This window comes from Nomascus leucogenys, chromosome 19 (assembly GCF_006542625.1).
Source record: "Nomascus leucogenys isolate Asia chromosome 19, Asia_NLE_v1, whole genome shotgun sequence".
Lineage (NCBI taxonomy): Eukaryota > Metazoa > Chordata > Mammalia > Primates > Hylobatidae > Nomascus > Nomascus leucogenys.
In genome coordinates, this window is record NC_044399.1 from 63,648,914 (window position 1) to 63,720,802 (window position 71,889).

At 46.0% G+C, this 71,889-nt stretch overlaps 1 protein-coding gene across 2 annotated transcripts; it reads right to left on the reverse strand.

The window, feature by feature from the left end:
* Window positions 1–6,147: 6,147 nt before the first annotated feature.
* LOC100589938 (heparan sulfate glucosamine 3-O-sulfotransferase 3B1) lies at window positions 6,148–55,138 on the reverse strand. 2 transcript variants are annotated; one of them, XR_001114437.2, is made up of 3 exons: window positions 54,147–55,138; window positions 9,829–10,503; window positions 6,148–7,541 (listed from the first exon to the last, which is right to left on the reverse strand). XR_001114437.2 is itself a non-coding variant. In XM_003262597.4 (2 exons), the coding sequence occupies exons 1-2, from the start codon at window positions 54,698–54,700 to the stop codon at window positions 9,885–9,887; spliced, it is 1,173 nt and encodes a 390-aa protein (XP_003262645.1). In that variant the 5' UTR covers window positions 54,701–55,138; the 3' UTR covers window positions 6,148–9,884. The 2 variants fall into 2 exon arrangements, 1 of the variants encoding a protein (XP_003262645.1); XM_003262597.4 differs by having other exon boundaries at window positions 6,148–10,503.
* Between the last annotated feature and the right edge of the window lie 16,751 nt (window positions 55,139–71,889).

Below are 71,889 nucleotides of genomic sequence, written 5' to 3' on the forward strand. Positions count from 1 at the left end.
TCCTGCCTTCTTACCCCCTAAATTCCTTCAGTTTGCTCTATATGGTTCCCAAACTCATTGACTTCCCTCCATCTTCAACACATTAACATAGTCCTGGCCACCATCATTGCCCATCCGGGTCCCTGCAGCTGTGCCTCCAAGGGACCCCTTTGTCTCTACTCCTAATTCTTCCAATCTGTTCTCCCCAGAGGCCAACATCATCTTTTAAAAGTGCTAATCTGATAGTAACTTGGGTTTTTCCTAAATTCCACAGCCTTCAGAGTTCATGCTTTTCTTTCACAAACAAATAAAATAACTAGAGTGGAACCACAGGAAGCCCCTGCTAATCTTTTACTTCTGAGGCTCGCATTTCCTGGGGTTCCATTGTGATGGATCCCTTCCCTGTCTTACACAATTCCCAAATCTTCTCTTCATTTCCCAAGAGCAGAGCCAAGGTCTCCAATATTCCACTGTCAATGTTCACAAAGCCTGTAGTGATTAAGAAAGACTTTGGGGTTGCATACCAGAGTGGAATGAGAACACCTCCCAATAACAACTTAACTTAGGTGTCAGGCTGTTATGGGTTGAATTGTAACCCCCAGAAAGATACAATGAAGTGCTAACCCCTAGTACCTGTGAAGGTGAGCTTATTTGGAAATAGGATCTTTGCAGAGGTAATCAAGTTAAAATGAGGTCTTTAGATATCCAATACGATTGGTGTCCTTATAAGAAGAGGCGGATTTGGACACAGCCCCTGGGAGGAGAATGCCATGTGAAGACACAGACACAGAGGGAAGACAGCCATGTGACCACAGAAACAGAGGCTGGAGTTTTGCTGCCAAAAGCCAAGGAATGCCTGGGGCTACCAGAAGCTGCCTCCCTAAATGCCTATCAATCACCAGAGTTCATCACAAGAAAATGAGAATCCCTTAATTTACTTTTTTTCTGCCCAAGGAAGTCACATTTCACATTATTTCTAGTACACTTTTAACCTCTCTCTGTCTTATCCTCTCTCACCCAAACTATGCCCAGAGTCTTCTCATTTCAGACCCCAATGATCTTATTGTTTCTAAACCATGAGAAAAGCTCTCTTAGAAGCATTGTGCCCTCATTAAAAGCTAGTTTTCCAAATATCATCTTTCCAAATATCATTTTTTTCCTTCCATGTAAAACTATCTTGTCACTCATCTGTTTAAAACTCTTATCCTTCCCCCCACAGGATAAAATCTAAACACCTTATTCCTTCATTCAACAGATAATTAAGCAACTCTTAGGTGCTGTTGAAAATACCTTGCTGGCTAATAAGAAGCCATGATCGCTTCCGTCACGGAAATTGCAGACTAGTGCTAAAGAAAGACAATAAGCAAGCACACAAATACATATGTAACTACAAATATGACAATCGCTCTGAAGAAAGGGGATTGGATGTTCTGAGCTAAAAAAAGAGCAGAAGTTAATTTGACTGGGGATTGTTCCAATTATCTATTATTTGAATTTCAAACCACCCCAAATTTAGTGGCTTAAAAGAAAAATTAGTTATGATGTCTTTTGATTTTGTTGGTTGCCTGGGCTCAGCTGGGTGGTTCTTTTGTTTCATATGATGGAACTGCAGTCAACTGGGGGCTCGACAGGGCTAGGACACCCAAGAGGGATGATTAATGTGGTGGCAGTTGATGCTAGCTGCCAGCTGGGAGCTCGACTGAGACTATTGACCAAAATGCCTATATGTGGTCTCTCTATGTGGTTTGGACTTCTCAAAGCATAGAAGCTGGCTTCCAAAAGGGAGCATCGGAAGAGAGGAAGCGGAAGTGGGCAGGCCAATTAATGGCTTGTCCAGGAGTGGGCTCAGGAGTGTTTCTGTTGTCTTCTGTCACAAGCCCAGCAACTAGATCAGTGTTGGAGAGGGTTAACCAAGGGTGTGAGTGCCAGGAGGCAGGGTTCACTGGGGTAGCAATCTACCATAGGGAGTTAAAGAAGTCCTCACTGAGAAAGTCATGGGCAGGGGTGGGGAGGTGTCAAGATTGGAAAGCAGAGTATAAGTTAGCCAGGCAAGGAGTTGGAAGAAATGCATTCAACATGGGAACGTGGCTCCTTCTAGGAGCTGAAAGAAATGATGTGGCTGGAGCAGGGGGACCAAGGAGGCATAAGTATACAACAACAAGCCTGAGTCAAGCCTTCCCAGACACATTGAGGAGTTGACATTTATCTGAAACATAAGGGGAGGCTATTTAAGGGCGGATAGCGGGAGGAGTACACAGTCCAGTTTGAGTTTTAAAAGATCTCTCCAGCTGTTGTGAGCAAACTTGGTTGGAGGAAGTAGGAGGAGGACATCATGGGAGGCCGGGGTAGGCTACTGCAGTGGCTCAGCATATAGGACCATAGCTTATACAGGGTGGTAATGTCAGGGGAGATAGAAAGAAGTGGATGGATTTGGGAAATTTTCTGGAAGTTGTCTTGACAGCACTTAGTGATGGATTGGATGTAAAGAATGTGGGAGAAAAAGATGTCAAAAATGACTCCAAGTTTTCTAGCTTGAGCACTCCCAGAAGGAGTGATTAGTGGAGATTTAGGAATGAGAGCTGAGAGTTCTGTTCAGGGCATGTTTATATTTCAGATGCTTATGGAGACATCCAAATAGAGATGTCAGGTGGGCAACTGGAGAAAGGGGTTGGGAGCTCAAAAGCAGCCGGATTGCTCTTAATTTGCCTGCAATACGATTTTCTGGGTTTTGTTTATTTGTTTTTGTGTTTTTTGAGACGGAGTCTCGCTCTGTCGCCAGGATTGAGTGCAGTGGTGTGATCTCACCTCATTGCAACCTCTGCCTCCTGGGTTCACACCATTCTCCTGCCTCGGCCTCCTGAGTAGCTGGGACTACAGGTGCCTGCCACCATACCCGGCTAATTTCTTGTATTTTTAGTAGTGACGGGGTTTCACCATGTTAGCCAGGCTGGTCTCAATATCCTGACCTCGTGATCCACCTGTCTCGGCCTCCCAAAGTGCTGGGATTACAGGCGTGAGCCACCGTGCCTGGCCCCCTCTAACACCTTCTTGTAGGTATAAAGTCAGGTCCAGGGGGAGGAACTTCAATTCCTTATATGCACCTTTCTCAGGAGACATGGTACGTTGAGGTCCTTGAGCTACTTTTAGTTCATTTAAAAAAGTCTGTTGCATAGAAGCAAAACTTCCCAAACTCTCAAATGGCGAAGGCTGTCTTTGAGACCACAGATACGTAATTACAGCTGACTTGGTGCAATAAGATGATTACTTAATCATCTTTTGTACATAATAGTATGTATGAATGGAAAAATGAAACTAGATGCTAATGATAGCAACTGTAGGTTTACATGAGCTTGTTATAATTGAGAACAAGATGGCCAGATGGCCAGGCTAAATCTTTAACCTTGAATGGCCAGCCAGTGTGCTTTATGTAGCCAATTGTGGGTTCGGTTGTGAAGGATAAGAAGAAATAATGGTTAATCATGTACAAAACATTGGGAATACATTGTTGGAAGTTGAACCTAGGTGAGGGGAAATTAGGGATGTAAAAGATTTTTTAGCTCTCTTAAAAGAAATGCCTTGTGATATACAAGTCTATCGTTTGATTTTCAGGCACTTCCAGAAACATAGATGACAGTTACGGGCTGACTGATAAAAGAGGGTCCAGCAGTCTCGGAACTATTTGAAATGCTGCAACAGCAACTATGTAGGAGTTTCCTTAAAGGAGATCTAGTGTTAAATGGAGAGACAGCTTCATAGCTGACCTTACTGGTGAGAAGCATGGTACAGAGGAAAACAGCTGTCATCAGCAGTCCAAGGTCTCTAATTTTAAAAAAGTAGGAAGTCTACGCTCTAGCTGGGTGGTTCTCAAACTGGGTGTGAGTCAGAATTACCTAGAATGCTTGCTAAACCCTGTGTTTCTAATTCAGTAGGTCTGAGGAGGGCAGGAATTTGCATGTCTACCAAGCTTCTATGTGATGCTCTGTGGTTCAGGGACCACACTTTGAGAACTACTCCAGACTAATGGCTTTTAACCTTGTATATACATTAGAATCTCTTGGGGAGCTTCTTAAATATACCCATGTTAAGGCCTCAGCCCCTAGTGATTCTAAATGTAATTGGTCTGAATTGTGTTCAGGCTTCAGAATTTTTTCTTCTTCTTTTTTGAGACAGGGTCTCCCTCTATCACCCAAGCTGGAGTTCAGAGGCACGATCACAGTTCACTGCAGCCTTGACTTCCAGGGCTCAAGTGGGCGCCTCAGCTTCTTAGGTAGCTGGGACCACGGGTGTGCCACCACACCCGGCTCGTTTTTATATTTTTTGTAGAGATGGGGTTTTGCCATGTTGCCCAGGCTGGTCTTGAACTCCTGGGCTTAAGCCATCCACCCACCTTGGCCTCCCAAAGTGCTGGTATTACTTGCATGAGCCCCCGTGCCCAGCCAGGCTTTGGAATCTCTTGAGGTTTCTTCAGGTCATTGGAATATTTCCCCAAGCTTGATGACCACTGCTCTAAACTGTGCCATCAGATTGATAAGTAGATTTGCGCCAGGCATGGTGGCTCACGCCTGTAGTTCCAGCACTTTGGGAGGTTGAGGCAGGTGGATCACTTGAGGTCGCGAGTTCAAGACTAGCCTGACCAGCATGGAGAAACCCCATCTCTACTAAAAATACAAAAAAATCAGCCAAGCATGGTGGCACATGACTGTAATCCCAGCTACTTGGGAGGCTGAGGCAGGAGAATAGCTTGAACCTGGGAGGTGGAGGTTGCAGTGAGCGAGATCGCACCATTGCACTCCAGCCTGGGCAACAAGAGCAAAATTCCATCTCAAAAAAAAAAAAAAAGTAGATTTTAGGTCTATTTTAGCACCTTTCTCTAGAAAAAGCATAAAATTGATGAGATGGGGTGCAAAGTAAAGTCAACACTTCTATTTCACACACCTATTTCACTGAGTGGCAAATTTCTAGCTTTGGAGAAACTGGTCTCCATAGAAAGCTAGCTTTTGAAAACCAAATCTTAAGTAAGTCTTGTTTTCTGACTGACGAGCTTACACCCTGCTCTAGTTAAGTCAGGGTTTTCTTTCCACTGCTTTCCCGAAATGCTAGACTAATTTTCAACTCCATGCCTCTCCGAGGCATTTTGTTAGTATGAGGCACTGTGTTTCCAAAAATGTCAGAAAACCAAGAGAACTGCGAGAGATGATTTGGAGGTGGGGAGTGGGCGCCCACATTTTAAGCATACATAGAACTAACAGTAAATAATATTGAGTAAGTCATTCCTTCACCAAGTCCCATTTATTCTTCATGGCAAGATGCAAATCTCACTTATGTGCCAGTCTTGAACAGTAGAATCTTTGCCAGGAGCAGCAAGTGAGCCTAAGGTAAGGCTAGTATGGCTTTAGTGATACTATCTGGGCTAGAAATTAACAGCATTGCTTTGCTTTCATTGTGCCTTTTAAAAATGATGATCTCCTCTTGTTGGCAAGACATCATGGCTTTTTACTTAAAATGTTTCCTTTTAAAGTTAAGTAAAATCAGAGAGTGAATCAAATGGTTAAAGTAGCAAATACTAATTGTACAGATGGTGTGCCAGGTAAAAAGTAAGCAGAAGGTAGTTTGAGACGGATTAAAGACACAGAAATGCTGCCTTGTCTGAGTCCTTTCTGTCTCTGTCTTGCAGATAAGGATCTCCACCTAATAGGAGAACACTCTGTAAAAGTCAGAAGAGAAGGCACCTATTATCAAAATCCACCCAGCCATAGGTGCTGTGCTCACATCGCACCTGTCATGTGACATGTGGCTGCCCATGCACACAAACCTTGTGGCACTGAAAGACTGGGGCAGGCAGTGGCTTCAGTATTCTTGGAATCCTGTGTAATAGCACTTCCTGGGGGCTGCAGGGAAGATCCACCAGAGCACACGAGCCCCTCTCACCGATCTTGTCTTCAGAGTCATTTATAAAAAAAAAAATCCACCCTAAATGCTTGTGGATTCGTTGTATATTGGTTTGGACCCTTTAAAATCTGAAAGATCAGACTGCCCTCAGAATGACTGTGTGTGTGTGTGTGTGTGTGTGTGTGTGTACGTGCGCATGCAGGCACATGGGATTATTAAATAAAATATTGCTACCTTGTCCTTCTGTAATACTTAAGAAAACATAAAGGTACTCACATGTTGGCAAAATATATTTTATTTGTTCATACAAAGAAATAGTATGAATTACCAGAATTTCATTTGCCTAGAAACATCTTTCTCTGTGTAAAATTAATTTGTGTTATACATAGGACAAAATACTTGATTTAATTTTTTGTACATATTGGCTATCCTAACATCCAAGTTATCGAAGACATACTGCTAGAATTTGCACAGTATTTTAGATTACTTGGTTGAATGAGACTCAGTGATAAATTAATGTCACAAAAGTGAGAAAACATCTAACCACACCTTTAAGTTTTATTGGCCATCCTCTTGATAAGCTGAAAAGTCACATTAGCTTCTGTGTCAGCATCTTAGATATGTACTGGTTCTAGTTTATTGGAACCTTCCATTTTCCTTTTTCACAAAAATATCCTGGCAGGATCTGAAACTGTTTCTCCAAATGTCTAAAATATATCTGTCACTCAAAATGACCCCCAAAGAGAATCCTGGGAAGAAAACAATTTCTCCTCCTCCATCATCCAATTAAGTATTTATTAAACAGTCACTTTACTTAAAATACCTTTCCAGGTACCACCTACTAAGTTAACAGACTACTGTTCAAACACTGCAAAGAAAGCATGAACTAGATAGAAGCAAGAAAAACCTCCCAATTTTTTTTTTGACCTTTTTGTTTGTTTTTACATGAGAAAAGAAACAAAACTGAGGAAAAAAAATAAAGTACTCCAATGAATATCAGAGCTTTTCGTGTAAATTGGAGGAAGTCCAAAACACGTGCCAGGACAAATTGCCGAAACAGAAAAGGGTGTTTGTCTTCTGGCAGCTAAAAAGTTAAGCTTGGTGGTCTTGCAGATTGCTAGAACAGGAAGAAATCTAAGTCTTAACGTTACCTAACTTCTGCAGGAGGAAGATGACCGTCCGATGATGGGGTGCAAGCTCCGGCAGATGCTGCAACCAGATCTGTTAGGAACTTTAAGCCATCAGACCCTTGTGAGGAGATGCACATGATGTTTGATTTATTTGTCTTACATAGAAAAACTTGCTCTATTCCATCAGTACTAATTACGGACATCTGTTTGAATTCAAGGATTTGACCCAGAATAGAATTTTGACCCACTTCAGTGTTCATGACTAAATGACCCTCCTTCTACCAGAAAATTTCCTGTTTCAGTTTTAAGGCAGGGAATAAACAACTTAATAAAAAATTGTCCAGCTTGGAAAGAGGGCGGGGACCTGAAGGGGAGGGAAAAGCTCCCGCGTGTTTTCCTATGGCTTTGTTGCATACTCTTCTCTGAACTCTTCTGCAGTTCCACATCGACAGCCACATCAGACCATCAGAGTGGTCAGAAAGTAAACAGGGCAAGACCAGGTGAAGGGCTTGGATACTGCCTTTTACTTCAAGCCATGTTATGCTGTAAACCGAAAAGAGATGTTCTCAGTTTGATTTCAAATAAATGAAAAAATACACGACCAATTAGCACCCTTATGCAGGTGTTTTTCACAGTCACTCATCAAGAAGGCAGAACCACGCTATGATTCTGGTATTCCCCTAAGTGCAGGTCCCACACTACTTTCTGGAGACAGTAAAAAAGCTATGAAATGGATAAAACGTTGGAGAACAGGGAGAAACGTAAGAAATACACAGATCCTCCATGAGCTTCCTCCAAAACAGAACCTACACAATGATGGTTTGGCTGCTAAGTGTAAGCTAGCTAGATGTAGGCTAAAACTTTTGGGCAAATACAAACCGGATTTTCAAGACATCACTTAAAGACCAGTGACATCTCTGATCAGTTTCTAAAAATGAATGATCTTGTCCTCTTTTCATACATTTCTTACACTATCAGGCAAGTGATCCCATACAACATACAAAAGTGTCCTTTGTAACTATCCCATCCCAACCATTTTGATAATATGTATATCTTCCCACATATTCCTTGATGGAAGTATAACTGAAATCACAATTCTTTTATGGCAGAAGCATTCTGGTTTAAAAAACTGAGGTTAAATTAAACATATCATTATGTGATATTGCTATATGTTTAACCAACTGCCCCTGTATTACTATATGGCTACTCAATTGCCACTATATTGCTATCTGGTTACCCAACTGTTATCAATCAACAGAGAGGCATGGCGAGAGCATTCTGTAGAGCAGTGACAGTGCTGGTAACCCTTCTGTCAAGACTTTGCTAAAACAAGGGACAGCTGTATGAGCATCAGGCTCAAGGGTTTACAGGCAATATGGGCCCAGCTTTCCTAACCTTTTTTCACAAGGGCCACTGTTAGTTCTTGCTGTTTGGCCACTGGCTACCGCCTATATGATCACTCTGAGATATAATTCTGAGATGAGCTAGGAATTCCAAAGACGCATCACGCCGAGGTGTCAGACTCCCTTCCTCTGCCAGGCTGCCTGTCATTTTGAGGCCTTTGTCTTTTCTCCCTCTTGAGGCTGTGAGCCTGCTGCCCAACACTGGCTGGCTCTGTACCTAGCAGCACCTTGGTAGACGCTGATGCCAAGGGACACAGCTGACCCCTCTGAGTCTCGACACCCAGCGCCCTTGGTTTGTGCTGGCGGCTCTGCTAGCCTATGGGATTCTTTGGTGTGTCAAAGCAGAACTGTCTGCCTAGGGAACGCAGCATGGTGTAGTTTCATGCAAATTAAAGGAGATCATCTTGATTTCTGAAGCAGCACCCAGGCATCTCACACAGGTGACCTGGGAAAGACGGGGCAACAATCTGCATACACTTCAAACTGGTTAATGAACCAGGGAATGGGGCAGAGGAGGATACAGGGCCATCCTGCAAAATCGAAAGCTGAAGTCAATGGACCCTAGTATTCTGACTCTAAAAGGATGTGGATAGCAGGCGCAGTGGCTCATGCCTGTAATCCCAACACTTTGGGAGGCCAAGGCAGATGGTTCACCTGAGGTTGGGAGTTCGAGACCAGCCTGACCAACATGGAGAAACCCCGTCTCTACTAAAAATACAAAATTAGCCAGGCATGGTGGTGCATGCCTATAATCCCAGCTACTTGGGAGGCTGAGGCAGGAGAATCACTTGAACCGGGAGGCGGAGGTTGTGGTGAGCATATATCGCACCATTGTGCTCCAGCCTGGGCAACAAGAGCAAGACTCCATCTCAAAAAAAAAAAAAAAAAAAAAAAAAAAGGGATCTGGATGTCCCTGTAAAGGGAGTGAGAAATTCCCCCATGTGCTGAATGGAGGTGGGGACAGAACCCTAGGGCTGTGGCTTTCAGGCTACATCATTGGACCCGACACCACATCTGCAAGGAGGCTGCTACATGAGATCTGCCCTTCCGAATACAGCCCTGTTGAGGCAGCTCAGCGTTCCTACGAGGTACACAGGCAGGAAGAGACAGGGAAGCTGGAATGGGAGACCCAAGACAAGACAAGGAGGCAGCAACTGGAGAATAAGACGGCGACTGAAGGCTGAATACCCGTAACAACAAAAATCTCAAGTTGTGCTTTTCTTCGTTTTAAATATAACAGGTAGGGGACGAGAAAAAATGGAAGCACCATCAATTGTGAAGAAGAGAACGAAATATTAAACACTTTGGAATGTTAACAGATTATGAAGCTAACTCTCTAAAGAGTGTGGCTAGGCAGCTTAGTGAATTAATTGCTTATGAATTAAAAATAAATTATTATAAAATAGATTTCTGTACATTTTACATACATATAATCTCTGTCAATAGATAAGCCACGTGGGTAAGGTACAGAGCCCGGGTCTGTTCAATCCCAGCCAAAGTCGTGCCCGGTCATCTGGTAGAACTTGAGGTTGAAAGGCCGGTAGAACTCGCGCAGCCTGCGCACCACCTCGCGGTCGATCTCAGGGTGGGTCCTGCCCTTGGTCTTGCCCAGGCAGTGGGGCCGGCTGCTGCCCTCCGCCTTCTTCAGGCAGGGGAAGCCCTTGGTCTTGTTGAAGTAGAAGTGCTTGTCCGTGATGATCCTCTTGAGGCCCAGGAAGTCCTGCACGCGGCCCAGCTCGCCAGCGGGGTCGCTGATGAGCCGCTCGCCGCTCACGAAGAGCATCTGGCGGATGGGGAAGTGGCGCAGCCAGTGCTCCAGGTGCTTGGCGTAGATGCCGATCTGGATGGCGCTCCACGACGTGTCGATGAGGCCCGTCGTCCTGTTTTTGAACGTCAAGCTCTCGAAGGTGGGGATGTCGGGCCGCTTGGACAGCGTCTGCGTGTAGTCCGAGATGGCCCTGGTCACCGGGTCCCGCACCACCACGATGAGCTTGGTGTCCTTGGACATGGCCGAGATGCGCGCGGGGGCCTCCCGCGTGACGAAGTAACTGGGCGTCTTCTCCATGGTGATCTGCCCGTCCAGGGTTCTGGGCATCAGGTCCCTGAGAAAAGCAAGCAAACAAACCGGGGTCAGAAGGTGACGCCTCTCTGGCCACACGTCTTAAGGTCACGACTTCTAATCCCAGCTCCCTCTTATTTCTGGAAGCAGTGGTAGAAACATGTAAAATGCAAGTAGAACTTTAGAGCTGAAAGGTACATTAGCATCCCACCTGGTTTGGAGGGCAGGTACCGTCTACCGGAAACACGAAGGCCCCTTCATGCAAGGTAGAAAGGGCAAGCTACCTGTTTCTCTAAGATCCTCTTGTGGGTATAACCTTTCCCTTATTTTCCCAGCTTTCAGATTGCCCCAAGCATCTGATGCTAAAATAGAAAAGCCTTTGGCCTCTGATAAGTGCCTTTCCTAAAACTATAGCACCCAGGACTCCCAGAGATTTCACTGTCCATGAGTCCTGCCACTAGTCTGCCTTCTCACACTTACCAAACCCAGGCAGATATGCCTTAGGCACTGGAAGGAGAACATCCCTCGGGTCCCACCCAGTTGTTCCGGCTTTATCACAGTGACTGCTGACAAAGCCTTTACTTCACAAAGCAACAAAGCACACAGCAGCCAAAAAATCCAGTGAAATCAGGTAAGTAAATTGATACAAACATGCCACAAGGAAATTCCCAAGACACAACTCTAGAAGCCTCCAAAAAGACTTTAGAGGGGGTACTATGCTCACTACCTGGGTGATGGGATCAATGGTACCCCAAACATCAGCATCATGCAATATACCTATGCAACAAATTCCTGCACATGCATCTCCTGAATCTAAAATAAAAGTTGAAATTATAAAACAACAACAATAATAATAATAATAAAACCAGGCTGGGCACAGTGGCTCACGCCATTAATCCCAGCACTTTGGGAGGCAGAGGCGGGTGGATCACCTGAGGTCAGGAGATTGAAACCAGCCTGGACAAAATGGCAAAACTTCGTCTCTACTAAAAGCTAAAGAACAATTAGCTGGGCGTGATGGTGCATGTCTGGAATCCCAGCTACTTGGGAGGCTGAGGCAGAAGAATTGCTGGAACCAGGGAGGCGGAGGTTGCAGTGAGTCAAGATGGTACTATTGCACTCCAGCCTGGGCAACAAGAGCGAAACTCTGTCTCAAAAAAAAAAAATTAAATGAGGTTAGATCCAGTAATCCCACTTCTGGATAGATATACAAAGGAATTGAAATTGGTATGTCAAAGAGATATCTGCATTTCCCTGTTCATTTTATAATAGAATTATTCAAAATTGACAAGATATGGAAGCAACTTAAGTGTCTACCAATGGAGAATAGATTTTTTAAGTGTAGTATATATGCACAATGAAATATTATACAGCCTTTAAAAAGAAGGAAATTCTGTCATTTGCAATAACATGAATGCAACTGGAAGACACTATGCTAAGTGAAATACATCAGGCACAGAAAGACAAATACTGTGTTATCTCATTTATATGTAGAATCTAAAAAAGTTGATCTCACAGAAAGAGAGTAAAAAGGTGGCTACCAGAGGCTGGTTGGGGGATTAAAGGGAAGATGATGAAAGACAAGATGTTGATCAAGGGGTTCTAAGTTTCAGTTAGACTGGAGAAATAAGTTGTAGGGATCTATTTCACTGCACAGTGACCACAGTTAATAATAATATATTGTGTATTTCAAAACTTCTACAAAAATAGATTTTCAAGTTTCTTACCACACACAAAAAATGATAAGTTGGTGAGGTGATGGATATGTTAATTTGCTTGACTGAATATTTCTTTTTTTTTTTTTGAGACAGAGTCTCGCTCTGTCACCCAGGCTGGAGTGCAGTGGTGCGATCTCGGCTCACTGCAACCTCCACCTCTCAGGTTCAAGCAATTCTCCTGCCTCAACCTCCTGAGTACCTGGAGCTACAGGCGCCCACCACCGCACCTGGCTAATTTTTGTATTTTTAGTAGAGATGGGGTTTCACCATGTTGGCCAGGATGGTCTCGATCTCCTGAACTCGTGATCCACCCGCCTCGGCCTCCCAAAGTGCTGGGATTACAGACGTGAGCCACTGCTCCCGGCCATTGATTAAATCTTTCTAGAATGTAAACGTAGATCAAAATATCATATTGTACCCCCAAAATATGCACAATTATTTATCACAAATAACTTTTTTTTAAAAAAAAGGAAAAAAATTAAATGAACTTCATAAAGCTGACTCAGTTTAGCTTAAATTAGCTTCTTAAATTAGTTAAGGAATTTGGGATCTAAAGTCAGACTGCCTGGGTTTAAATTCTGGCTCTACCACTTATAAGCTACGTCACTTTGAATAATTTATTTAGCTTTTCTGGGCGTCTTTTTCTCGTCCACAGAAATGGAGCTACCAATACGTATTCATGGAAGTTTAATGAGGATTAAACAATTAATAATTATAATATGCTTAGAACACACCTGACATATGGAATATACTTGACAAATATCAGCCACTACTACTGTCATTATTATTATTATTAAGTTGCTCAATACACAGTTTACAGCATATCATACGACCAAAATTCAGCATATGTGTATAAGCGCTATGTATATACATCAAAAGGAGGTGTGTTAACTAAGTGGATACTAAGCTTTGCCCACAGATCTACAATCAGACAAGGTATTATTTACAAGTCGGATAATTTATTGGGTGCCTGCTATTATTCTAGATACCATGTATTTATTAGCTATCTACTATGGAATAGAGATTTCTGATTGATTCCTGCCTAGGCAAAGGAATTAAAAGGAAAAAAAAAAAAAAAAAGACAATTTCCACATTATTTTTGACCAAATATTTACCTCTCAGTAAGGCATTCTAAGCTTCAAGCCATCTTAATCCACTGAGACCACAATTCCCCTATCTAGCACTGATACGGAAACGATAGAAACTTTATCACAGGAGCCAGAAAAGGCAATTCAATTCCCTGGAGGGCGGGCACTCCTTCTTCCGGACTGCCAACAGGGAGTTAAAGAGTGCTTTTCCCTTAAGGAAGATTGCTCAGCTGCACTGGAGTCAGCCTTGGTTTAAGCTAAAGCTGGATTGACCCACTTTGCCCATTAACCACTTAAATTAATGTAGCAGTGTCATCAGGCTAATGTGATTGAGGATTAAAGAGAGTCTCGGCTTGCAACTTATTTTGCATTTGACTAAAAAGCAGGTCAAGTCAGATAAAGCCCAAGTTCTTTTTCCCCTGTGTTAAACCATTTGCAACTAGACAGTTTACAAGAGGTTAATATTCAGAATCAAAGCATTATCACCACGACCGAAGGAATACCAAACCCCAAGGTTCTTCAGGGCCATTGCAGAGAAGGGGGTTTAGGGGAATCTCGGTGTCAGTCTGACTTAGCATGGGCTTGGAAGTCAGGCCACCGAGTTTGACTCTCAGCACCTCCATTTACGGGGGACACATCACTTAATCTGTCCGTGCTGCAGTTTTCTCATCTGAATAATGAAAAAAAAAAAAAAGATGATGTCTGCCTCCTAGGGCTTTTGAAAGAACTGTAAAGTTAGCTTTGGTACCCAGCCTGGTACCCAGCAGGCTGTTAGAAAAATGTTATCAATTATCTTCTGTTGACAGGATCTTGGAAAGGATGTAAGGAAGCAAGACTTGTGCACGGGGGACTTGTCACTCATTCAGTTCTACCCCACAGTGGGGCAATGAGGGAGGTTTGGCTCCTGGAAGAGGCTAAGTGCAGGAATGCTGGATTCTGCTCTCAGCCTGCCTGGGGTCCACAACCTTCCCTGAACTCTGCAGCCAGAATTTCCTCACTGGCCCTAAAGAAGGGCTTGTCAGTAGCTGAACAGAATGCTAAATCCGCAATTGTGTATAAGAAACCACATAATAAAGCTAGTAAAAAGGAAATGAGAGATCAACCATAAATACAGATTCCCTGAGCCGTGGGCAGATTTACTGTGCTCGACCGCCTGCTGGTCCCCCAAACCCTATGAGGGCCCCTCTCCCCAGGACAGTCTGGTGTTTGTCTACATGTGTCAGAAAGCACTCAAGGAGCCTCAGAATTTATTTTGATTATTGTCAAAATAACGGAGCCAGGGGAACTACTGCTGTGATAAAGAGACTTCTAAGCCCTTGTCCAGTGGAGGCTCTGGGGCCACTCTCCCCTCCGCATGCTTGGGTGCAGACAAGCAGTGGCTGAGAGGTGAGATCCACAAGAGAACTTATCATTTTGGCAAATGCCTCCTGAGCCCTCTCCAAAGGCTTCCCGGGGCACATCTGTAGTAGGTGCTGGACTCAGACCCTGGCATCTCCCAAGATGCCAAGAAAAAAATTACTCAGCTGGGCTCGGTGGCTCATGCCTGGAATCCCAGCACTTTAGGAGGCTGAGGTGGGTGGTTCACTTGAGGTCAGGAGTTCGAGACCAGCCTGGCCAACATGGTGAAACCCCATCTCTCCTAAAAATACAAAAATTAGCTGAGCGTGGTAGCACACGCCTGTAATCCTGGCTACTGGGGAGGCTGAGACAGGAGAATCTCTTGAACCTGAGAGGCAGAGGTTGCAGTGAGCTGAGATTGCGCCACTGCACTCCAGCCTGGGCAACAGAGTGAGACTCTGTCTCAAAAGAAAAAGAAAAAAAGAAAAGAGTAATCAATCATGCTTGTTAAATCACAGTAGCAAAGACTTTATTCAGGACCATCATGATAGGTATAGAGACCCACTGCAGTGGAGTCTTGCAGTGATGGGGTGACAGATTGGCCTCAACTCCAAATACAGCATGGGCAAGTGGGGTTTATAGCCAAGGAGCAGGGTGGGGGTCAGCGGATAGAAACTTACTAGGAGGTGCCATGAGGGGTAAGGGGAATTCTGGCTAAACCGATCTAATAGGACTCTCCCTGAAGACTGGCCAAAGTGACCAGACATCACCTGGGGGCTGGTGGAGGCTGAGGAACCTGATAACATATCAAGGGTGAGGAGTTCATGCTGAAAAGACTTATCAGGGGCCTTCGCTAAGACTGAGTTTTACAAGGAAGTGCACAGGTGGTCCTGGGAGAAGGTTCAGGAGGCGGACTGAAGTTTGGTCAAGCAAAGAACCTTTGTCACACCAAGTGAGAAGCATGGCAGGCCTGAGAATTGTGCGAACGGCTCATGGCACAGAACCATCCAGGCAAGTCCCTCTTTGCCCCTTTGGCTGCTCTTCTTCTGCCACCCTCATCCCACAACTGCGCAGTCCTGGAGTCAAGTTCTTTCCATTCACTAACTGGGCACACCTTCCTCTTCCTCCACCCCTCCTCTGGGCACGCTTTCCTGCCCTCACTCTCAGAAACCTCTCTGATCTCAACAGCGGCACAGAGAAGAAAGGATGAGGATGTGGCCGAGGGTAAGACCCCCTCACATGGAATCTGCGTGCCCATCTCAGCAACCTCAGCAGCCTGTCCAGCCCCAGGCTGGCCTCCAGAGTGAGCACATGATGCAGATTAACTGAGTCACTCATTATGAAAACCAGTTTCTCAAAGGGATAGTCAGAGCTCATAATTATATAGCGCCCTGGAGCTTGCAAACTTTCACCTGCTTTATCACCTACTTTAACGCCTTTGTGGTAGTTATTGTAATCTCCAATTCAAATGAAGACACTGAGTCTAAAGGAGAGAGGGTGACTTGCTTGGAGATGGGTCACCAGCTGCAGGTCATAGAGTTGGGACTTGCAGTCAACTCTCCTGATGGGCCTTCTTCCATTCATGATGATCCTCTCTTAACCCTCCTTTGCTTCTTCTTCATATGATTTAGAACATGTAGAGCTACACACCTGTCCTCTCTTTAAATAGATTCCTGTATTTTTTTCTTTCATTCATACATTAGTAGCCTAATAGGTATTTCAGTGCTAATCAGATCACTGCCGATCATAATTGTTCAAATAGGCGTCCAATTTCGAAACAATAAGGTTCTCTGGTTTACATGTTCCCATTGTTAACTGCCTTCTATGGGGCTTGGAAAATTACCAATCATTGCAACAGCACCTCCTCTCCAGCAACCCTGGCCCCGCCTCTTCTTCCCCTCTTTACCTGCATGGGCAGGAAGGATAACTTTTTGAAAAGCACGTAAACCTGGCACATTTTCACTAACAGATGTTTGTGAAGCCAATGGGGCTAGACAGTATCTCCAGTCCAAAGCTAAGGAAGACACAATGCTTACAGCCCACAAGAGTATTCCTTGGGACAAGCCTAGGAGATACTAACCAGGTATATGTGCCCACATGAACACAGGGTGACAGAACCCAAGAAAGATCCTACTTCTTTAATTAAACCTAAGGGCAAAGCAGGCTTGTCACCCCATTAAGGTTTGGGGTGCACAATGAACTTCCAGGACCACCAGTGGCCTCAAAAAACTGGGCCATAGTGCATGATTCTGAGAACCAGGAGGATCTGGAGTTAGTATTTCAGTCTTTCAATTTGTTTAAGGATATTTCAAGAAAGGTATAAGCCAGGCCGGGTGTGGTGGCTCATACCTATAATCCCAGCACTATGGGAGGCCGGGGCAGCTGGATCACCTGAGGTCAGGAGTTCGAGACCAGCCTGGCCAACATGGTGAAACTTCGTCTCTACTAAAAGTACAAAAATTAGCCAGGCGTAGTGGCACGCACCTGTAATCCCAGCTACCTGGGAGGCTGAGGCAGGAGAATCACTTGAACCTGGGAGGCAGAGGTTGCAGTGAGCCGAGATGGTGCCATTGCACTCCAGCCTGGGCAACAAGAGCAAAACTGCATCTCAAAAAACAAACAAACAAAAACAAAGGTATATGGGCCGGGCGCGGTGGCTCATGCCTGTAATTCCAGCACTTTGGGAGGCCAAGGTGGGCAGATCACTAGGTCAGGAGATCGAGACCATCCTGGGCAACATGAGGAAACTCCATCTCTCCTAAAATACAAAAAATTAGCCGGGCGTGGTGGCAGCACCTGTAGTCCCAGCCACTCCAGAGGCTGAGGCAGGAGAGTCACTTGAACCCGAGAGGTGGAGGTTGCAGTGAGCTGAGATTGCACCACTGCACTCCAGCCTGGTGACAGAACAAGACTCCATCTAAAAAAAAAAAAAATAGTATATGCCATCTCTGTGGCACTCAATTCCATCTCTGGAAGCATTTTAAATCATGCAGGATGCTTTTAACTGGCAATATATGCCTGGCCCCTCCCCACACCCATTGTATCAGGCTTCAACATGGGATTCTTCAACATGGGTGGGGCTTCAACATGGGATTCTTTTAGATGATTCTAATGTGCAACCAGGACTGGAAACCATTATGCTGTGGTATCTGTGGGCCTGGAACTTGTCATAATCTAGTCATTTATTCTGCTGATATTCATATGCACCTAAGTGGAGATACTATGTGGGTATAGAGGTCCAATGGTGGGGGGAAAATGAGAAAACAACATTGTTGGCAGAACTGAAAGTTGCTCAGCTAATCCACGACTAGCTATTTGAGTCATGGCTAGAGGAGTGAGAGTCACACGCTCAGCTGCCTGTAGATCACCTCCCAGGGCCAGTGAGGGCTTGTGTCCTGATGGTCTACAAACTGCAGAGAAAAGAACAAATCCATTCCACTCAGGCAGGCCGGGTGCAATGGCTCACACCTGTAATCCCAGCACTTTGGAGGCTGAGGTGGGCAGATTACCTGAGGCCAGGAGTTCAAGACCAGCCTGGCCAACATGACAAAACCCAGTCTCTACTAATAATACAAAAAAAAAAAAAATTTGCCAGGCATGATGGCAGGCTCCTGTAATTCCAGCTACTCAGGAGGCTGAGGCAGGAGAGTCACTTGAACCTGGGAGATGGAGGTTACAGTGAGCCTAGATCCCGCCACTGCATTCCAGCCTGGGCAATGGAGCGAGACTCCATCTCAAAAAAAAAAAAAAAAAAATCCAATCAGGATAAGGTATTTGTTGCCCCAAACACACACACACACACACACACCCCTCTGAGAGTTAGTTACCAGATATGAATCAGGCTACCAGTAAAACAAAACAAATGAAAGGAAACTAGAAGAAAGATAAGTCCACCTCTACTGGTGTGATAAAGAAAAGCTAACAGAGGTATCTAATTCTTTCATCATCAAAACTTAAATAATGTTACCGTAAGCAGAAGAAAAACAGACAGGTAAAGAATAATACTAGTATTAGATTGTCTAATTAATTGTCTAAAAGTTTGTGGCTGCAAATGAATCTCAGTGCTCTTTTAGAGCATATGAATGCACTCAGCCTCTCGCCATCGGATGCCTTAAGCAGCCTCAGGACTCAACAGAGTCCCTGCCAGCAAGAAGGCCCTCACCAGATGTGTCCCCGAAATCTTGGTCTTGTCAGCCTCCCGAACTGTAAGAAATAAACTTCTTTCTTTATAAACGAAAGAAAGAAAGGACGGAAGGAAGGAAAAGGAAAGAAAGACACTAAGTTCTCATTTAAAAGAAAAAAATTCCATGAAAGTAAGATGAATTAATGGCATAAATTCCTGCTTTCCTTTTTCCCAATCTTGAGGCAGGATGCTCAGAATCACATTTGAGGATTTAGAATTTCCATCTGCAGTCAGAGATAGCCTCTGCCCCTTGCCTTTCCTCTCCAGAATAGAGAGGTCAGCTGAGAAGATGAGCTGACTTCCTGCCAAGTCAGTTTCCCACTGGGGAATGGCGGTCCCAGGGCTTTGGACAAACACGAGACTTCACCACTGAGCATCCCAACTCTTGCTGGGGCTCTTAAATACTGCAGCTAGAAGTGGACTATTAAAAACCAACCTCAAAGGCTAAAGGCATAGGAAATTAAAATGAACCAGAGCAGTTCTAAAAAGCCCTATAATTCTGATGTTACCCAGTACCAAATGTTGCCCTAATTTCTTCTTCTGCTTCTTCCTTTCCTCGGGTGATATCCCTCCTCCTAGAGCCCAGCAATTGTAGTTACTGTTTGAACTGGTAAATTACACAACAATAAAAAAGAAGATTATTGAAATGGGCGTAACCTAACTCACAACAGGCAAACAGATGCCTGGAAATTTATGTAAAACAGATGATGGAAGTTAATGTGCTTTAGAGAGGAGAGCAAGCTGCAGCCCACACTGAGTTGGGGTAGGCCCAGTCTTCCAAGCCAATAGAGGAAAACTGGGAAGAGCAAGGGAAATATTCACCCCACCCACTTCTCCTGGCCCATTAGGAAAATGACTTCCTTATTTAGTTGCAGAAATATCCCATGTTTTCTGAACTCCAACAAAGATTCTTTTTCGTTTTTTAAACTTACTTTTTAACTTAGATATAGTAAAAACCATTCTTGGTGTCCAGTTCCAAGAATTTTGACAAATGCATCGAATTATGTAACCACCACTATCATCAAGATAGAGAACAAGGCCGGGCGCGGTGGCTCACGCTTGTAATCCCAGCACTTTGGGAGGCCGAGGCGGGTGGATCACGAGGTCAGGAGATCGAGACCAGGGTGAAACCCCGTCTCTACTAAAAATACAAAAAAAAAAAAAAAAAAATTAGCCAGGAGTGGTGGCGGGCGCCTGTAGTCCCAGCTACTCGGAGAGGCTGAGGCAGGAGAATGGCGTGAACCCGGAAGGCAGAGCTTGCAGTGAGCCGAGATTGCGCCACTGCACTCCAGCCTGGGCGACAGAGCAAGACTCCGTCTCAAAAAAAAAAAAAAAAAAAAGATAGAGAACAATTCTAGCATTCCCCCAAATCCACTTATTCAGCCTCTTCCAATGAAGATTTTACAAGTTCCCTTTGAAAGGGCCAAAGGTTGCCCAAATCCTTGTTTTGACACTGCTTTGGGGAAAATATTGATTGAAATGAAAAAATTGTCAATAGAGACATAGAAATTTTTTTTCCTTTTTTTTTTTTTTGAGACAGAGTCTTGCTCTGGTGCCCTGGCTGGAGTGCAGTTGTGCGATCTCGGCTCTTTGCAACCTCCGCCTCCTGGGCGATTCTCCTGCCTCAGCTTCCAGAGTAGCTGAGATTACAGGTGCCGCCACCATGCCCAGCTAATTTTTGTATTTTTAGTAGAGATGGGGTTTCATCACGTTGGACAGGCTGGTGTCGAACTCCTGACCTCAACTGATCCACCTGCCTCGGCCTCCCAAAGTGTTGGGATTTACAGACGTGAGCCACCGCATCTGGCCAAATTTTCATATAACTGATATATTCACTGTTGCTTTTTTTTCTTTAAGGACAAGTTATTTTTTTGAAGATATCTGCTCCTAATCGGCACATCCCAGTGATTACTTTCCTGGGCTTCAGCTTCCTGATCTGTAAAATTAGCTCAGCAGTGGAGTCTCAGAGGTTCTGCCCATTCTGATAAACTGTTCTCACACCAATCCCAAGAGCTTCAGCTTTTCTGGGCCTTTCTGGGCCTCAGCTTCCTCATCTTTAAAATTAGTTCAGCAGTGGAATCTGCAGAGGGTCTGCCCATTCTGATAAACTGTTCTCACACCAATCCCAAGAGCACCAGACAGGGCATTGCGTCACATCTGCTTTACCTTCCAGGAAGCCCAGGTCCAGCCTCTGAGAACTCACAAATCAAAAATGTGACAAAGAGAAATCTTTACAAAGAATCAAGATTTCTAGGAAGGCTATCTTTCCCCCCTCACCACTCCAAAGCAAAATGTGTTCCTAGCATCTACACAGTCACAAATCTGTCTAGGAAATAAGGATGCCCCCTTAAAAAGAGCAAAGGAAATAGAGAGTGCAGTTTTTTGAGTGCCTGATAAACCGACAAACATCAGCGGCTAAACTCATAAAGCAAGCACTGGGATCCTGGGGGTTGGGTGAGGGGCATAAAGAGACGATTCAGAGAATATTTTAGGGCAGTGAAACTACTCTGCAGGAAAACATCATGTAGCTTCCATGTCATTATACGTATGTCCAAACCCATAGATTATGCAACACCACCACCACCCAGTGTAAACTATGAACTTTGGGTGATAATGAGATGTCAATGTACATTCATCTATTGTATCACTTTGGTAGGAAATATTGATAATGAGGGAGTTTATGCATGTAGGGGGTGAGTAGGGGTACATAAGAAATCCCTGATGAGCCTGGCGTGCTGGCACGCCTGTCATCTCAGTTACTCAGAGGCCCTGAGGAAAAGAGGATTGCTTAAGCCCAGGAATTTGAGGCTGTACTGGCTATAATTGCTCCTCTGAATATCCACTGCACTACAGACTAAGCCACATAATGAGACCATATCTCAATAAATAAATAAATATCTGTACCTTCCCTTCAATTTTGCTGTGAACCTATAACTGCTCTTAAAAATAAAGTCAATTAAAAAAAAAAAACATGAAAATACACTGGAATCTGGCAAAGATTCTGCTCCCAATCAAACGACTCAGGCTCTCCCAAACTTTTCAACTAGGCCTCAACTTCTGTCATTCTCTTTGCCTCTGCAATTTCCAATTTTAGCAATAATTCCACTGAGTTGGTTTAGCTAGAATCCCCCATCCTCCATAGCTGATCACCATCGATATTTAAAGGTTCTCAGCCTTGGCTGGGTGCGGTGGCTCACGGCTGTAATCCCAACACTTTGGGAGGCTGAGGCGGGTGGATCACCTTTGAAGTTAGGAGTTCAAGACCAGCCTGACCAACACAGAGAAACCCCTCTACTGCAAATAGAAAAATTAGCTGGGCGTGGTGGCACATGCCTGTAATCCCAGCTACTGGGGAGGCTGAGGCAGGAGAATCGCTTGAACCCGGGAGAGGTTGCGGTGAGCCAAGATCGCACCATTGCGAGACTGTCTCAAAAAAAAAAAAAAAAAAAAAGGTTCTCAGCCTCTACCATCCCCCAGGTGATGTTGGGTCACCCTGGCCTGTCTTCAGTAAGAATCTGGCTAGGTGGGTTTAGCCAGAATCCCCGGACCCCTGATGATTCCTCCTAGTAATTTTCCAACTACTGACGACCTCTCACCGTGCCCTGCCGGAAGACATCCCCTACTGCTTCCACACCCTACCCCACCCTCTTACCCACAGCACCTTGGCTATAAATCCCCACTTGCCTATGCTGTATTAGGAACTGAGGCCAGTTCTGAGGTCTCTTTTCCTTTGTTGCAATAGTTGTTGAATCAATTTTTTTTTTTTTTTTTGAGTCGGAGTCTCAATCTGTCACCCAGGCTGGAGTGCAGTGGTGCCATCTCAGTGCTCACTGCCACCTCTGCCTCCCCAGGTTCAAGTGATTCTCCTGCCTCAGCCTCCCGAGTAGCTGGGACTACAGGCGCCCGCCACCACGCTCGGCTAATTTTTTGTATTTTTAGTAGAGACGGGTTTCACCATATTGGCCAGGCTGGTCTCAAACTCCTGACCTCGTGATCCGCCCGCCTCGGCCTCTCAAAGTGCTGGGATTACAGGCATGAGCCACCGTGCCAGGCCTAAAATCTGTTTTTATACCGCTTTGACTACTATGGCTCTGGTTTTCTTTGACAGATCCCATCTCTCTTTAGTTTGTTTCCTACGAGAACAATCATTTTCTCCTCTGGGGACGCACAGGGTCTCACCCCTTAACCAAGGCCAACATCATGGGTATTATTCTCATCACCTGGTTTCTTGGAGCTGCGAGCTCTTCCTGGGGTGCAGGGAGCATGCGCAGCTTTGCTGGTCTTGAAACCCCTAGCAACCACCCTCAAGCACTCAGGAAAAAGAAAAACCCTTCTCAGTTTTACAACTTAGATTGGTCAAAGTTAGCACGTCTTAACCTACGACATTAAAAAAAAAAAAAAAAGATAAAAGGTCCTCTTTTAGGGAAGGATGCCAATCAGTTATCAGGACTCTGCTCTGTACCCTCACCGTGCTGAATGGGGTTGCCCAAGTCCCTCCTTGGCCTACAGCTGCTTGGAGCTGGATCCTTGGCTCCTGCTCTGTTCCTTGGGGAAGGAAATGCGATAATAAGGGAAATGAGGGACCCAAGAACCGGTGGGATGGAAGCTGAGGGCTTATTTCAGGCTCCGCATTCCGTGGACCAGTTGCTCAATCTTTCCATTCCAGGAAGACTGGTGACACCTACTCAGGTGACCAGCTTGAACGGGTGGTGGGAGCGGTTGCAGACTTTTAGGTTAGCTGTGAATGGGGGAGGGTAGAGGACGCTTTCAAGAAGCAAACTTCCAAGCTGCTAGGCAAGTCCTAGAGGTGGAAGACGCTGGCAGGTTATGGGGGGAGGACATCTGGTACTTCAGACCAATGCGTTACAGCATTTTCAAAGGAAAATCCAAGGAAAAAAGAAGGAGTAGGCCGCAAGGTCACTACGGTCCTAATCACAGCATTTTCTGTAGTAACAAGCACGGCCTAAACTACTGTCTTCTCCGAAAGCCAATGTACTAACCTTAAGTATTCACCCCCCAAAACAGCCTGGGATCTTTCTACATGACCTTATACATCCCAGGGAACCTCAGGGGTCAAAAAGACAAAGGTTACAGTCTCTCCTCTCCCCTTTCTTCTTCTACTTCTGAAAGATAAGACACCCAGCCAGGGATACGAAAAGGCAGTTTCCCCAGAAAACTTAACATAGACATGGGGACAATGACAGAGGAGAGCTGTAATTTGAACTGCAAGTTGTAAGTCCGGGAAGTTTCTTCTTTAAAGCAGCTTTCATCCCAGGGAGTGGGGTTTGGCGGGAGGCGGCTGGGCGGAAGATGTGTATCAGCCCTGCCACTCTTTATCTGGAACCTCCTTCCTTTCCTAGGAAGCCTCAAAGCCACCCTTTCTGAGAACTCCCTTCAAAGGCCCACATCTCCATAAATAATTATCTCCATTTGGGGGAGATGTTTGCATATCAAAGAACTCCTTTGGGAGGGTTTAAAATAATTTGAACTGAAATTGTAAATAGTTACTGGCTCTCAATTTCAGGTTTCACAGCAGGATCCACAGGGCCCCCGGAAGTGATGTCATTATTCATGAAAAGTTTACTGGGCCTTTTTCTCTTTCCTTTTTTAAATGTTTTAAAGGTAATGTGTAGGAAAGAAGAAAAATAACAAAGGATGGACTCCCCAGCCCTCCTTCTCTTCCAGGCCCTCTCTCCTTTCTCCACGCCCAGCCCCCAACCCCCACCACATGGATTTGGCCTCCATTGTCCTAGAATTTCAATACTGCTCAGAAAATGAAAAGCCCTTGAATACCATAAGGGGGTGGGGCTCAAAAGAGCATCTCGCTTCTCTGGGTCAACTCAAGATTCCTTTCATTGGGGCAGAATCCTCGGTTATAGGCCCCGCTTCACAATGGCCACAAGTTCCTGTTCCTGGAAGGGGCTGGCGGTGGGGGTGGAGGGAGGGTTTCAATTAAAAGCTAATAGTCTTTTGTGGGTGAGCTCTCTGGGGTGCTGCTCCTGTTTACAGGACCTCACTGTATGCCGGGACAAATCCTGTGAAATCAGTGATCCTGTGTCCTATTTCCTAGGGGGGAAAAAAAGCAAAACAAAATCCAACTTAAAAATAAAATCATTATAAAGAAAGAACAAGAGTTTTCTGGGAAGCAGACTTTTTAGAAAGTAAAATCAGTGCTGCCAATGGGCAGGGGCGGGGCAGAGCTGAGTACCCAGAAAGAAGGGGAGGAGGGTACCAAAATCCAGCCGTAGTTGAAGTAGTTCTGCTCTTTCCTGCTTGGACAGATCCTTCTCTGCACACGCTGGGCCAACGTTTTGTCTCTGATGAGTCCTAGCTTCCCAGTCTCCAACACCCTTCTTTTTTCTGGGCCGGTGGGGCTCCAGCCCTATGTGGGTTACTTCCCTGGCAACAAAGGGCCATTCCTCCAGCAGGCAGCTTGCAATTTGCTTTTCTTTTTCGCATGCCTCTGTAGTCCCCTCCCTGCTCCCAGCTTCATTCCCAAGAAAAGCAGCCTTCCCTTGTACCCTTGGTAGCACAGTGTAAATGTTTGTAAACAGGCCTTCACCCAGAGAGCTTCCAAAACACCAGTCAACACAGAGTTGATGAAGATCACTAAACCTCCACCCGCAAGCAACACACACACACACACACACACACACACACACTGGGAAACCAGGAGAGAAACAGGACAAGGGGAGGGACTGCCCAATGCCCAGAATGAAAGCAGAGTGAGCACTGGGCGTATGAAACCCTAGGTTCCAGTCCCTGCCCTGCCACAGACAAGAGGTACTTGGACAAGACACTCAAAAGCTTGGGCTCAGTTCTCCACGTGTAAAAATTAATGGATTGGTTTAAAAGGGTGTTCCTCAGCTCTAAAGTTATTATAACCACCCTTTCTCCCACCACTCCCCACATGCCACTTCCTCCTACAGCCAGCAGTAGGGGGCACAAGCTGGCAGACGTTAAGTAGAACCTCTATAAATATTTGATGTTTGAATGTACAAAACGCACCCCAAGGGCATTGGGACAGACCACCCCCAGGAGGTGTCATCAGACGATGCTCAATGTCAAATGTACCCTAAAATGAGGCACTCAGCCTGGTGAATCAAAAGGAAAGTGGAGTTCAAGGTCAGGCTGTGTGGCCTCAGGCAAGTGCACAACGTCTCTGTGCCGTCTTTCCTCATCTGTAAAAGGATAACATTTGTCCTGCCACTTTTACAAAAAAATTCTTCCAAGAATCCAGTGTAGTTTGTAGATGAATACACTCTGAAAGCAGCAAATTCCTACCTAAGGGTAAGGTGGGATGAATCCCACTTGCACCCCCTCTTTATGTCTCCGTTGGCATTTGGCTCTGGACGAGAGAAATGCTGTTAAGGAAGAAGAGACATAAAATCGGTTTTCAAATTTAAAAGCTCATGTAACAACAAATATTTAAAAGAGTTTGGACTTCTTGTAATTTTTCTCTTGTGCTATGAAGCATTCCATTTTTGGTGCCCTCCTTCTTAGTCCCCCTGTAGGATGCTGGTGACAAGGGAAAACTCAGTCTCCTTCTGGGGTTGGCATCACTGAATGAATTGGATGATCAGCCAAGGATGAATGGGAAATTAGGCAGCTTTTAATACAAGCTCTTTATTTTCTTTTCTTTTCTTTTTCTTCTTTTCTTTCCTTTTTTCTTTTCCTTTCTTTTTCTTTCTTCTTTCTTTCTCTCTTTCCTTCTTTCTTTTCTTTTCTTCTTTCTTTTTCTTTCTTTCTCTCTCTCTTCCTCCCTCCCTCCCTTCCTTTCCTTCCTTCCTCTCTCTCTTTTCCTTCCTTCCTCCCTCCCTCTCTCTCTTCTTTCTTTCTTTTTTTCTTTCTCTTTCTTTCTTTCTCTCTCTCATGGCACACCATTAGGTTGAGAAGGAGAGAAACAGCCCCAGTTTAGGGGCAGGGATCCATCTGAGGCTGCTAAAAAGACACAGGCACTGTGGAAAACACTCAATATCATCAGCAACCTTCCCTACCTCCTGAGTGCAGGACCAGTAGGAGTTTGGGACAAGAGAAATTTCAATCAGCGCTTGACTTAAGTCTGAGATAATGGCTCCATCCAGCTCTCTGCTTCCCTTGTGCTCAACCAACAGAACCCTACTTCATGGCAATCCACTAAAAACAATGTAAGGTAACTAAGTCAATAAAAATCTGAAGACATAAGCTTGAGCTCAACTAAAATGAAGGGAAGTAAGTGCAAATAAACCCCCATTATCATAGGCTTTAAATAGCTCAACAACATTTTAGAAAAGCAATGAAGCAGTTGTTCTCTCTTTTTTTTTTTGTATTATTTTATTTTATTTTGTAGAGACAGGGTTTTGCCATGTTTCCCAGGCTAGTCTTAAACTTCTGGGCTCAAGCGATCCACCTAGCACAGCCTCTCAGAGTGTTGGGATTAAGGGTGTGTGCCACCTTGCCAGGTGGAAAAGAAGCACTTTCTAATGAGAGAGAAGATCCCAGAGAGTATAAAACTTGAGATGCTGCAGACAAAGAAAAGGCTACTGTTTCTCATCTCACACTCCTTCTTGTCATCAGTACTTACTTCTTCCTAATTGGCTTGTCCATGTGCTTGAGGTTGACCAAGAGATGTCTCAAGAAAACAAGAGACATGGCAATGTCACTGGAAACTCTAATTGGACATCCATCAATTAAAGTCCACACCCCCTTCCCTAGGGGAATTCTTTTTGTGGATTTTTTGGAATTCTCAGCTTGTGAAGTTTAGATGCTACCCAGAATCAACTTTCAGCAGGAGAAAGTAAGCCCAACCTCCCTACATTCTCATCTTTTCATTGTCATGGTCAACCATTTATTCTAAAAGCCCGATACATTTGCAACAGATCAGTATACGGAGTCCAACCTGCCTTGTGCATTTCACATCCAAAGAGAGAAGGAAAGTGTTGGAGGCCTGAAGCTATGGACAAAGGTTCTGCATTATTTGAGCAGGTTCCATGATTATTTGTTACATTCTATGAGAACTTTTTGGTAGATGATGTTGCCTGACTGGTGAGTCTTAAAATTTCCAGCAACTCTTCTATGCTTTAGACAAAACATTCCTGTTCGTCTCCCATTCTCCACCCCTAAAGAACGACATAGTAAGCACCAAAGAGATTAAGTAACTAAACCATCAGTGAGAGAGCTGCTAAGAATTACAAGTGAGATTAGCCTTTTACCCTGCACTGGCCTGGTGGAAAACTGACCCTGTGACTATTTTTAAGACTAATGACCATTTCTAAAAACAAAATCTTTAATTGAAACTATTGCCTTCCATGTTTTGTCTTGTATTTGTTTAGACTGTGAGTTTTAAAGACTCTATCTTAAAAAAAAATACAAGAAAAACAGCAAAACACCAGGCATTGCGAGCACTTGAAAATATTTGTTGAATGAACGAATAAATGAATGAAAGAAAAGGAACCAACTAGCAAGGCTTAAAGCTAATGACTGGAGGTCATGATGCAAATATGTCAAGAGACTCAGGGGTCAATCGAGGGCAACTTGGAATAATAAACAGGTGGGGCCAGGCTTCAAAAGGGTGATGGTCCCAGTATCCTGATGTCCAAAGATAACACATACATGTATCATCACACCCATTACATTAAGTGACGCAACGACATTAAGTGGCTACACCCATAAAAGTCTTGAACTTAAATGCTAAGCAAAAACACATAACAAATGTGATAAGATCAGAGTTGCTTATTTTACCTGTGGATCACAGCAAACTCTGAGCCCATCTCCCCCCATTGAACTTGGGATGCTTTAATACATGGTTACAGTTAATAACAATGAGAAAAATTGCACTAATTAGCAGATTTGTGTTAATTATTACTTATTATTTTGCCTTAATTATTATTAAAGTTAGTTTGCATTCCCAAGCTTCCCTCAAGTGATGGCAAATGCCACCTAGGTAGCAGCAAGAGGAAAGGAAACTCGAATTTAACTTTAATATTTGGCATGATGATGAAGGGGTCAGTGATATGGCCAGTATGTGTTGTTGATCGGGATGATTCTTGCCCTCCAGGGACCTACCATTTATGTTGAGAGAAATTCCAGACACAGTCAAGAGATATCATACACTTGACTCAAAAATGAGAAACGTGAAAAATTGGCACCCAGAGGTTGTGCTCAGGACAACCGAAGCTGCTGCTGCTTCTTTTTTTTGTTTGTTTTGAGACAGAGTTTCGCTCTTGTTGCGCAGGCTGGAGTGCAGTGGCACAATCTCTGCTCACTGCAACCTCCGCCTCCCGGGTTCAAGCAAGTCTCCCGCCTCAGCCTCCCAAATAGCTGGGATTACAGGTGCACACCACCACGTCCAGCTAGTTTTTTGTATTTTTAGTAGAGATGGGGTTTCATCATGTTGGCCAGGCTGGTCTCAAACTCCTGACCTCAAGTGATCCACCCGCCTCGGCCTCCCAAACTGCTGGGATTACAGGTGTGAGCCACGGCCCCTGAGCCTGCCCCAAGAGTAGGTGGAAGTGAAGAAATCAGGAACAAAAGATGCTCCAATTTAGGAACATGAACAAAGCCTACTGAATGAGACAGCCATTGGGCCATTTAGCCTGGACTGAAGTTTTTGTTTTTTGTTTTTGTATTTGTTTTCAAGAAATGATGGCAAATAAGTTTAGAAAAATGGATTGGAAAATAGGCTGGGAATACCCTCATCCATTCTGCCCATCCCTCCATCCCTTGCTTCCACAGACATCTTTCCGAAAGCCAAATCTGGAAATGTTCATAGCTTCTCATTGTGTTGAGAATGATCTGCAAACTCCCTGGCAGGGCATATATGAATTCACTCCAAGGGAATTCTAAGTTCCTCCCTCGCTCTCTTTCCAACCCTCCTTCCAACTCTGCTTCACCCCAGCTATCAGGAAGCACCTGTGGTTTCTCCAGTGGATCATGAGGTTTCTTGGCCCCTATGGACTTCCCTCCTCCTGGAATATTCTTTCTGGACCTCCTTCTTCTAATATATTTCTATACACTCCTTGTTCCTTTTTCATAACTATTACGTTCCCAACATCCTTCCTGAAAATGCGCACACACACACACACACACACACACACAGAATCATCATAACCTCTATCCATCTGCTACAGCCGTCCTCCAAGGGTGTGAGGACTGACTTATTTGCACTGTGGCAAAAATAAACGGTTGCTAGATAAAGGAAGAGTAAACAAATGCAGGAACAAATGCTAGACAGATTTTGGATTTGACCTCTGAGGCAATGAGAAGCCACATGAAATGTAGGAGGCTGGCGGCATGAAAATCTTGTGTTAGGTGTCAGGGAGCCAGCGCTTACCAGCAGCGTATCTTAAACAGGCTTAGGCTTTGAGCTGATTATAAACTCCACGAGCCTGCTGAAGATCAGTATTTTTTAAATGTAAAGAAATTTGGAATAAGCAGAAAAAAGATCACCAGTGGAAAACTTGCACTGTTTAGAGCACGCTCGCTGATTATCGGACTCCAGCCTTTTATTGCTTTGGAGAGACTCTGCAACTTTCTAAATTATATAGACAGCAATATAGCAATCCAGAGATATACAAATAAGTTCTTTCTGGTGGGAGTTCTCTGGACTTTTTTCTCTACCTCCTACTCAGTGGAAGAAGTCAGTTTCTCATCTATTTGTCAATTTAAGTCCAAGTAAATTTGTATTCTTTTGACTTCTCCTTTGAACCAATGGTAACATTTGCCTGGTTCCATCATTAATAATGTGCAAAATAAGGTTTGTTTTTTTTTTTTTTTGAGACAGAGTCTTGCTGTCGCCCAGGCTGGAGTGCAGTGGCGCAATCTCGGCTCACTGCAGGCTCTGCCCCCCCGGGGTTCACGCCATTCTCCTGCCTCAGCCTCCCGAGTAGCTGGGACTACAGGCGCCCGCCACCACGCCCGTCTAATTTTTTGTATTTTTAGTAGAGACAGGGTTTCACTGTGTTAGCCAGGATGGTCTCGATCTCCTGACCTCGTGATCCGCCCGCCTCAGCCTCCCAAAGTGCTGGGATTACAGGCGTGAGCCACCGCGCCCGGCCAACATAAGGTTTTTAACATAGTCATTGTATACCTCGAGGAGAGCATGATTTTACCTTTTTCTAAGAAAAATATCCTTTAACAAAAAGGCTGGATTAACCATGTGCTTCTTGGAGGGGCCCTATCTGTGCCAGTAGCCACTGCCCCATGGCAACCTCTTTATGCCAACCCCCCGGCTTAATACCAAGAACAGTCATGGTTCCCTTTGAGCAAACAGCTTGTTTTTGTGATTTGTGTAATTAAGATTTTCCTTTTTTAAAAGCTGTGAGAAAGCTGTGGATCAGGTCCATAGTCATTTGGGGTACGTTTCTTAGGACAATTCCTGGGTCCATCTTATATTCCCACTTTTGGTTTTCTTCTTTAACTGTCATGTTTTATGTGCTTTCTGTGCTTTATGTATCATTTTTAAGAATCACCTTAATGGCAGCTCACACCTATGATTCCGGCACCTTGGGAGGCCAAGATGGGAGGATTGCTTGAGCCCAAGAGTTTAAGGCCAACCTGGGTAACACAGTGGAGACCCTATCTCTACAAAAATTTTAAAAAATTAGCCGGGCGTGATGGTGTGCCTGTAGTCCCAGCTACTCAGGAGGCTGAAGCGGGAGGATCACTTGAGCCCAGGAGGTCAAGGCTCAGTGAGCTATGATCACACCATTGCACTCTAGCCTGGGCAACAGAGCAAGTCTCTAAAATATATTTTTAAAAAACAAACGACAGATAAAAATAAATGAAATATGTAGATCTGAATGGGGAGGGGACAGTGGGGATGTAAAAGAAGGGGCAGCTAATTCTAAACATTTTGCTACTCAGGAAGCTAAGGCTGGAGGATTACTTGGGGCCAGGAGTTCAAGACCAGCCTGGGCAACATGGCAAGACCCTCATCTCTAAAAATAAATAAATAAACAAACAAACGTTTTAAAGGAAGATAGAAAGAAAAGCCAGTAACACGTTAGATATGGAGAAAGAAGTGGGGACAAGGAGCACCCTCGATTTTTAAGCAAAGTTGATGGAAGGCATGACACTAAAGTGCTCTGTGTTCACCCACAGAAGTAGCAGTAACCCAGGAAGTTTTGAGGGTGGGGGTGAGGAAGAATTTAGGTGTTCATCCAGGAAATGTTATAAACAAATGAAGATTTAGGTCCTGTGTCCATGTGTAAAAACAGATCAAAACTGAGAGAAGGTAAGAATAACCCCAGATTATAGGCTAGAAAAGGGCTCCTGGGTCCAGAAAGGCTCATTCTGGGCAGATGAATCAACCTAGGTTGGGGTTGGGGGCAGGGGTTGGGGGTGCGCCAAGAATAATTACTGCCTCTCTCTGAAAAGCTCAGCAGTGTTCTCTATTCTCTGACAAAATCAAATAAAGACCTTTAAGCTGTTACTTTCCCAAATGAATCAATTTCCAATTCCCTGGGCTGGGAACACAGGGCACTAAGCTCATAGGCAAACACCACCTGAAGGAGAGAACAAGAGCTGAGCTCTCTATTGCCCCATTAGCACGTTTTGGAGATTAATCAAGCTCAAACCTCTCCAAAGACAATGTTTTCCTGGGTTTGCTAAATGCACATCGATTCACTTGTCACTTGGAGACAGTCAGGACTATCAGGTAACAAACTGAGGAATGGAATCAACTGACTACAAAGCTAAAGCTGGTGCAGTCATCAGCCTCCTTACACCCAATATGAAGTTATCTCAATGCATCTGGAATTGAGATAGCTTTCTTTATGAGACAAAAAAAAAAAAAAAAAAAAAAAAAGCACATAAAACATGACAGTTAAGGAAGAAAACCAAAAGTGGGGATATAAGATGGGCCCAGGAATTGTCCTAAGAAATGTACCCCAAATGACTGTGGACCTGATCCACAGCTTTCTCACAGCTTTTAAAAAGGATCCCCTTTCCTGGGCTCCTCCTTCCTCTGAAGATACATGATTCTTCACTTATTCAGAATAGAAATAGGCCTTGTTAAATATTACGACAGAATGCTACCCTTGCTGACTGCAAAAAGGTATGCAAATTCCCCAGTGCAGTACCCAAGGAGCAGAACTCTGGAGCTTTTAGGAGTTGCGGAGAATCCAAGTAAAGGGAAGGACCCTCTTTGCAGCAAAATGCAGATATAAGACATATACACGGCCGGGCACGGTGGCTCACGCCTGCAATCCCAACTACTCAGGAGGCTGAGGCAGGAGAATCGCTTGAATCCGGGAGGTGGAGGTTGCAGTGAGCCGAGATTGCGCCATTGCAATCCAGTCTGGGTGACAGGGCGAGACTCTTGTCTCAAAAAAAAAAAGACATATACACAATTCTCGGTTCTCAACTTCAGGAGATTCACAGACTCCAGCACAACTGTGGGCCCAGATTAAGAGCCTTGGCACAGCCCAGCAGCTGTCCACCAGCCATGGATTGGTTGTTCCACTGGTCAAAAGCCTGGCTGACATGATCTGTATTAGGGGTCAGTGAATGGGGGAGAGAGGACGTGGACTCTTCCAGGTTTTCTAGATTTCATCCAACTGGGAGGTTAGCATAACACTTAGGCCCACCCAGACGCTCTGCCTGGACTACATACACGTGGGATCTGCCTTTATATTTTATTAAGCATTGAAATGATGAGTCTGCACAGTTTTGTGAAGTCACAAAGATACTGTCCAGTCCAATGCTCAAAGTTCATGCTGCAGAAAAATAAGTTTGCCTCTTGGAAAGAATAAATAGTCTTCCCTTTTATCAGAAGATGGTTCTCCCTGCCTTGGCCGTCATGATGTCAGCTCTAAGAGTTGCAATAGCACTTTACCCACCACAAAGGACTAGACGTTCAGGATCTCACTGGCTCAATGTAATAATAATGAAGGGTTGTTTCCTTCATTTTAGAGAATGGGACGGTGAGGCTGAGAGAGGAGAGATTAAGTGGCCCCAGATCAAATACTGGGCAATGTAACAAAGTAGGGACTCAAAATCCAGAATGTGAAACTCTGAGTCTCATGCTCATCCCACTTCTCTATATTTCTAAGAACCTCCTAGATCAAAATGCTCAAATATAGTAACCACCCCACCTCTGACTCATCTCTAATTACCCACCCCCTTTCTAAAGAGGTTTTCATCTTCTTTTCCTATCCGACAATTTAAAAAAAAAAGGTTTGGGTTTCAATTGATTTTTTGGAATTATAGGGCCTATAAATTATAATGAAATAAACAGCACTTTATATATACATATATAAAAGAGATGATAATGATAATGATGATGATAATGATGGTGATGTGTGTGTATATATATATATGAGAGAAAAATTAATTTAGAAAGTGGAAGCTAAATCTCTTACTAGTTATTTGCACTTCCGCACTAATGTCTTTATTTCAGGCGTTCATTTTTCACGCAATCCCACTGAAACAAATGATCACAAAACTGAAAATAACTAGATTAGCCTCTCCAAACCACAGCCCTCATTCCTCGTTCCCAATTCTTATTCTGTTTTACATACTTTGGCCTGTATTTTTTTTCAACCGCCATCAGTGTTCTATGGAAGAAAAACACCACTTACCCACATCCTGGAACTAATATTACAGGCCAGAGTCGCTCAAGGCAGCTCACCTAAAAGGCTCTGCTGGTGATACAAACCCAGCTGGAAAGAAGGAAAGAACTGGAATTTCACAATGTGCTTTACAGGTATCGTGGACTCATGAACCGACCCAAGGCTATCCCCTCTGCCCTCCTTCTTCCCTTTAAATAAACGAAGTGTGTAAATGGAAAAGAGAGCTGATTCTAAAGGTTCAGAGGCCAGAAGTCAAGCTCAATCCATCTTTAGAAGAGGGGAGATACATGAAGCTGCGCCAGGCTGAACAAGCCTCTCGAACCAGGAGACAAACAGGCTAATAAATTAGTACTGCTAAACCACTGGGCCGACGAGCCAGAATCAATCCAGTAGGCTGCCTCCTCTTCTAGCTCATTAACTATTTGAGATTACCATCATATGGGAGTAGCCTCTCAGCTGGAAATTAAATTAGCCTAGCTATAAACCCGGAATGTAGACGGGAAGGTGTCTGATGAGTGAGCAATCCTGGGGAAAAGCTCCACCACCAAATGCTTGCCCAAACTCCATCCTCAGGCACTCCAAGCTGGCCTTCCTTTACAATTTCTCTTTTGAACAACAACAAAAGGAGTGAGACTTTCTTACTCTGATGTTCAGAAAAAGCACAGTAAATCAAGGTTGTACGCACACATCCCACCGTCCCTGTAAATGGTCGGTGCAGAGGGCTGAGCTCAGTAAGAAGGGCGGCAGGCACTAATTGTACACTCAGAACAGGTGCGTGCCTGCAGAGCCACCTCTTAATTACCAGGTTTGGCATTTTGGCACTGGCAGCCTGGAACTGAATGCTGGCACTGAGCGGCCAATGGGGCTGTTCCTATTGTAGGTCCGTGGAGCTGAGAAATGGAATTTCTAATTACATGGCTTCAACCTAATGAGAGACTCCTTCCAGACAGGCAAAAGGCAACCAGATTCGAGGACGTGGAACCTGGAACACATCCTGAGAGGATCTCCAGTGCTGGCCCTTTTTTCTGAGTGGCATCTTTTTTGATCACCACCAAAAGCAATTTCTGTTCAATGCTATTCAACAGCATCTTACAATTCTCACTTCTGAGCTGACATACTTGAAAAAGAAAAAAAAAAAGCACAGGATAACGTGTACTAGTTACCCTTTGATGTCATGAGGTTAAGGCTTACTTAGAAACATCCTCGACCTCCCTCATGCTGTCACTCTCTTCTGCTGGGTCCTTCCCTGCACCAACCATATTTTTTCATAGGAACCTCCTAGCCTTTTCACATGCATTCCTTCTGTCAAGATCTTCTTTCCCACCTGGTCTGCTCATGAACTCATTCATCCATCAAAACTTCACTCCCATGTCACCTCCTCCCTGAAGCCTTCCCAGTGCAGCTCCCCATCCCACCTAGATAGATTGAAATTCTCCCTCTGTAGGATTTGTTTTTGAACTACTTCTGTTTTTGCATGTATCATGCCATACTGTATTTAGCCATCTCACCCCCTCCCTTTATTCTCATGCTCTACAGTCTGTCTCCGCAAAGCAGTCAGGGTTTTTCTAAAATGTAGGACAGGTCCTGTCCCTTCCACTCATAAAGCCCCACACACGCTGGCATCTCACACCAAGACCTGCCTCTCCGACCCTCTCAGTCCTCATCTTTCTACCTTTTCACCTTTTTTAAAAGGCCCTCTTGCGCAAAAGCATAAGAATGATATAATGGACTTTGGGGACTTGCGGGGAGGGTGGTGAGGAATCAAAGACTAAACATTGGGTACAGTGTACATTGCTTGGGTGACGGGTGAATCAAAATCTCAGAAATCACCACTAAAGAACTTACCTGTGTAGCCAAAAACCACCTTTTCCCCAAAAACTATGGAAATAAAAAAAGGCCCTCCTGACTTCCAGCCTATAGTGTCCCTTTTCTCCCATCACCCTCCTCCACAGAACTGTCTACCCCCTCACTCTTGGTGACATTATATTTTTATTAATCTACTTGTTTATTTCTTTACTGCCCATCTCCCTACTAGAATGTAAGCTACAGAAGGGCAGGAACAGTGCTCATGAAATAGGCACCCAGTGATATTTGTGAAATGAACAAATCTTTGAATCCCAGAGCCTGATACAGAATAGATGCTCAATACATTAATAAAGTCAGTACTTAAATTCTAAGGAACAAAACGAAAATCAGTGGACATTCAGATACAGAGAAACCAAGAACTAGCTGGAATCGACCTGATTCCTCTCCCTCTTCCCTGTGTCTACTGTTGGTTTCCAAATGGATATAATCAATCCTCAGGGACTGCCCTAATGACAATTTCTTCTGGGAGGAGGGTACACGGTGCCTGTCCTTTCAATACACTCTTACTGAGTAAAGAGAAGCCAAAAGATTTTATAATGGAGACAAAACAGCACCAAATCCAAACCAGAATGTAACTGACAAGCTGCTAGAAAACTGTTTACAGAGGGCATGTGTGAGACAGGATCTAAGTCCACCACTATACTTGAGCTTGCAATCGCTTAGGAGGCATCTTTACCTGCAGCCCAGACTGCTGCTGTCTGCTAGTGCCCCTCTCCGCACCTGAGCTTCTGGGACCTACGATCCATCTGCCACATCTGGAGGCTGATCAACCACAAACAACTCACAGCCCTCGCTGATGTGCTTTTGCACTTCCCATCCCCCAAACCCACATCCCCAAAAGACACCATCTGGGTAAAATGAGGTGGCTTCCATCAAAGTCCTCGAAACCAACGAAAGCTTCAGTCTTGAGGAAGCCAGTACATCTGCTGCCTGGCAAATGCTCTTTTCACAGAACACAAAACAGTCATGGGCCTGTTCTGTACTTCTGTTTCCAGCTGGGACTGGAAGAAAACACCATCCCAAAAATAACAGTGAAAGACTGAACATTCCCTTGGAGGAGACAGATGGGAAGGAGACACGGCCAGGGCAGGGGGCCACCCAGCCACCGTGGCAGCCCCCTAACCAGCTGCCTCCTGGCTGTGCCCTCTTGAGTCCACCTCTCAGCCTCTCTTCTCTGTCTCCTCTAAACAGAAATAGGATCTGATCAGGGCAACCCAACTCTGAGCTAGACCTTATCAATAACTGCAATCACTTTTATATGCTAACATGTAAGGTTCCCAAACTTAACTGAGTTCCTCCACAGTGAGTGACGGGCCCAGGACTAAATCACACTGGGAGTACTGGCAAGCAGGAGCCAAGCGTGCTCGCAAGTCTGAGACAGAGGGAGAAGATTCGCCCCGGCCCTGCCTGGTTGAGCCAGAGAGCCGTGGACACGTGGCATTCCCCCATCCCCTCTCCTGCTGTGCCTGCTGACATGCCTCTCCCGGAAGAATGATGGGGATCCTCTCTCAGCAGGACTGGTGAAGGGAGAGGAGAGGTGGCAAGGCCCAGCCTGCAGATCACCTGCCTCTCCACACCATCGGGCTGGAGAAGCTGGCCTGGGGAGCTGAGCGGGGAATTGGAGAAGAATGGCTCTCTTTCCCTCCATACTTCAAACCACAGAATGAAGGTGCTTAGGACAGTCATCCAAGCTACCCAAGGAGGCAGCAGGGAGACGGGTGTGTGGATTCTGCAGGGGCAATGAGTGGGGATGAGGAAGCATGTCCCAGCCATATTTGCAAACACCATCGGGAACTGCTACTTGTTCCTTTGGGAGCCTTACTCGAATCACCCAGCAGGGCTAAATGTGGTTCATCTTAGAAAACCATCGGTGTGTTTTCTTGTTCTCTGTCTTGAAATGACAAATTTTTAAATTTTCCTTGAAAATACATGAAAAGAATTTGAATTCGCAGCTCATATAAAGCTTGTGAATGTCTCTGGTATACGAGCTCTGCTGGCCTGAAAAACTCCCTTGTCTGTAGGATAAAAGCCCTCTCTTTTATCTGCCATTCCAGCCTCTCCACCTCTGAGCCAGCCTCCTGGCTCCTCTCTCCTCCAGTCCCAGGCACTCTCACTGTTTTGCCCAAGCTGCAGTGCTCTTCTGTGCTTCTCTGGGCCTTTTTCACACAGAGCTTCCCAGCCCTGAATATTCTGATCAGTTTCCAGGACAACCAGCCAGCAAGCTCCTATCCATGCTCCAGAGCCCAGCCGGATGGTGGCTTTTCCTTTGGGCCTCTTTCTCTTTCTCTGCTCCTACAGCATTTCCTACTTTGTTCTATACACCTCTCACCATGGCCCCTCGACCAAGATGGTGAGTTCCTTGAGGATTTGGACAATGGCTTAAAACCTTGTTTTCCCAAATGCCTGCCTACCACTTGACCCATTCCAGGAGTTCCAAAACTGTCTGGTAGAGAAAATCATGAATGAATGAATGAATGAATGATACACAAGACGACATTCTACTAGTAGTGCCATCTAGATGCTCTGGTCATACATTGGCAATAAGGCTGTCCTTGTTATTGCCTGATTTTCACAAGGCCGCACAGAAAGCGAAGGTGGGTATTAAATTTCCCTTTAAAAGATACGTAACTTTATAGGAAGGGAAGTGTGATAAGAATGAAAAGTTACTCGAGTACATGCAATAGAGGATCCCACTCTGGTGTGAAACTGTTCACCCACAAACCATGTGAAATGTCCTTGCCAAACGCCTCCCCCTGAGCAAGGGCTCAGGTAGAGGTGAGCAGGCGATCCATGCAGATGTTAGAATTTCCCCAAGTACGAAGAACCTACGGTAAGTGTATCAGGAGATAATAAGATAACTATGGCAAGCTTAGAGTGCTTGCAGGAGAAATCCAGATACTCCTGTAACTTTAGTTTTATACAAACAGGTAAATCAATCCCCATCTCTCTCTGTTAAAAGGCTCCACTCGCCCTCCTTCCCCAGTGACACCTAATCTGAAAGTTTCCTTTGTTTCCGGTGCTGTGTGAACTGCAGAACACTTTTCAGTGTTCCCCTTGGCCACACAAAAAGGGGAAAAGGCATTTTTTAAAAAGTTATTGGCTTCATTTGCAGCTCAAGGCTGCCAGTGTTTACATGTGGCACTCATGTTATTTAGTGAAGACCTCAACATTACAACCAGGGTGAGCAATCATCTCGGTGCTAGCATAAAACATACTCAGACCACAAGAGCTCCACAGTGCCAGGCAGGGTGGAAAAAAGCTTCACCTTTTCCAACACCATCAAACATCTTGCTCCATAAACACCACCGACACAGAACACTTACCTTTGAAAACAGACATAAGCTGCTTGGAGGAAAGCTGAACCTGCAATTAGCCCGCTTATGGAATAACAGCAAGTGGAGGCAAAGCAAGACCCGACTTGAAATCCTAATCAGCAAGTCTGTTCCCCTGGCCTCGGCCTCAGCCTCAGCCACTTTTTATCCAGGGTCCTTGATTCACTGCAACTCCACTTCTTGCTCTTTATTCTTTTTGCAGCAATCATCTGGGGCCAGGGGGAGGGTGCAGACATATTAGGTTTGAGATGACATCACAGTGGGAGATGTGTGGGAGAGGAATAACTCAAGCTATAGGAACGGGAAGCCTATAAAGGGTAAAGGTGGATGGAGAGAGAGAGGGAGCACAGGATTAGGGTCAGACTCTTAGAACTGCAAGAAACCTCAGAAACCCGTTTGGCGAATATGGCCCAAGTTGGCATCTGGATAGACAAAATGCCTCAGGAAGCTGGTAGGTAGGAATGAAAGGAGGGTTCTGTACCCATGGGGGAAATGCTAGGTGAAACAAACATTTATTTACTTTAATTTATAAATTTGTTTTGTTTTGTTTTTAGCTACTGTATTTCTCAGGGACTCTAATATGCTAACATGGAACTCTTTTTTTCTACACTCTACCTATTAATTTTTTTTTTTTTTTTTTTTTTTTGAGACGGAGTCTCACTCTTGTTGCCCAGGCTGGAGTGCAATGGCACGATCTCAGCTCACTACAACCTCCACCTCCTGGGTTCAAGTGATTCTCCTGCACCCGCCACCATGCCTGGCTAATTTTTTGTATTTTTAGCAGAAACAGGGTTTCACCACGTTGGTCAGGCTGGTCTCAAACTCCTGACCTCAGGTGATCCACCCACCTTGGCTTCCCAAAGTGCTGGGATTACAGGCATGAGCCACCGCACCCAGAAGAACTTTCTTTTCACTCAAAGAAACGTGGAATAGTGCATCTCAAAGTGTGGTCTGCAAGACTACCCACAAACTGTCCTGGAGGAGATACGTGCAAAACCTGAGAGGAAGCATTTAAAACTATTATAAGTAATTTGACATTGCAACAGCATCCAAAGCCATAATCAGTAAACTCACTAGCTAGTGTGCGTGTTGCTAACTGTATGGCAGGAGGCACACGGCATGCTCTGTGTGCTTGTCATAGGCAATAGGACAACATATTGAGCCACAGTGGATTGGGGGAAAACGTGGTCCTACAGCAGAGTTGGCTGAGAACTGGTTTAGGAAACACTGCTGGGTCCAATTTCTATGGTACACATCGGGGATTCTGCTGACATCAGAATGACTGAGTGACCTGACTATCCACAGCAAAAGGCTGACCCTAAGATTTGCCAACTGGGGAATCCGATCAAAGAAAAGCCAGTTAGGGAACTAAAAAAGTAAAAAATAGGAGAAGCATGTCACTGAAAATGATTTCATCAAGGTGATTCTGATTTTAATTGGCAGCCAGCTAAGCAGACCTCCACACAGCCTCTCCTGGGATCCCTACAAAGGTGTAAAATGAAAAAGTCAAATAGATAAAAGCTCCTGCCCAACTCTAACAAGCATGCCCGTGATGAACTGGATTGAGGAAATTTAATCCTGAAACGTACATACCTGAAAAAAGTGGGAAAACTGTTTGAAGCTCCGCACTCTGGTAACAAATGAGAAAAGCTGCCCAGTGTGAGACAGGAAGGGGCAGGGAGGGTGGAATGTCGGAAGGAGAGACGATTCCCCCATCCACAAGCCCAGGGGCTCACCAGGTCCAGCCATTTGTTGCCATGAGAAAGGCAGGCATGGTACTGTCCCATCCTTTATAAAAGCAGCAGGAAATCTGGATTTGTATGTGAAACCTCCCAACCTGTCAACAATATAGGCAGTAAATGTGCATGTTTTAAAACCCCATGAATATTCACTGTTAGGCTTCATTTATATTAGGTTCAACCACAGGCAAAACTAACCGGTGGTGGTAGAAGGTGAGATAGTGGTTGTCCTTGGGATGGGGACGGTAACCAGAAGGGGATACAGAGGTAGCTTTGGGGGTTCTTGAACTGCCACTTCTTGATCTTGGCGCTTGTTACCAACAACATACTTGTATGTTTGCCTTGTGAAAAGTCATCAGGCTGTGCACTTTTTTTTTTTTTTTTGATACGGAGTCTCGCTCTGTCACCCAGGCTGGAGTGCAGTGGCGCGATCTCGGCTCACTGCAAGCTCCGCCTCCCGGGTTCACGCCATTCTCCTGCCTCAGCCTCTCCGAGGAGCTGGGACTACAGGCGCCTGCCACCACACCCGGCTAATTTTTTGTATTTTTAGTAGAGACGGGGTTTCACCGTGGTCTCGATCTCCTGACCTCGTGATCCGCCCGCCTTGGCCTCCCAAAGTGCTGGGATTCCAAGCGTGAGCCACCGCACATGGCCAGGCTGTGCACTTCTGATTTGTACACTTTTCTATAAGTATGTAAATAAAAATTTAAATAAGAAACCCAGGCCGGGCAGGGTGGCTCATGCCTGTAATCCCAGCACTTTGGGAGGCTGGGGCGGGTGGATCACCTGAGGTCAGGAGTTCAAGACCAGCCTGACCAACATGGAGAAACCCCATCTCTACTAATAATACAAAATTAGCCAGGCCTGGTGGCGCATGCCTTTAATCTCAGGTACTCGGGAGGCTGAGGAAGGAGAATCGCTTGAACCTGGAAGGCGGAGGTTGCGGTGAGCTGAGATCGTGCCACTGCACTCCAGCATGGGCAACAAGAGCAAAACTCCGTCTCAAAAAAAAAAAAAAAAAAAAAAAAAAAAAAAAAAAAAAAAAAAGAAACCCAAACCCCACAGATTTATAAACAATATAATGTCTGAGATTTCTTTCAAATAATACTGAAAAGAGATAACACAGCACCTCCTTAGAAATGATGGAGGGGGCCAGGCGCGGTGGCTCATGCCTGTAATCCCAGCACTTTGTGAGGCCGAGGCCAAGGCCAGTGGATCACCAGAGGTCAGGAGTTCGAGACCAGCCTGGGCAACATGGTGAAACCCCACCTCTACTAAAAATACAAAATTAGCCGGGTGTGGTGGCACATGCCTGTAATCCCAGCTACTTGGGAGGCTGAGGCAGGAGAATCGCTTGAACCTGGAAGGCGGAGGTTGCAGTGAGCCGAGATCACACCACTGCATTCCAGCCTGGGCAACAAGAGCGAAATTCCGTCTCAAAAAAAAAGAAAAAAGAAAAGAAAAGAAATGATGGAGGGAAGTATTGGGGAAGGTATAAAATAAAGCCATGTCGAGAAGTAGTTAAGAGAGTGATGTTCATATACAGGCTGCCGTCTCTCTGAGGTTTCTCCTTTTGTGTAGGGAGAGCTAAATTAAGTGGTGCTTCAAGGAAGAGGAGGTCCTGCAGAGAAACGATGCATACAAGTCGTCTTGGCACAGGTAAGGGCTGGTGACTAGCAGGGCTAGCAGCTGCAGAGTAAGGGCCAAGTTCTCAGTGGGGTGCATAAAGTTGGGGTGGGCCAGATCAGCTTTATATAAGACATTTTTAGCCAAGTGCAGTGGCTCACAGCTGTAATCCCAGCACTTTGAGAGGCCGAGCCGGGCGGATCACAAGGTCAGGAGTTCGAGATCAGCCTGGCCAACATGGTGAAACCCTGTCTCTACTAAAAAAATACACACACACACACACACACATATATATACACACACGATAATTAGCTGGGTGTGATGGTGGGTGCCTGTAATCCCAGCTACTCGGGAGGCTGAGGCAGGAGAATTGCTTGAACCCAGGAGGCGGAGGTTGCAGTGAGCCGAGATCACTCCATTGCACTCCAGCCTGGGTGAAAGAGCAAGACTCCGTCTCCGAAAAAAAAAAAAAAAGGCATTTTCACGCACACCTGGTGGGGACAGTACAAAACCCAGTGTCTCCGTGGGTGGGGCGCTCATGGTGCTGGACAATACCGCTCAGAAGCAATGGGCCACAGGGTGTAAAATGTGGGGGTGTGTCAATACGATCCCAAGATCTGAGAATCTGAGTGGCGTGGTTATGGGGGGCAGCACAAAGGACAGGTGGGAGAAAAGGGATGAGCTGGTAGAGGAGGGGATGGGAGCAGGCCTCGGTCAGAGAAGGGGAGTCAAATGCACAGATGTTGGGGCAAGGGCTACAGAGATGGCAGGAAAGTGCTGGGCTGGCACACAGATGGCGTGGTTGAAGACTGCCACCGTCAACATGGACGTCAGAGCAACAGAAACAGGCTAGGAACAAGTGTGGGGAGTGAAAGAGAATAGGGACAGAAAAAAGGATGAAAAAATAGAACCTTGGAAATGCTTTTAAGTGGAAAAGTCTACATCTTTGGGAGGAAAGAAACAACAGAAGAGATGGCTTAAAACTGGTCCAGAAGGAACACGGCATTGAATTTCAGGCAGGTAGACAGCCTCCAAGTTGTGGAGTTTGAAGGGCCCTCAGGGAGTCGTTCCCTTCTTCCTTAGGTCCAAGAGGTAGAGCCACCTACAGATACAGCTGTATGACCTTAGGCAATCTCTGTGAGTTTCCGTTTCCTCCCTTGGAAAATAAGGGAAATCACACAGGAAGCATAGCTGTTAAGATTAAGTAAGCGCCTGGCCCACTCGCCTGCACACAGCAAGTTCTTGCATACGGAGGCTAAGACATATTTTTTCCTTTTTTTTTTGTATCACACAGTCGCTTTCTGGCCCCTTCTTACCTCCTTAGCTCTCTTTGGAAAGCTCCTGGAAAAGTAAAATGCAAAAATCACATTTTAAAATTCGTACTATCTTATCTCATGCTTCTGCTTCCTCCTTAAATGGTTTTCAGATTTACTAGTAATTTAGTAGGACTAATGATTTCAAAAATAAAAAAAAAATCAGGCTTAAATTGCCTACAGGTCTCCTCGAGCCTGTAGATTTCAGTCCACCAACTGAAACAGGCTTCTCAGGGACAACTTCATGGCTCCTGTACTTCCTCAGTGTTTTAAGTGCTGCCTCGTACTTGATAAGAGCACTAGATAAGAGCAAGTGCACCGACAGGATTTTTGAGGTGGTAAAACTACCCTGAATGATATTATAATGTGGGATACAGGTCATTACACGTTTGTCCAACACTATACAATGTACATCACCAACAGTGAGGTTCAGTTGTAACAAATGTACCAGTCTGGTAGAGGATGGTGACGGTGGCAGGCTGTGCATGTGTAGGACTGATGGGTATTTGGGAAATCTGTGTACTTTATTAAATTTTGCTGTGAACCTAAAACGGCTCTAAAAATACCGTCTGGGTCTGGCGTGGTGGTTCACACCTGTAATTCCAGCACTTTGGGAGGTTGAGGAGGGCGAACTGCTTGAGCCCAGGAGGTTGAGGCCAGCCTGGGCTAACATAGTGAGATCTCATCTCTACGATTTTTTTTTTTTAATTAGCCAGGGGTGGTGGTGTGCACCTGTAGTCCCTGCCACACGGAGACTGAGGTGGGAGGATCGCTTGAGGCCGGGAGGTAGAGGTTGTGCCACTGCACTCCAGCCTAGGTGACAGAGCAAGACCCTGTCTTAAAAAAAAAAATAAAAAAATAAAAAAAAAAATCCTTGTCAGATGAATGAAAAAGTAAGTAAACATGATTTATACGAATGTATTATTCAATGATTATAGAAAAGGATTTTAAATGGTCACCTTTGGCTTCCTCCATTAATAAGTATTTTAAATCAATGATAAGGTAATGATCACTTCACTGCCTTTCTCTCTTTACCCCATCCCTTCCCACACCCACCCACCCACACACTTGGGGATCTTCGGTGGGAACAGGATGTTTACTGCTTTGTGTATCTGTGTCAACTGGCAGCACTAGCATATGCTAAGTGCCCGGAGGCAGACTGGAACAATCAGAGAAGAGGGCACCAGGGACCAGCCCGACAGCACATCAAGAGGAAGGGCTGGATCCAGCCAAGAGAGTTTCCGGTACACAAGGCCAGGACGGGCAGGGAGAGGCTGCTTAGCTAGGAAAAGGCACCAGGAACGATCTGGAAGAGAATTACTGCTCTCTAATTGTGTACTTTGTGTGTCTCTCCCCAGGGAGATTGTACTTTAATGGAAGTAAGAACGAAATATTGTATTTCTTCAACATCTCATGTAACAATGTTCAACGTCTTATGTGCACTTCCCGATGTGCCCTTTTCATAGGCCTTTAGAAACGCGAGGAAAAAGGTTGCCTCTTTCAAATCCACAAGAGTTATTGGCACCACGGAGGAAGCCTATCCGCAAAGGCTGGGGCTGGGGCGTTTGTGGGCTAAGTCCACCTTGGGCAGCACCAGAAATGGGTGGGCTTGTCAGTGCCCACGAGGAGAGATCCCTTCTCCCCTCTGAGGCTGTCCAGGAGAGCGTTCCTTCTCCTGCTCTGGGTAGGGGCGGCTACAGGGCTCTGTCCACAGGACTTAGGGTTAGGAGGACCAGCCTGGCGTGTGTGAACAGCGCGGAAGGTGCTGGGGAGTGGGCGTGCCACTCGGTCTGAGTCCAGGTGAGATTCAGTGATCGGGGAGGGAGCTTGAGAGTTACTGGGCTTTTCCTTTTCCTCCTCTCCATCCCAGTCCTTCCCACTTTCTCTTCGTCCTGTCATTTAATGGGCCAAATTATGGAAATGAAGGTATTTTCTGTTATCCACTGAATCTGCGGAATCGCCTTACAGGCACCCATTATGGAAGTGGGTGGAAAGAGGATTATCCATTTCTTCCCCTCAAAGAGAAAAGGGGGCGGAGAAAAGGGAGAAACGAAACGTGCTCGTTGCAAATTCACTCAACTGAATTCACTTTCTTGCCAGCAACCCCTCCCGCTTCCCAGACCCAAAATAAGGTCCGAAAAAGCCGAAGTGTCCTCTCCGGCTGTAAAGAATCCACTCGGGCCCACTCGGGTCCTGCCAGCCAGGGCTGCAGAAGGCGAGGCCGTCTCCCTGCAGGGCTCGGGAGCCGAACATTCGGAGAACAGACATCTCCGCTCCAGAAAACTGGAGAATTTGTGCAGGAGGGTGCAGACAGGACAAAGAGAGAGGAACCAAAGGAAGAGAGTACAATAGAACAGCTGATAGGCTCGACTTGGAAAGCGAAGGCAGCTCAGGACCAAATCGGCAGCACCGAGTCGAAGCTGAGCAGCGAACAGCCAGGCCAGCACCGGCGGGGGCGGGGCGCGCCCGCTCAGCCCGCCTCTCTGGGCGGGGTTCTCCTCGCAGGCGGAACACCATTGGTCTCTCCGCAGCCCCTCCACTCAATCAGCGCGAAGACGGGTCCCGCCGGCACCGCCCCCCTCTAGTGAGGGCCGCTCGGCCAGGCTCAGCCCAACAGGTGAGGCCGGACGGCGGGGCTGGTCACGTGGCCACGGCCAACTACCCCGCCAGCCGAGGGGCGGGGGAGGCGGCCCCAGTCTCGGCTGCCAGCCCTGCCCCCGCACTGGGAAGCTCCGCCATCTGTCTCCGGCTCAGCGGCCCTCGGGCCAGAGGCGGCGATCCCGCGCGACACCAGGGCCGCGTCGATTGATGCCCGAGGCCGGGTGGCTCGGGGCCATTTTCCCTGCCCGTGGCAGCGCCCCCGGCCACCGTTCCAGAACGGGATTCCAAGCCAACGCCCCCCTAGCTCCCGAAAGGAGCGGACACGTGGCAACGTCGGGGGCAGCTGGGGCCCTGCTGGACACTTCCGTCCGCAGACCTGAAAAAGGGGGGCGGCTCTCCCCCCAGCTCCATTCATTAAATCAAGAGTGAGATTCTCATTGCTCTTCCCAATGTTTTTTTCACTCTCCATTTGCTTCTCAAACCTCACATTGCCCAGAACCATCTTTCAGCATTTTATGGGTTTCTAAGCAAGTGTAACAGTATTAAGTAGCTGGGGCAAAGACTTGGGAAAAAACAGGGATTCTGAATCCTACGTGTAAGGTGCTTCATGGACACACATGAAATCGTTCACATTCTAGGCAATGGCGTTTAAAATAGTGATCCCTTGGCGAGAGGGTCTGGGCTGAAACACAATCAACTTGATGTTAAGCCCGTCTTATTTTTTCACATTTGCCATATTTAGAACAAAAATACCTTATTCCAACAATGTATAGTGTGTGTACTTTTTTTACTGTCCGGAAAATATAAACTCCTCTCGGACAGTACTCTTTAACCAGCTCTAAATCTAAAGATACGCACTCATAACTTTTACAAACAGCAATCTTTGGGAGGCAAAACCTGTGCAGTACAACTTGGCTATTTAAACATGTTTCATCCATGACACAATGAAGTACATTTTCTGAATGAGCCAGAAACAAGTTATTTTTAATATTTTTCAAGTTACCGAAATGTGTGTGAAATTTGTATTTAAAAGAATTTATAAAGGAACTTAATACCACTTTTATCTATGTACAAATAAAATTAGTGGTGGGTTTTATTAGCATTAGCAGTATTTTAACACATAGCCTCTTGGCTGCCATAAAAATTATTTATTATCATTTTATTAAGATGGTAATTACTTCTCACGTCCTAAACTTTTCCCCAAATCTCTTGACAAGAAAAATCAGAAATAAAAATCAGCATGCACGAACATCAGTTTTATTTGATGTTAGTTTTATTTTGGCATAGTTTGAGAGAAACCCGAGAGTTCCAACAAGGTAATGTTTTAAATATATAAAACGTTTCATGCTCTACTTACAATTAGTTTTCAAAGATATCAGTATCTCATTTCTTTTCGGTCATGGTAAATGTTTTCATTCGAGGTAGGCAGCATATTGTTTTCATTACCCTTGAAAATATGCCACATACTTGGGGGACTCATTTTGCTGGAATTCCTGACTATCCCAACAGCCTAGGATTGAAATTTCTCTTACTGTCTGAAATCATCGACTGTTAAATGAGAGAGGTAGCGCCCTATTTGGAAACTAACTCTATTCACAGCAAAAGAAATGCTCATTATGCCCTGCCTTTAGAGTAGGCATTTTGTGTTTCTGTCAATCAACTTAATTTCCATGTTCATAGAGTGCGAACATAAAGTATTCAAAAAACTACTGACATAGAATCCAGTCGGCAAGCAGCCTGAGTCACGTATTTCAGTTCTGAACCTTTAAATAAATGCCACCTCCCTGATTCATAAAACTAGCTGACTGGTGAGTTTGTCTTTTTAAAAATTCCTGGTATGCTTTTAATTATAAATAATTTTAGTGATTCAAGGAGTCATTTCATATAACCAGAAAACCTTATTCCTACAACATATTATAAACAAAAAGATAAATGAGCGTCCATATGTGGAATGAGGTTATGTGACATATTGACTTTTCAAAATATTAAAAAGTTTTTTTTTTCAGACTAAAACATCAAACTAGAAACACAGAAGCTGTGACAAATCATTTTAAAGTTTCAAGCAATACAACTTTAGCTGGAAAAATATCTTTCACAAATACTAGTCTATGCTAAATTGTAAATATTCAATTATCAGGTTCCATTAAAAAACATAATCTAGTTTAGCCAACATGTAATTCCTAATTGTAGTATTCTATTTTGATAAATATTTTTAAGACATGTACTGCAACCTAATTTTTAGAGACCTGTTCAATAATAACATATCATTTGGAAGATAATAAGTGTAATCTAATTCATATATTTTAGCATCATATTTATCTAAAACAAATGGGTTGCTATTAAATTTTGACTATTTTATTAACTCAGAGCATCTGGGAAAACACTTATGATTAGGTTAATTTATGTTATATTTTCCCTTCAACTTGTAAAAGATTAATCAACCATTTTATGGTCTAATTTAGGTGCCTAATTAAAAACAGAGTTCAACACATGCTCCACTGTCTTGCTAATAAATCTTGAGAGCTTTGTAACCTGATGGTTTGTATTTCAAATTGTTGCATACAAATGTAGATTTTTTTTTTTTTTTTTTTATCTTCACCCAGCATCTTGGAAGTGAGTTACATACTTGGTTTAAACTCTGGGACTAAGAGAGTGCAATTACTTCAAAATGGATTATCCCCAACCAGATCTTATCATTCTTTGCTACCAGGTTTTCTGAAGTAGACTAGAAAAATAGGAGGCAATTTTGTTTTCTCAGCATTTGTTAAATTTAAAATGTAGGGAATATAGCTATTTTCAGCTATTAGCTTTCAAGAGAGAGATTTCTGAAGTTACAGGGTTTTCTATTTTCATTCTAAATGAATCTGCTAAAAGTGTTAGCTGTAATTGTCTGCTGGTTAATCAGTACAAGTTAATTATGAACTTGATTTGGGGGCACTCTTTTTATGAATAAATTAATTCCAAGAAATTCTGAAACATGTCATTTAACCTCACATCCTCCCAGCCTTAAGAAGGACAAATGGCCGAGGATAAATCTCCTCAAGAGGGACACTTGCAATGTTTTCTCTGTCCGGATGCTTGAGGGATTTTTTGTCATTTTTAGTGACTCCCTTGATTCTAACTGTCCTTTGCAGAAAAATGAAACTGACACAGTGGTGTGATTATCCTCACTCTAGTTATTAACCAATGTTAGATGTAGTAACTAGCCTGTTTGGGGTCTGATATTCTTTTCAAGTGAATGACAAAATCTGCAGTCTGCGCTGAGACCACTAAAGGCATGTCAGAAAGCTGTCAAACTCTTCTAAAGCAAACTCAGTTTTGGACCCATGTTACATGATAAATATCCCGCTTCGATCACTTAAGTGAGGAAGCGTGATCCAGAATGGTCCAGAATAGCAGGACTGCCTGGGTTGGTATATTAGCTTTGGTACTTCCCAGCTGTGAGATCTTGGGCAAATTGCTTAACCTCTCTGTGCCTGTGTTTCCTCATCTGTAAAAGTACCTACTTCACAGAACTGTAATGAGGATTAAATTTGCTAATCCTGTAAAACTTGAAACAGTGCCTGGAACATAGGGAAAACATTCGGTAAGCATCAGCCACCACCATTTATTATGCCACACACACACACACACACACACACACACACACACACACATATAATATACTTTGTTTAATGTTGGCCACAGCATTAAAGTGTCAGCTTATTTTGTATAACGCAGAATGGAAAGGGGGGCCGAGGTGGTAGAGGGAGTTTCTGCCGCTGTACAGTCTAAGGCACATTTTTGTATAACAAACAATAATTACACAATATTTGGCTAACTTAATTCCCAAACTGAGGTCATTACAATTTAAGAATATCTACCAACACTTAAGTAAAATCACAAAGAGAAACTTTAAAAGTTACAGATTTAATTTTTGGTCATTCAAACTTTAAATTAACATCCCAAGCCTAAATGTAAAGGGCAGGTTCTTTCTCCACCTTAGCATATGTGAAACTCTCCTGAACCACAGCCCCGTGTTTCCCAAACACTACGGGGTACCCATGGAACAGGAGGTAACACCCAGTTTCACCAGCCTGCTTGATGAGCCTCTCTGTGGGGTCCTCATTGGTGCCTGCTAAGTTTGGGAGGCCTGCTTCAAGAGGGTTGCATAATGAATTGGAAAAGTCAACTCTTCAACCCAGAAGAGTCATCATCGCAGACTAAAACCAACTGGAGTTCCAGTGTGGATGGACAGTGCGCACTGGCACGTTTGATTTTTGCAGGGTTAAGGAGGTAGAAGGGCTCCCACTCTGGCCAGTGGCAGGGTCAGCTCTGTACACCACCTCGGTGGGTTCCACCTCACCATGACCCCTCCTGATCCGGCTGATGATGTCTCCTTTTGCCAAGTGGAAGGAAGAGCAATCAAATTCCGAGATGTCATGCAAATCTGCCAGGCCCTGGGCTACTGGTTAGGCCACTAGCAGGCTGTGTATCAACCGATTAAACCCATTAACGACTCACAGACACAGCCACGACCTCGTTCTCTAACAGATTACGATGCTGATCCTCAGACTCAACCATCCGTGCCCATGGCTTTTTGTTCTTAATGCCTTCAAAATGTCTCCTCACTCTCATATTCTCTAGTTTTTGAAGACTTGTTTTAACTAGGTTTCTGAATTACAACTCTCCCTGGTTAATTACTATTTATACTCTTCTCCAATTGGTTGCCTGACTGCAGGGACAGAGCGGAGGTACAATGGAGCACACCTCTAGCACGGAGCAAAGCTTGGCAGAGAGGAGAGAACTCCAACGAGGGCGAAGGGTGCACTCTGGGTACCAGATTTTAGGTAAAGCGCTCTGGGTCAGGGGTCTCTTCCTGGCGTGGTCTGTTTAAAGTTAAAAAGGACGCCTTCAAAATAATTGTGACGTCCATACCTTTGCCCAGACATCCATTCATTTTTCTTAAGTAAGAAAATTTTCTTCTAAAGCAAACAGATAGCATTTAAAAGATTTTTTCCCCCCTTGGAAAATATCTACCAACTCTGCGGCCGCGCCAGGCGCTGCTGGTGCAGTCCAGGAACGCAGTGTTTGGGGCCAGTTGCGGCATTTACGGTGGGCTCCTCCGGCCACCCGGTCACCGCCCCGGGCCCTGTGCCTCCTGGACCCGGGAGTCCTGCTTGTCAGTTCAGGGAGATGGCTCCGGAGGACGAAGAACCTCCTGCCTCCCGCGGCCCAGCCAAGCCCTTGCGGCCCCCCAGGTCCACCCGCCGTGCGTGGCCGCTTGCGGCGCAGCCCCCGGGCGCAAGTCTCCACCCGAACCTCCCGGGCTGCGCTCTCAGCAGCAGGCGCGCGGCGAGGGTTTCCACGCGACTTCGTTCTTCATTCAGCGTTTTTGAGTCAATCAAAAAGAACGTGGCAGGTGGAGGGCAGCCGCCTAAGAGACTGCGTGAGCCTTCCTGTGGGGATTTCCATAGCTTGCCCCAGGTGCTTCAAAACCGCCTGACATTAAGGGTTCAGTCCTTTTCCTGCCAGTTCCTCCCAACCCGGCCCCAAGTGTGTCTGATCTCAGAAAATCCTAGGCGGCCTCGGGGCTCTGGCGGGTTCCACCTGGAAGGGCGCTAGTTATAGCCTGCCGCCTGGCCCTGGAATCACCATCCCAGGAGGAGGGGGAGTGGTGGTGGTAGAAGTCATAACAATACAATCGATGACAATAGCTAACAATTAGAGAGGCCCTCACGTGCCTGCGAGGCTCCTTACCGTACCAGCGCATTCACTCTTCCCATCCCTGCCCAGAACCTGCATTATTCCCACTGCACGGATGAGAGCACCGAGGTTCACGCGACTACCCAGGACGTGAATCCAGGCGCCGGACTCCAGAGCCCCCATTCTTATCCACCAGTGTCCCGAGAATGGGTCACAGCCCGGGAACGGTGGGAAGGGTGACTGTCACGGCTGGCTAAACCTCGAGACTTGGGCAACTCCTGACAATAATAAAAAAACATTAAGGACAAAGGGGAAGGGGTAGGACGAGGCTGGGAAGGGAGAGGTTTTAATCCGCGGGGCCAGCCCTCTTTTATTCTCCAACCCACCCAGGTCCCGACAGTGGGGTGGGCACAGGGAGAGGGGTTCATTTATCTTCTCCTCTTTTGTTTTCCCAAGTCTTGAGCCTCTGTGAAGCTAATTGGGCCTGGAGGGGTGTCTGAATGTCGTGCTGGGTGGGGTTACGGGTGGAGACCCCAACGAAAATGTGGGGGTCGGTACCTGGGCCCCTAGTTGAAGATAGTTATCGGAGGCCGAAATCTAGACCTCCTGACCACTCGCGCCTTACCCGAAGCTCGGGCAACCCAACAGCTCACCCCGAAGACCAGCAGCTGCGGAAAGCAGTGGGCAGAGGTAGTGATTATGACCCCGGGGCCGCTGTCCTTTTGGAACCTGACCCGCAACCCGACTCGAGAACAGAATTTCCGGAAGCCGCGACCTCGAAGCAACCCTCATTTCTCAATCAATGGGCCCCGAATATTCTTTGCCCCGGACGTGTAAAAGCCCGGCGGAGACACGTGTCCTTGCTTTCCCCATCCCAGCACCGAGGCCAGGGAGGCGGAAACGGGCGGCGGTGCCCGGGGGCCCGGACGCCTTCAAAGCCTTGCGCCACTCCAGCCGGTTGCAGTGCGCGCCTTTGCCCAACAGGGACCAGCACAGCTCCACGCTCCGCGCGCCGCCCGCCCGCCAGTCGGAGGCGCTGGGCCACCCGCCCAGCTCACCCTCCCGAGCCCAGGCGGCTCGCGAGCGAGGCGGGTCTGACCCGCTTGGGGTTTCGGTAACCATGCGGACTGTAACAAAAAGTTAACAGACTCTGCGGCCTCGGAGGGACGCCGCGGCCCCCACCCCCTCTCCCCATCTGGGAAGCAGAAGCTGCTCTAGAAGTTCATTGAGGGAGGAGACCGACCAAAGGGGCTCTGAACATTCCCAGCGTCTCGGGCTCCGGGAGGAAAAATTTAAAACGAGTCATAAAATACTATTCGAGTCGGATACCCCCATGGTTAGAGGGTGGCTCGCTTTGCTGAGGGCGGTCTCAGTCGCTGCCCTTCTTCTTTGCGGCGAGGTCGCCTGATTAATTCAAGGGCACCAGTACTCCGCGAGAACTTTCTGTGGGTTGTGACGAGAACCAAGCGGAGCGCAACCCTCACCGCACGCGGACAGGATGCGCTGCGCAATCTGCGGTAGTTTCCCTGCCCCACCCCGGGTGGTCCGAAGCTGTAACCCTGCCACTTCCCTATCATAAGCCATGTCTCCCTTAGCTCAGGGTCTGAATCGACGATGGAGACCCTGTCCCTGGCAGGGAAACTCACCGGTACCAAGCGAGGCCCTTGTCGTAGCTGCGATCGAAGAAATGGGGCTCGGCCCCCACGGCACGCACGTCGGGGTGCACGCGCAGAAACTCCAGCAGCGCCCGCGTGCCGCCCTTCTTCACGCCGATGATGATGGCCTGCGGCAGCTGCTTGCTCCCAGACCCACTGAAAAAGCTGGAGATGGGGCTTGGGGAGTCCGGCACCTCGGGACTCTGCTCCTCCGGGCTCGCAGCGCCCTCGGCCATCTCCTTGCCTGCAGCCAGTGGGGTGGCTGGCGGCGCCCGGAACGGCAGCCTGGGGGGCGTCCCGTCCGGAGCTGTGGCCATGGCTGGCGGGTCGTGTGCGGCGCGGGACCCAGAGCCCAGGAGCAGCAGCCCCGGCGCGGCGGCGCAGGAGCCGGCGCACGAGTACAGGAACATATAGAGCCAGACGCAGAGCATGGCGAAGAGCAGCGCGAGCTTCCTCCTCACCGGCGGCGGGGGCGGCGGCGGCTGCGGTAGGAGCCGGCCGGGGACATCGAGGCAAGATCTGCCGCCACTCAGGCGCTGCCCCATGCGCTGCCCGCGGGCGCGGCCAGGGGCATGGCTCAGCACATGGCGTGGGTCCCGCCGGGCAGTGAGCGCAGAGAGGGTTCCCCGGCCCGCTGGACGCCCGGGTGGCTCGTTTTATTGCTCCCGTGTGCCCGCGGCCGCCGCTGCTGCTGCTGCTCTTCCCCAGGTGGCGGCGGCAGCTGTAGCGGCGGCGGCTCTTGACATGTTGCCTGGCAGGAGCTGCAACTGGAACGGAAAGCCGGGACGGCGGTAACTGCTGGGCGAGGGTCTACTCCTGGGGCGCAACGACGCGCTGGGGGCCAGGAGGACGTTGCACTCTCGCGCCCTGGCCACTCTAGACTGTGAGCACCGCCGCACGCCGGGGCTGCCTCCTTGCAGTCCTAAGAACTGAGCCTCGAGCAGCCCCGGCACTTCCCCGCAGAGGCTGCGGAGGCGAACTGCGCAGGAAGAGAGCTGTGGACCGAGGTGGAGTGGGCGGTCCCGGCCTTCCAGAGTGACGGGCTGCTCTACCTACCAAAACCCCCGAACGCCATGCAAATAAAGGCGCTTCTCCGAGAGCTCAGCAGCCAACCCGCTCCCAGGACGAGGGGGTGTGGAAAGGCTTCTGGGCGGTGTAGGGCGGTCAGGGGTTGCTATTGGCTTCGGAACAAGGGGCGGGCCCAGAGGGGCGGAGTTAGGGGCTGGTGACAGGAGCAGATGGTGGGAAGAATGCTGCAGTGACCTAGCGCTGGGAGAGGTCCTACCCTACTGAGTGGTGCGCTCCCACATCCGCACGCATTTCCGCACTCGTTCCCTAGAAGCCAGCCTTGGCGGCAGTTGCCCAGATGTTGGGACACGAGTCCCCATCCAGATGTTTCGCAGGAGGTTTCGTGATGCTTACGTGTTCCAGAGTAGGGAGGCGGTTGGAGGAGGGAGAGCAGGGTCGGAGATGCACTAGGCACTCGAACCCCCCCCCCCAACCCACGCCGGGGACTCATTCGGAGACCCTTCTGGGACAGGCACGGGATTAGGAAGTTTAAGAAGAAAGGATATTTGGAAATTGCTGTCGTGTGTGTGTGTGTGTGTGTGTGTGTGTGTCTTTCCTTCTTATTCTTTGCCAGGTTAGCTTGGCCTGCCGGTTAACTGAGATCAGTGTAAAGTGTCCTTAACAAAAATCTCCAGCCTTCCAAACTGCCGAAAGTAGGTTGGGGAGGGGAAAAGAGACAGGAGAAATTACCAGAAAGAGAGTCTGGTAAACAAAAGTTTCCTGGTCGAAACATGTGCGTGGGAGTCATGTGTAGGAAGTTTTATCTGGATATGAGTTTGTTGGAGACGTTAGGTTTGAGAAAATTTTCCATCTCCCCCTTTTTCCTGAATAGATATAAACCAACATTTGCCTTAATTTGGGAGACAGTTTGATTTGCTAACCTGTGACACTGATTATTTCGTATTGTCATTCGCCACCGCTTTTTTAAAAGTCAGACATCAATTTGGAACAAATCCATCACTGAGGCGCACTTATTTAATAGTGTAAGGCTACTCGAAGTCACCCCCAACCACATTTTCTTTGGCAAAATGACCCACCCACCCGGGACCGGGGCAGATAAACGCGTCTTCCAAGAAACAGCAACCGCTGGCTAGTGGAAGTGCGGGTGAGCGGTGCTGTGCTTTGCTGAATTCTTGCCCAGGCGTTTGGAGTTCGGAAGCTCGAGATCAAGTTCATACTGGTCGTGTTCAGGAAGTTTTCGATGCCTGCAACCCAGCCTCTGCGGGGCCAGAGGGCCTCCAACTCCCGACTGCAAGCGGTTCCGGGGACAGAACATTCCTTCCGACTCCGACCCCAGCGCGACCCCCGGGGCTGAGTGTCACTCACGAAGTGACTCACCGGGAGCCGCCGCCCGCACTGTACTTACTTCACTGTCGGCGACGGCGGGCGCAGCGGAACCGACCTGAGCCCTGGTCCCTCGACCACGCTGTCCAGGACCAGCCACTAGCAGCCGGCCCCTCTCACTTCCCGAGTAAATGTTCCCAAGTGTCCCCGAGTTTACGCAGCCCCACCCTGGGTCCGGTCTCCCCTTGTCGGAAGCAAACTGAGAAAGCCGGATTGACGTTAGCACCCCTGGTTTGAGAATGTGCCTGAGCAGCGGTAATGGTCAGAGAGGATTCAGACAGCACAGCTGCCAGCACCGGACCCGTGCGCCCCGGCTGTGCTGCGGGAGATTTCTTTGCAACTACTATGAGCCCAAGACATTTTCTTACAAAACTGTTGAGGGAGAAATAAATTAGGCAGAGGATTTCCCTCCCGCTTTTATATTCTCAGCAATAACTTCTTTCTAGCTTTTCTTTCCCTGTCTCACTGGGACGTTGTGTTTGTTCTTCGAAGTGACTTATTCGCTCTTAATTTTATAATCTAATCCATTTATTTTAAACTTCTAAAACATGAGAACAAATATATTTCCGAGCACTAGCCCGACTCTGTTTGGAAATGTGAGGCGAAAATAGTGTCTCCGTAGGGAGTGTCTTCAAATTTTATGTTATTTAGGTGGAAAATTCATGTTGTATAGGTGTGTGTTAGGCGAACTGTAAATCCCATGTGGCTAACTTCAGGCCTGCCTGGGTATGAGTCTTCCAGTGTTTTAAGGATGTTGACAATCCTAATATAAAAAGTCCCTGTCCTGAGGATTAATTAGTAAAGTCTAATAAGTGAGCAATTACAAATTGAGGCAGCTGAATACATTTGGCGTTTCTTTTTTCCGGAGGTGTATTGAGGGAAGGAGGGAGTGCAGGTAAAGATGTGGGCGTCGGAAATTGCTCTGACTGCAGCGCAGAGCTGAGCTCCTACAGCTAAGTCTCGGGCCGGACCCACCCGGCGTCCTTTCAATTCCAACCACTGAGAACCGTGGGGGAGTTCCCGGTGCGCACCATGCCGCGGGGCCTTCCGGCACAAGGTGGGAGGGTCGTCTGGGGCCTGGACAGCGCCCGGGCGGGCTGGGAAGCGGCGCCAGAGGACCACCTGGGCGGCGAACCGACGCTTTGGCCCTTTTGCCCACCCAGCTGATCCTCCCATTGCTCTAGAGAGTCGCCGGCTGCGCCGTGAAATTCCCACGCGCGGCGGTCGCTCTCGGTCCACCCCTGGCAAGCGCCATTTCTCCCAACCGTCTTCCCATCCCGCAGATGCAGAACGCAAGGCTCAAACCTGGACAGAGCTGGTAGCCAAATTAACCGTGAACCCAGTTTGAGCTTCTGCCCTTAACCTTTGCTCAGCAATGCGGGGTTCCCCACGCTTGGACCCCGGGCATCAGCAAACTGCCACCACTAAAACCGAGGGAAATGTTTACCTCTGATAAACTCATTCAAAATGTTTGCATTCGGAAATGCAGAAAGGAGAGAATTCTATTTCAGCACGTCTATAAGGTTTATGTTTTATTTTGGTTGGTTTATTTGGTATTACCGAATGGGGTGCGCAGCTAGGGCCTCTCAGCGCTCTCATCTGGGAGGCAGCCCCTCTCCTTTAGGACAGGGCAAGGCCACCACAGGGGCCCTCTCCTCTCCCTCTTCCCCCAGGTCCTGCTGCCAAAAACCCTCTGTGCGACCCCAATCGGGTCACTCTAAAATTTCACATCTGTAGAATGGGAGACTTGAGCCAAAAGATCCCCGCAGTATTTTCCGCCTGAAATTTGTCCGATTCTAGGCTCGGGATGGGAGGCTCCGCAGCTGCTCCAGCCCTGCGGCCAGCTCCGCCTCCCCAACAGCCGCCCTCCGGGGCCGAGCTCCTCCATACCTTCTGCGGGACTGCAAAGCAGGCATTTCCTGGGGCCGCCTGAACCGGTGGCCCAGAGCCCCAGTTCCTGCCACCGGAATCCGGACCCTCCTCCCGCGTCCCTCGCCAGCGAGGTGGCCCCTCGGGGGTTAGCAGCTGCGAGCTCGCTCCGCCTTCTCCAGCGGCCTGGGCGTGAAGGGCGGTCGGCGCCGCAGCGGCTCCGATGCCCGCCCGGAAGGGAGCGCTCTGGCCCCGGCCTCGCAGCTGCGGGACATTGGGGAGCGGGGCAGGGGGCAGCCGCAGCCAGTTGTCTCCCCAGAGGACTGGGAAGGTAACTTTATCTCGGCCTGGACTCCCGCTGTACCTTTGTTGGGGGTTAGTGGGGAGGCTGCGGTCGTCCGAGCTCCTGGATGTCCGCGATCCCCTCTTCCCGTAGAAGGGCCCAGGGCGCTGCTCGAGGCGCGGGAACCCCTGGCCAGAGGCGGGCACTGGCGCAGCCCCGCGGCTGCCGCTGGCCAAGCCGACGACAAGGATGAGAAATTCCTTGTAAGAGTGGCTGGAAGGCTCCGGGGAGAGGGAAAAAACTCTTCCCAGAGCGAGCTCCCACTGCGCCTTGGGAATGGTGCACTCTCCAGTCCCAGGTGGATCCTCTGGCATTGTCACAGGAAGCGCTGCCATGTCTGAGGAGCCCTCTGCAAACTACTGGCGAAGGATGACTGCTGTTAGCTTATACATAAGATTTTGACGCCCAGGTTGGTTTGATGACTTGTGTCATGAGGAGTAGGGGTGTGCGCTGATTACAAATTCTTCTTCCACGCGGCATCCTGCTCTGGGCCGGAGGCTCCCTTGTCTCCTAGAGAATGGGACAGGGAATGGAAGGATGGGGAGACTAAGGGAGAGACCCCTATTCCGCAGGCTGTCTCCTGAAGGGCTGGCTGCTTCCCCCCACCTGGAAGTCCAGGCCCTTGTTGGGAAGTCCTCTCCGCGCAGCCTGACAGTCACCTGGTTCTGTTATGATGGCTCTCCTCCCGCTTCAGGCCTAGGACGGCAAGGACAGCTCCCATTTACCAGATCCAAGGCACTACGCCGTTCCTGGTTGTCCTCTTCTCCTCCAGCTCCTTTGTAAGTCACATGCTCCTCTATTTACCTAGTGGAGGGTGTCATGCCAGGAACCTGGCATATGATACACCAGAGCTGCATTGCTTTTCCGAATCTGCTCAAGCTGTACAACACTTCTGAGCCTCAGTACCACCAGCCATCTGCGGTCCTCCATTTGTCCTCTTCTCCTACGAATACCTCCAGCCCCTCACTTCCTCCATGATGCTTCCAGCATTGGAAATCCTCCAGGACAATTCTGCCTTCAAGTTTCCTGGCCTGAGCCGCTGAGTTGATGGAGGAAAACGTGATAGAGATGACTCATCCTCCTTTAATTTTCCCACTCCTGTAAGCACATAAAAGTGCGCTGCAACTCTCCTAAGTGTCCCCAGGAGACCCGCTTTCCCAGTCTCTGAGACAAACATTTCTTAGCCTTCTCTCCTGCTAGAGATAACATTTCTCAAAGTTTCTTTGAGCATGTAGATGCTGATAGGGGATGATCTATCCCTTCCACCGCCAAACCTCCACACCAGTTGGCACTCCACCCTTGTCATAGTGGAGGAAGCTGCAGGCTAGTTCCAGCACAGCGAATCCCGGTAGTGTTTTACTTCTCAGCCTTTGCCATCTTCTCGTCCCTGAGCCATCTCTCTGTGGCAGACACTGAGGGGCCACCAGCACTGCATCAGTGAAGGACTTGCTGCCCCAGCTGCTGGCATGCTGTCAGCGCAGCCTCCTGCAGTCCGCCTCTCCACGATTGAGGAGAGCAGCTAGGCTGAAGGGTAGGTATGCTGCTTCCCGGGTGACCCCTGGCCAGTGACTGATGTAGAAGCTAAAGGGTTGCTCTTCCCAGCCCAACTTCAGACATCTCTGAAGGGCTGTTCAATCTCCAGAGCTTCTTGTGAGTCGGGCAAAGGATGTTAGGTTCCATCACAGCTGACCTTCTCCACCTGCCCACACCTGCGTCCTCCTCCTCCCTTCTACAGGTGCAGGTGCTGTATGCATTAGTTTATATGCTTCCTGTACATTTCCTCAGGAACCCAACCTGCACCCCTCCTTCTCTATAGTATGGTAACCATCAGCATCCAAACATACGCCTTTTTTTTTTTTTTTGGTTCTCTTCATAGCAAAATATATGAACAGTTTTTACCTTTCACCTGTCATTTTATTTTTATTAAGCTAGTTTTTTTCTTCAATGATGAAAAATTTATACAAGCCCTGAAAAGGATCAAATATGTAAGAAATACAGAATATGACTCTCTGTGACCCCAAACTGCCAAACATTGTTTGCGAATATAAGCAAAAAGTATACATTCCTCTCCTCCCCTCCTTTCTTTTCCCAAATGGCAGCATTAAAGAGCAGTGTTCTGTCACATGGGTGATCGCTCTCTATCAGTGTGTGTTTCTTAGAAACGCTGACTATAGGTAACGTCAACTTAAAAATGATTGAAGTTGCCGGGCGCGGTGGCTCACGCTTGTAATCCCAGCACTTTGGGAGGCCGAGGCGGGCGGATCACGAGGTCAGGAAATCGAGACCACGGTGAAACCCCGTCTCTACTAAAAATACAAAAAATTAGCCGGGCGTGGTGGCGGGCGCCTGTAGTCCCAGCTACTCGGAGAGGCTGAGGCAGGAGAATGGCGTGAACCCGGGAGGCGGAGCTTGCAGTGAGCCGAGATTGCGCCACTGCACTCCAGCCTGGGGGACAGAGCGAGACTCCGTCTCAAGAAAAAAAAAAAAAAAAATGATTGAAGTTATAAATGTCTCTTTATCCCTTGGAGCATTTCCTTTCCCTACCTCTAAACACATTTTCCTTTCCGCGGCTGCCCCCTGCTCCGCTCCCGGCTGTCTGGCAGCTGCGAGGCCGGGGCCAGAGCGCTCCCTTCCAGGCGGGCATCAGAGCCGCTCCAATGTCACTGGAGTGTGGTTTCCTAAATGGTACCGCTAAAGTTAAGAAGAAAGTGCAGGTTGGGCACGGTGGCTCACACCTGTAATCCCAGCACTTTCGGAGGCCGAGGGGGACGGATCACGAAGTCAACAGATCGAGACCATCTTGGGCAACACGGTGAAACCCCGTCTCTACTAAAAATACAAAAATTAGCTAGGCACAGTGGCGCGCATCTATAGTCCCAGTTCTTGGGAGGCTGAGGCAGAAGAATCACTCGAACCCGAGAGGCAGAGGTTGCAGTGAGCTGAGATCGTACCACTGCACTCCAGCCTGGGTGACAGAGCGAGACTCTGTCTCAAAAAAAAAAAACTGGGTAAATAAGCATACATACTTGTTTTCATCCTTCCAACTTAAAAAAATGAAGCAGTGTACATTTTATTTTACTCTATCAAGATCGATAATATTTGTAGTCTTAACTACAATTCCTGGAGTTCTCTACTTTTAGTTTTATGTTTATGTGACTCACAGAAGTCAAGAAATCTGAGAACTTCATTTTTGATACATTATAGTTGGCTGGAGTTCATGGAATGATTGGTTATTTTTCGTTGTTGCTTGAGAAGTATTCATGGATGCTGCATTTTTTGTTGTCTTACCTGCTTGAGAATATCTGTCTGTTGCCTTTAATACTTGATGAAAAATTTGACAGAGTAGAGAATCTTTGGTTATAATGTACTATTTCTTTCCACTTAGAATTGAATGAAACTTGTTTTGTTCTCTACTTGCAAAGGATGTTGCTAGTTCATTCTTTGTATCCATTCCGCATTTTCTCACATCCATTGAATATTTTATTTCAACCAATGTATGTGTTATATCCAGCATGTCTATTTTTTGACTGTTAGTTTGCATGCCTCAGTTGTCTATTTTTTTTTTCTCAGTGAGCTCATGTTCCTGGGAGCTATCAGCTGCTTAGCAGATAATATTTAGCTGGGAAGGATGAAAATCCCAGGCCATGGCCTGTGCCCCCTCCACTTGTTTTTTAGGGTAACGGAAACTCTGGTATTGTCAATGAGGCTCAACTACTACCAAAGGAACCTTCTTCCTACTAACTTCAGATGACTCCCACTGTCAGGGAAACTTCAAATACCTGAGCTCAGGGTACTATTATTTCTTTTCTTTTCTTTTTCAAGACAGGGTCTCACTCTGTCACCCAGGCTGGAGTGCAGTGGTGCCATCATGGCTCATTATAGCCTTGAACTCTGGGTTTAAGCCATCCTCCCGCCTCAGCCTCCTGAGTAGCTGAGACTTCTGGTGTGTGCTACCACACCCAGCTAATTTTGCTTATTTTTTGTGGGCATGGAGTCTCACTGTTGCTTAGGCTGGTCTCTAACACCTGGACTCAAGCAATCCTCCTGCCCTGGCCTCCCAAAGTGCTGGGATTATAGGCATGAGCCACCACACACCAGCTACTACTGTAATTTCTAATTGCTGCTTCCTTACATTGTAATTACATGTAGGGGAGGTGATGGGGGACCAAAGCTCCTCCTTCACCTATTTCCTATGGTGGCAACAGGCCCCCTTCTACTTTAGGTACCATTTTTCTTCCCCATAATGAAATACAAAAACCTTCTACCTTCCTAAGGCTTCTGGTGTTTTCCCCACCCTAAAGTCTGGGATCTCTTGCTTTGGTGGCATCTTTACAGTTGAATTCAAGGGAAGAAGTTTGCAAAACATGCTTTTCCAAAACTTTGACTCAAATTATCTGCTGCTTTTAAAGCTGAATAACTTCACTAGCAGCTATTTTGATGCTGGCTTTTCTGTATCAGTTTTAATTGAAACATAATATGTTTCCAGCTTTATGGTTTACTCACTACTTAAGGAGTATATTTTTAGGTTTTTTCTATTTTGCTTGTTTTGTTCTATTTTTCAGAATATGGTCATGTGCTGCAAAATAACCTTTTGGTCAACAAAAGGACCACATATAAGACAGTGGTCCCATAAGATTATAATACTGTGTTTTTGGAACCAACCCAAATGTCCATCAATGATAGACTGGATTAAGAAAATGTGGCACATTTACACCATGGAATACTATGCAGCCATAAAAAAGGATGAGTTCATGTCCTTTATAGGGACATGGATGAAGCTGGAAACCATTATTCTCAGCAAACTATCGCAAGGACAGAAAACCAAACACCACATGTTCTCACTCATAGGTGGGAATTGAACAATGAAAAGGCTTGGACACAGGGTGGGGAACATCACACACCGGGGCCTGCCGGGGGGTGGGGGGAAGAGGGGAGGGATAGCATTAGGAGATATGCCTAATGTAAATGACGAGTTAATGGGTGCAGCACACCAACATGGCACATGTATACATATGTAACAAACCTGCACGTTGTGCACATGTACCCTAGAACTTAAAGTAAAATAATAAAAACAAATAAAAATAAAAAAATACTGTGTTTTTACTGTATCTTAGATACACAAACACCTACCCTTGTGCTGTGATTGCCTCCAGTATTCAGTACAGTAACATGCTCTACAGGTTTGTAGCTTAGAAACAATAGGCTGTACCATATAGCCTAGGTGTGTAGTAGGCTATGCCATCTAGGTTCATGTAAATACACTCTGTGATGTTTGTACAACAATAAAATGACCAAGTATACACTTCTCAGACTTATTCCTGTCATTAAGCAACATATGACTATACTAATTATGAACCCAATATATCTCCTTTGTCTTTCATGCTTATGCTTTTCTGTATAATTTCAAATCTTAGATGTTCTCCAGTTTTTAAGGTGTGTATCATTTCCTTTAGCCTGTCTAGTTGATGTCTGAACAATTCAATTATTTTCATTTTTTTATTTCTTCATTTTGTTCTTCTCTTTCACTCTTTTCTGCCATCTGTCTGTCAGCAGCTTGCTTTTCTTTTTCTTCTGTTGTTTTTTAGCATTTTATATGAACATGTCTATTTTTTAATCTTATTTGTTTTTCAGAAGGGTCATGTTATTTGTAATTCTTTGAGATTTAGGGAATTATTATTTTTCCTCATCACTTTTTTTTGTAATAAGCTTTATTTTTTAGAGCAGTTTACATACAAATTGAGTGGAAAGTACAGAGAGTTCCCATATATCTCCCTTAACACAGACACACACACTATATTAGTCTGTTTTCACACTGCTATAAAGAGATACCTGATACTGGGTACTTTATAAAGTAAAGAGGTTTAATTGACTCACAGTTCCACATGGGTGGAGAGGCCTCAGGAAACTTACAATGATGGCAGAAGGCGAAGGGGAAAGAAGCACCATCTTCACAAGGCGGCAGAAGAGAGACGAAAGCAGGGAAACCACCACTTATACAACCAATGGATCTTGCAAGAACTCACTCACTATCATGAGAACGTCATGAGAAACCTCCCACCAGGTCCCTCCCTTCACTGTGGGGATTATGGGGATTACAATTTCAGATGAGATTTGGGTAGGGACACAGAGCCAAACCATATCTCCCTTTCTCACACAGACACACACACACACACACACACACACACACACACACACAGAGTTTCCCGTTATTAACTTCTTGCATTAGTGTGGTACATTTGTTACAACTGATGGGCCAATATTGATAAATTATTATTAATGAAAGTCCACAGTTTACATTAGGGTTCACTTTTGGTGTTGTACATTCTAGGGGTTTGGACAAATGTCTACTGACATGTATCCAGCATACAGAACAGTTTCACTGCCCTAAAAATTGTGCCCTGACTATTCATCCTTCCCTCCCCACCAACCCCTGGCAACCACTGTCTCCAAATTTTTGCCTGTTCCAGAATGACATTGCTATGATCTGAATGTGTTCCCCAAATTCATACATTGAAACTTAATGGCCAATGTGATGGTATTAAGGGGTGTGGCCTTTAAGAGGTGACGTAGCTGTGAGGGCTCTACCCTCATGAATGGTACTTAGTGCTCTTATGAAAGGGCTAAACAGGGAGCTTGTCCTTTTTCTCCCCTTCTGTCCCTCCCATGGGGGGCACTGTGTTCCTCCCATCAGAGGATGCAACAACAAGGCAATGTCATGGAAGTGGAGAGCAGCCCTCACCAGACGCCGAACCCATCAGCCCCTTGATTTTAGACTACCAGCCTCCAGGACAGTAAGAAATAAATTTCTGTTCTTGTAAATTACTCAGTCTCAGGCAGTTTGTTGTAGCAGCATAAATGAACTAAGACAGTCATATGGTTGGAATCATACAAGATGTAGCCTTTTCAGATGGGTCTCTTTCACTCAGTAGTGTGCATTTAAGGTTCCTCTATGTCCTCTTTTAAGGGCTTGATAGTGTATTTATTTTATTGCATTGTATGGATATGCCACAGTTTGTCCATCTATTTGCCTATTGAAGGATATCTTGGATGCTTCCAAGTTTTGGTAATTATGAATGAAGCTGCTATAAGCATCCATGAGTAGTTTTCAGTATTGATGTAAGTTTTCAACTCATTTGGGTAAAGACAAAGGAAAGCAATTTCTGGGTCCTGTGGTAAGGATATGTCAAAAACTGCCCAACTGTCTTTGAAAGTTGCTGTACCATTTTACGTTCCCATGAACAACAAACGGGAGTTCCTGTTGCTCCACATCCTTGCTAGCATTTTGTATTATCTACTCTTCACTTTTTAATAAGATTTAAAATGTAATTCCTCTGTGAGCTATGCCTTTTTCTTTTACTCAGTTTTAAACAATACATTTCAAACGAAGTATTCAGAAATATTTAGAGAATAGTTTTTTAAAACACAGAAAGTGATATAACAAACATCTGTGATTCCGTTATCCAAACATTTTAGTTTTATTTATTTATTGTTTTATTTATTTATTTATTTATTTATTTATTTATTTATTTATTTATTTATTATTTGAGACAGGGTCTTGCTTTGTTGCCCAGGCTCGAGTGCAGTGGCATTATCTCAGCTCACTGCAGCCTCAACCTTCTGGGCTCTAGCAGTCTTCTCATTTCAGCCTCCTAAGTACATGGGACTACAGGCAAACCACCACACCTAATTTTGTTTTTTATTTTTTATAGAGATAGGGTCTCACTGTGTCGCCCAGGCTGGTCTCTTAACTCTTGGGCTCAAGCAACTCACCTGCCTCAGCCTCCTAAAGTGCTGGGATTAAAGGTGTGAGCCACTGCGACTGGCCTTCATAACTTATTTTTAAATAAAGTATTACAGAGACAATTGAATCCCTTTTTATATTGCAAATAATGAAATAGTTGGACTTATTTCTGCCATTTTATTTGAGATGTTATTTGCCACCTTTTATCTTTGCTTCTTTTCCCCTAATTTTCTACCTTGTATTGAACTGTGTTTTCTGCATTTCCACCCCCTGTTCTTTTCCTGATTTGGAAGTTATAGACTGTATCTTTATTCTTCTGGTGGTTGTGGTAGATTGTTACATTAACAGACCTCATTAATCCATACCAGTTGGCATTTATACCCTTACATTTTCATCTCCCATACCGACTTCGTTTGACACAAGTTTGACCATGCGTCTTGATTTGTCCAATGACACATCAGCAAACATGACTTAAATGGAGTTGTAAGAAGCACTTGAGCATTGGGGCATGTTGGAACATTGCCACCACCTTCTTAATGATGAAAGATCTCATGGAGACAGAAGCCCAACCAGCCTATCTGCCTCCAAGACTCAACTGAGCTCAGTTCCCAACTGCCCCTCCAGGTGAATGTTGCCACCTAAGTGGGATGCATAAAAGAACTACCCAGCTAGCCAACAGGATCACAAGAAACAATACATTGTCATCTTAAGTCACTAAGTTTTGAGGTGGTTTCTTATGCAGCAATTGATAATGGAAACGGTGGATATCTTTAAATTTGTTACAGCCATATGCAAGAAATTAATAAATTTTTCAAAAAGTTGGTTGTCTGTAAATGTATTTTTATCAACTTTTGGTTATGTGCCAGTCTGATTGGTTTTTTGCCTCTATGTAACTGCATTATCTAGAAGCTTGTAAGTATTTCTCTTTGTTCTTGGAGTTGTCGGATTTCTCAAGATAGGTAAAGTTCCTGACAATCCCTTCAGGAATTTAGTAAAACTCTTCAACCCAGAGAGTCAAATCTTCCTCTTAAGGTAATTTCCTTCTTATTGGTTGAATTATTGCCTCCCCTTCCATTCAGTTAACTCCCATTGGAATCTCTACTTTTTACTTGTTATAACTCCTTGACTTAACTCCAAGTATTCCATCTTTTCCCTTCTATTTTCTTTTCCTGTGGAGTTTTTGCTCTGGTCTTGGAAATATTTCTTTCACTTGATCTTCCAAGCAACTTGTTTGGAACTCACCAGTGTCTATGTGGTCCATCTGCTGAATGTTTTTTTCCAAATTATGGGTTTAAAAAATTCACCATGTTCAGCCAGGCACGGTGGCTCATGCCTGTAATCCCAGCACTTTGGGAGGCCAAGGCGGGCAGATCACCTGCGGTCAGGTGTTTGAGACCAGCCTGAACAACATAGAGAAACCCTGTCTCTACCAAAAATTCAAAATTAGCCATGCGAGGTGGTGGGTGCCTATAATCCCAGCTACTCCAGAGGATGAGATAGGAGAATCGCTTGAACCTGGGAGGTGGAGGTTGCGGTGAGCCAAGATTGCACCATTGCACCCTAGCCTGGGCAACAAGAGTGAAACTCTGTCTCAAAAACAAACAAACAAAAATTCACAATGTTTTGTTTGTGTTATACTTAAATGTCCTAAACTGTGCTCCTTTGTCTTGTCTTCCCCAAGAGCTTTCTTTTTTAAGGATCTCTTGTAAGGGTTGTGCTTGCTCCTTCTCTCTCCACCTGCTGGGTCCCCTTGGTGTATTACTCTCTTCCCCATGTCCTTTCAATGGGGCTACGTTCTTGCTGCTGTAGGACAATAAATGGTGCCGCCTTGAGTGGTGACAGGGTCAGCAGCCTGTCCCCAAGAGCCTACAGCCAGCAAGGCAAGGTTGTCAACCCCCTACAGAGACATACAAGGAAGACTCCATGTCTTTGAACTCCCATCGGCATGGACAGAGATGACTTGGGCCACCTCTTTACACTTTCTGGAGCCAGGAGGGCCAGGAACCCTCATGTGAATGGAGAGCATTTTCTCTCTCGACTGTCCATGAGTCTGTAGCAGCAAAATTCAGACACTTGCTTTTGGCTGCTTCTTGTCTCTTGGAAGGAGTTTGGCATTGAGGTTGGGAGGGAAGAGGAGGCTGCACACATTTGGGATGATGCCATCTTCCCAGAGTCCCCGATTTCCCCAGGTAGCCAGTGTGCACTTTTCTGTCCTTATCTTTTATAGGCTCTCAGCAGCATTAGATACTGTTGACCATTGTGTCCTTGATACTCACCTCTTTTGGCTCCTAATACCTCACAATCTTCTGGGTTTTTTTTCCTCCAACTGTAAATTAAAAATAAAATCCTGACCCCACCCTCACCAACTGAAAGAACTCCCTGTTGGCCAAGGGTACCACAGAAAAAACTTAAAACTGAGTTCACAGTCATGATGGGATGGGAGGTCAGACATGCCTCATTATGCCCCCTCTCCCCTCTGACCAGCAGTAATGTTATTATTTTATTATTATTATTTTTTGAGACAGAGTCTCACTCTGTCACCTAGGCTGGAGTGAAGTGGCACCATCACAGCTCACTGCAGCCTGGACCTCCTGGGCTCAAGCAGTCCTCCCACCTCAGCCTCCCAAATAGCTGGGACTTACAGACATGTGCCACCATGCCTGGCTAATTTATGTATTTTTTATAGAGACGAGGCTTTGCTATTTTGCTCAGGCTTGTCTTGAACTCCTGGACTCAAGCAATCCCCCCACCTTGGCCTCCCAAAGTGCTGGGATTACAGGTGTGAGCCATCACAACCAGCCAATATTAATGTTAAAATAGAGATTATAAGACTGACATAATGAACTCTTTGTGGCAATAAGATGCCAAATTATAGGCCAGGCGTGGTGGCTCATGCCTGTAATCCCAGCACTTTGGGAGGCCAAAACAGGCAGATTGCTTGAGTCCAGGAGTTCGAGACCAGCCTGGGCAACATGGCAAAACCTTGTCTCTACTACAAATACAGAAAATAAACCAGGCATGATGGCACATGCCTGTAGTCCCAACCCTTGGGAGGCTTAGGTGGGAGGATCACCTGAACTCAGGAGGTTGAGGCTCACTTCGAGGCTGCAGTGAGCTGAGATCGTGCCACTGTACTACAGCCTGGGCAACTGTAGTGAGACTCTGTCTCAAAAACAACAACAGCAACAACAACAAATTATAAACAGGACTGAAGGCCATGCCAGGCAAGGGTTAATTCATGTACCCTACATTTCAAGAAGAAACTACGTTCTAACTACCACAAAGTTATTCTTTTTCTCTAGCAGCTAAACAAGCCCTGGCCTCCAGATAAACAATATTAAAACAATTAAAACTCATCCAGCTCACTGACGCCGACTAACTGAATCCTTGTTCCACCCCAGCTATGACTACAGCTTTGATTGGACAACAGACTGATTTCAGTAGCTTTCTCCTGGTGAGACCACTGATCATGGACTGGTCCTGGCCAGTTGATAGAGATTGCACACTTGAGTATCTTTGTGTCCTGAAAAGGCCTTTTGATGTATAGGGCCTAATTGTAACACATTTATATGTTCAGTCTCCACCCAAAGTGAACATGTGTTATATGTTACATGCATGTTTGTTCGGGATATATGTGCCAGGACCACCTTTGTAAATATTCATAGCTCCTCCTTTAATCTGTTGAATATGTATGTTTAGTCAACCTGACCAGTATAAAGCTCCTACTTCAACCCCTCCTCCTTCAAAATGCCTGTCTTTCAGGCTTTGTGTTTCCCAGCCTGTGGGATGGCTATCTTGTCGGCTGTAATCCTTCACAAGAAATAGTCTCCTTTTCCAAATGTATAGATTCTATGTTTTCTTTTAAGTTCACACACCTAACTGTTCACTATATCTCATCTTCATTTCCTTTGCATATTCCATACTCGCTCCCTAGCTCAGGGGTTCTCAAGCACGGGCGATTTTGTCTTCACTCCCTTCTCAAAGGACATTTGACAATGCCTGGAGACGTTTTTGGTTGTCACAACTGGTAAAAGGGCTACTGACATCTAGAGGGTAAAGGTCAGAGATGCTGCTAAACATCTTACAATGCACAGGACAGTCCCCCACCCCGACCCCACCAAGAATTATCTGGCCCCAAAAGTAAAATGTGCCTAGGTTGAGAAGTCCTGTCCTAGATGATTTTGCCGAGTCCAATGGCTTAAAATATTTTCCATATTATGATCACTCCAAAAGTACACGCCCAGCCCAGACTTTTTTTCTGAGGTCTAGACTCATAACACCCAATGAATTATTAACAGTTCCACTTGGACATCTCCAGAAACATCAAATTTTACTTAGGATAGGAATCTTGATTTCACCCCAGTTTTGCTCCCCTCATCCTTATCTCTCATAATTTTTCAGGCTAGAAACCTGAGATGAATCCTTGATTTCCTTCTTCCCTCCACCTTCCATATCCAATCTACCAGCACATTTTGTCAGTTCCACTGAGATACAAAGCTTGAGTCTCCACTCTTCTCTTCATCATCATTGCCACTGGTCTGATCCAAGTGTCCCTCTTCTCTTCCCTGGTCTTCTAACTCATCTCCCTCTTTCCATCCTTGGCCCACCTCCAATCCCACTTTCCAATTAAAGCCAGTAGGAGCTTTAAAAAACCCACCATATCACCTTTGCTGCTTATAAGTTACCAGTATCTTCCCCAAATACTTCAAGTCCTCACACTGTGTCACAGCTTATAAGCCTCTGCATGACCCAACTCCTACAAACCTTCCCAACTCAGCCCGTCAGCACTCTAGTTGATCACTACAATCCAGCTACACTGGACTTATTTCAACCCCTTAAATATCCCAAGGGTTTTTCCTCCTCACTGAAACTTTGCACCACTAATTCCTCTCCTTGTAACTGCCCTTTCCCTCAATCTTGGATGACTGCCTCCTTCTTAACCTTTAGTTTCAGTTTAAATACCACTCTTCAGAGTCCTTTTCTGATCATTTTATTAAAGGTAGGTCTTCTCCAGCTCAAGTCCATTTTTTTTCTTCCCAGTACTATTGGTAATATTTAATAATGTTATTTGTTTGCCCACTCATTGGATCATCTTTCTCCTCCAGTGGGAAAATACCTGCTTACAGGCTTTCCATGTATATTTGTTGAACAAATAGATGAGCTTGGGTGGATTAAATTAAAGTGTATGTGTAAGGTGCCTAATAATATACCTGACACATCATACAAGTTCAGCAATAATTAAATGTCACTTTGTAGAATGTGGCTATTTCTGCAAAGGTACCATGGGTTGTTTGCAAACAATCCAGCAAGTTCCCTTTGTTTTTGAAAGAGAAAAGATACACTTTATGGAACCCTTGGAGCAGTGGTTC

Coding starts and splice junctions, on each gene's coding strand:
- LOC100589938 (XM_003262597.4), bottom strand. CDS start 54,700: ATGGGGCAGCGCCTGAGTGGCGGCAGATCTTGCCTCGATGTCCCCGGC. Junction 10,504..54,146: donor AAGGGCCTCGCTTGGTACCG/GTGAGTTTCCCT, acceptor TGCTTTTCTCAG/GGACCTGATGCCCAGAACCC.